Here is a 69,637-nt window from a genome sequence, read left to right as displayed (position 1 = left end):
AAGAGAACCTGTACCTATGAGCAATATTAGTTATGTAGGGTGTTTTTGAAGGGTTTATTGTATTACGCATTCACACACACACACACACACACACACACATATATACTGGGGTAGAGGGGCGCTAAACTTGTAGAGGGTTGATACTGAATTGATATTGCTTGGGGGGGAAACACTGAAAATATTGGTGAGAGGGAAGAGATACGAACGTTGAAATTACTAGGAGAGAAACTAGAGGTGTAGGGAGTTGGGGAATATGCAGGCATTCAACTTTCTTGCATGGTGACGCTTGAAATGCAGGAGGGGGGGCATTCATTGATAATGCTGGGTCAATGTATAAGGGGAGGGGGAGGAATGAAGTTGAAAATAGAGAAATGAATTTAATGACATTTCTGGGGACACTCAAACTGTAGTTAGAGGGGAATCAGATGATGAACATGAACCAGGTTATGGACAGTTTAAGTGTTGGAGACCCTGTTGTTGTTATACTGTACTGTACTATTATTACTGAACTTCAACAACTAAGGTCTTTAAGCGCGAGGAGGTCCTGGAAATGTCAGAAGACATTAGAAATGTAGAAGAGCATTGAAAATGTAAAGGTGACACTTTAAATGCAAGGGAAGCACTAAAAATGTAAGAGGGGCGCTGAAAAAATAGGAGGGTGGATTGAAATATAATAATTGATGAAAATACAAGGAAGTCAAGTATTAATCAAGTCCGGGGAGGATGGCGAGGGGGCACATGAATATTGCAGGCAAGGAGACAAACAATGAACACACTGTGGTGATGCAAACATTGAAAACTGACTGATACCACCCTTACAATTTCAAAATCTAGCTTAAATGTTTAGGTCAGTTTACACGATTCAAATTCTTAGTGTGATGTTTGTTGATGTCAATGCGTATAAGAACAGTTCAAAATGTACTTCCTACTAGCCCAGGGTATCACGATATCAATGTTCCTAAATGCTTACTAAAAAGACGAAATTAATAGCCGAAGGAAAAAAGTGGAAGGATGTGTAACTGTATTAGTAGGAAACATAAATTATCTAATCACCAGTGAAGTGCTACTCTGTTCCTTGCTCTCTGTTGCATAGATCATGATTCATCAGGAACTTTTATCACGCTAAGTCGCTAAGCTAATGATAAGGGTAAACTGACCTTGATTATGCATGACGGAGTTAATGGTGTTTACGCACTCGTGTAGTGAGGGGTTCCACCTATTATATATTTGGGGTCCGATGTTATCTTATGGGTTCCCTGGATGATGTCCTGTTGAGGATACAGCAGGGGTGTTGGGTTGAGGAAGGTTAACCTTTCTTAAAGTATAAAAAAAAATAAAAGGAAACACGTAGTGGTACTGTAACGTCCAATGTACTCCGCCCAACACTTCGCGTGACACCCTGAGACAGAATGGGGGGAGGGGGATGTGTGCAATGGGAGTAAGAAAATAAAGGTTTTACTAAAGCATTTGGTCACTACTGTGTCAAAATGCTTGAAATATCACTCGGTCAAAGCAAACAGTCAATCATATGTTCAACTGTAAGGGTCGATTAGTCCAGAACGTGCAATGAGAGGTCATTTTGTCTCAGGCGTGTGAACATGTTTTGAACAACTTAAGACTGTGACTTTTGGTAATATGCTCTCAGCAGTAGTCATGCCTTTGACCATAGGCTCAAGTCTTCAAGTCTTGAGACAAATACACGCTAGTTGAATTGCCAATTACACAAATATCCCATATTTCCTCCCACCTGGACATTCAAAACATAAAACAAAAATTAAAAACGTTCAAGAGCGTCACCCGAGGTCACCTAGGCGAACGTTCAAGAGCGTCACCCGAGGTCACCTAGGCGAACGTTCAGGAGCGTCACCCAGGGATCACCTAGGCGAACGTTCAGGAATGTCACCCCGGGTTTAAGAGTCAACTTTCAGGCTGCTGTTGCTCCCTATGTTCACGGGCGTTCGCAGGTCCCCAAATTATAAGATAAAAACTTATTTGGATAGAAAATACATTATTTCACTGGTATTTTTCGAAATAACTTAACACAGAGTGATATAGGATAAAATAATCAAAATCGTATGTGGAGTCAGGGAACCTTCAGCGCGATTGGTTGTGATAACTTTTGAAGCCAGAAGCTAGTACTATACCAGCCAGAGCAGAGTCTTCGTTTGGTGTTGGTGTGTGCGGTACAGTCGGAGTTGCTCGTAATTTCACTATGTCAGAGATTAAAAATACACAGGAGGTGCAATGTGCCTATGCACAAGAGTACTGGTAAAGCCACGCCTGGAAATTGAGGTGGTATGCGGCTCGTCGCGCTTACTAAAGAGCTAACGCTCGCACATGACCATAGTTTGGAATGTGCTCCTGTACGTGTACAACTGTCTGTAGATCAAATATTTGTGAAGCAGCTTTAATAGAAGTATATTTTGTTTGTAACAATGTACGACCCCGTGTATGAAACAACTCAAAATCCTCTACAGTATTTACAAAACTACTGTACTTACTTGTGTTCTTCCAGCATAGTAAATACTCTAATTTGATTTGCTTATTTTTCAGCCCAAAGAAGATTGGGAAATTATAGATATTATATAGCAATGGAAAGTTAAATTAGGTTGAATACAGGGGTGATACCACACAAGATTAAATGTCAAGGGAAAGTTCTGAAAACTAATCCAGAATGGTTTTGCATCAGCAAAGAAAGAGACAGGGGATGTTAAAGAACATCCTCTCGTTCTTGTTTTTGAGAATTCTTCGCCTTTTGGCTATTTCCGTCAGAGATGCTGTTTTCTTGGTCCTTGCACACCACTCTGATGCTCTTCTGTTTTGTTTTGGATTTTGGTTTTTGGTTGTGATGGGCGATGATGAAGGGGGTGGGGGGTGCGTAATACGATGATGAGTCAGTGACATCCCAGATGAAATGGCCAGTCTGGTGATTTTTTTTATGATGTAGCCCGTGTTTTTGTTTTTTGCATGGTGTCAACAGTTAGGAAAATGAAGAGGCGGGTGAGGTTAGGTAAGGTCAACAGCCTAATGTAAATTGTTTATCAATACCATTCTGTTTATTGTTAAGTATACTGTAGGTTTTGTTGCTATTGTCATAAAATTTTGGACTGTCATTTACTTTGTTTACACAGTTGTGCATCAAACAGCAAGGTTGGAAAAATATTTCCTGGATTAATTAAGGCTGATCCTAGAAACTTTCCGAGAGTTGATGTATTCATGGTCGTAGAATACTACCAAGGACTCCCACATCCAGTTATAAGATATATCAAGTCACAAAGGTATGATTGGAATTATTACATTATAGTCACGAGCTTGACTTGTATTTAAAACCTGCCCATATGCAACATGTTCACGAATGTAATTCACTTAAATACTTCTAGTTTGCCTCAATGTTTTATTTTGAACAGTTCATTAATCTAGTATAACAACCATTAATAAGGACTGTAAGTAGTTACGTGTCATTATTTAGATGAAGGGCTTTTTTATACTCTAATTCACCTTAATGTCTCATATTTGCACGTAACTAGCGACACCTGTACCTTTAAACAACACACTGATTTTATTAAGAGCAATAACCAAGATTATCATACAAATATCTTAAATATTTTGGCTGCATAGAGATATGTGAAGTAAGATATATTTACTTGTGAACACAACCAAAATTAAGAGGATTAAGGGATTTTTGTTCGCATCCACATCCTACATTTATTTCTCATGGCTTAGCGTTGTCGGGTTACATTTCAGTCCAGTTTTGCACTGCAACGATGACTGATGCTGTTAATTATAGTAATAATTACATTATTATTTTGGTCATTCTGATATTAACCTTTGACCTATTAAAATAAAATCTAAGTGGCACCACAAGGGGTCTTCAAAGTTAAAATATATTGCATATTGGATTTATGATACGTGTAAACATGACTTTATATCCATTTTTCTCGAAATTTCGTCGTATCTGACGTTAGAGAATATTAATGTGTGTTTCGTCAATAAATAAAATGCAACAGGTTCCACCCTTCTATGATGCGTCGTTTCAGAGTTATAGTGAGAAAAAACCCATCAGTGACCATGACTTCGGTATTGAACCTTGACCTCCACAAAAGGTGGGTCAGATGTCTCGTTACATTATTGACGACGGTGCGGGAACAAACATACAGACAGACACCTGGGATGAGGTAATAATAATAATAATAATAATAATAATGAGCAACAACGAAGACACTAATATTGTTAATAATAAAAGTGATATATTTTTTATACTTATTATTATTATAGTTACAAAATCGTAATGAAACAAAACCTAGCACTGCAGAAACAGGAAGATCCAGCTCACCCAGATACCACAAGGTTAAGGTCATCATGTAGGTGTGAAAAGTTAACTAGATAGGAAGATTACTATATGTTGAATGACTTTTTATTTTGATGGACGACAAAACTGCATGTTCTAACACTTAACAGCAGACAACATAAAAGGTGTATGTGAAGGTTGCTCATCAAAGATCAGAGGTGAGAGACACATTGTATACGAGCCTGATGCTTTTCTTCCTCTTCTACTCAGTGAGCAACCTTCTTGTTTCCCAGTCCACCCTAAAATGTCAAGAACGAAAATAAAAAGTCTCTCATTCAGAGAGAAACAGGAGAAGGAAACATGCTTATAAATATATCACGTTTTGTAGGATAATCGTCCGATTATTCCTTAAAATACAACAGGTTTTGCCAACAATTATTATTTTTTAAATGCTATAACTCTGGAAATTAGTTTGTATGTAGTTAAATTTGCTTAGTTACATTTATGACCTTGTTAAATGTCTTAACAACAAAATTCTAAATTAGGTCAAGTTATTTAGGTTACTAATCATGCTATTCATTTATATTTTGAAATGATTTTCTGCAAACCATTTTGATTTTTCGAAAATCAAATATTCAGAAATTATCGTTATTTTGCAAATATTTTATCTAAGTCCTGCTTCAACAGGTAATGTATTAATAATGACGTTTTACTTCTAATAAGAAAATGTTTATACGGATTAACCCACTTATTTTTCACTACTTTTAGTGACAAATGATAATTACTTACTCTCAATTTAATGAATAATTGACGCTAAAACAAATGTATACGACAGTGTAAGTGCAATACTGTAGTGTGCTGCACTGTACTGCACTGTACTGTACTGCACTGTACTGTACTGCACTGTACTGTACTGCACTTGCATTCACATGTGGGGCGATGTAAGCAGCGCCTAGTATGAAATTGTCCTATAATTACACTTTGTCAATTATCTATTCCATTATTAGTAAAGTATTGTATTATTATCATCTGTTGATGAAAGCGGCATGATATGGACAAAATAATAAAACGCGTAAGTAAATTACTTTTATTAGAAAAAAGCTTGTCTCCATTTCCTTTTGGGGCAGGACTTGGATTCACCTTTGCGTGTATTCACATTTAAAGGCCTATTCACAGTTACTGCGGGGGAAGAAGAAAATTTGATGGACGTGAGGTAATTTTGAATTTTATTTTCTGAATCTGCTTAGTGCGACTCGTCTCAGCATTTATAATCCAAAACTCAGCAGGATGTTGAACAATCCTTTTCCCTTTTACTCTCGAGTGAATACTGTCACCACTGATAATATGGGCTGGAAATTCCACGTGAGGTAACATATGCGCAATTATTCACAAAAGTCCATTTTTTTTACGAGATACCCCTAGTAAGAACGATTGGACGCACCTGCCTGGACGTTCTTTTGAGAGAAATTATTTGTTTCATTTTTTCCCCCAACAGACTCGTTAATCGTAATGTCAAGGTAACGTTTCCGAAGGGTGTTTACAACCACATTATCAAAAGTCAACGTACGTAAGACACTTCTCTGATAACTTGTTAATATATCGATAGAACACAGGCAGAAATATGCTAAACGCCAATAACCAACACGCTAAAGCCACTTTAGATGACGCAACAGATTGAATTGTTTATTACTGCACACTCGACAGTCCCAAGCAAATTGAAAACAGCCCAGTTGAATCTGTTGAGAAACTAAATTCGACGTTATCAGACAGATAAATGGACATGTTATATACCACTAACCACTCGGTGTGGGGTAATAAGAATAAACACAGTATACCCGTTTGGTAATTAGTACTGTACTGGGACATGCCAACGTGGTGCCTGAATCGTACAGTATTTATCAACTTTGGGAGAATATAAGCCATGTACGGACGACGCCTGATCCATTATTTATTTATATCTATTTCAGGGGAGTAGCCGTGGCCTTCACCTACCTACTGTCCGCCCTCTCACTGGACGCCCCGTACTAATTATTAAGTGTTTCCCAGTCTCCACCCTCTACGCCTTTCTCTATCACGGCTTCTCATTCTCATTTTACTCCATTTTTCTCTCCCTGCCCGTCTTTTTTTTTTCTATTTCTCGTTTTCGCTGTTTCATTTGCTCTCTCCTTTTGTCACCTGACTCTCTCTTTCCACTCTTCCTGTCTTCTTCCCTCCATTTTATTCCTTCTTTGTCTTCTATCGTTCCTCCATCTCCCTATCTGTTTTCATTCTTCTTCCTTCTCTCCCCCTATACATCTTTTTTTTAGGGAGGTGCCGTTCTCGGAAGCAAGACAGACAGTGTCGGAAACACACCAAAGACAGGACCACTAAGCCATTTTACTTATAAGATGAAACAAACTAATTCTTCATCCTGGCTGCATGAAACAATAGGCCTACTATAATGTCCTTTAATGTTGTCATAATCTTATTTCAAAATGACCATAGTGAGCAAAGACTTCTCCAGATCAGTGTGTATAAATCATGGCAAATAATTTTTTGTATATGTCTGTAGAAAACACATTTATATTCTAATGGGCATTTCTCAAGTCAGGTGGCTTAGAAACGACAAAGAAAGTCGGAAACTATATCGTAGGGTTTTGCAGATGAGTCTTTGGCTACCCGTCACTTATTACTGGTATAAAAAAGAAAAGACTTATGCTGCTTTATGTTAAACCCTAAACAATTTTAATCTTGGAACAGCTGACAGATAAAAATGTTTATAGTTGTAAATAATGAGGTAAATAATACAGCTGTTATTACTCTTGGTAAATGTAAATAAATTCAATAATTTATTAGTAGATTACAGTTTTATTTATATATTTTTACTCAGCTAGAGATTTTCGGTCAGAGTTAAACATTCTCTCAACAGGAACGTCCCCTATCAAGTCGTCAGGTTTAATTTCAGGTATTTTGTATAATCTACCGGAAATTCCAGTCGATCCTCTCGTCAACTGGCATACTCAGCTTTGATCTTGTTAAACTTTTCCACCCAAATTAAGACCCTTGACAACAGCTACAGTATACATGAGTCAAGATATTCCTTTCCTTTCGCACGAGATAATTACTGTCAGCTGTTCTCGTCGTTTAGGGTTTAACAAAAAAACGGCTAAAGTGTTTCGTTATATACCAGTAAAAGACTTAATAATAATGTTCAGTATTAAGTGACGGGTAGACAAGTACTCATCTGGCTGGAGAAAAGTCCTTTATAAATTACCCCTGATTTCTACTGACGTTATGGAGTCCACGATATATCTCTTTCAAAGATACTGCCCGCTTTATAATGTTTCTAGACTACTTTAAATTTTATAATAGGAATATATGTATATACAAATAAAAAGGTTAGTGTGATAATAGATCTTAACGAAGGAATGTATAGATTTGATGATGCATTAATTAACCCGTAGGGTGATTTATGAAATTAAGTACAAATACAATAAATCTTGTACGCATTGGCAACATCAACCCTGATAGTATTACAGTAGGTAATATCAGGTTACTACGGTAACTACCTGTATATACAGCTTTTCACGTAGAATGAGGTGTGGAGGAAGCAGGTTGTAGCACCAATAGATGAAGTGTATGTAACCTTGTTCTCTTGTACTGTACATTATGTTAGTATCGCTGAAGATTACTTGAAATATAGTCTAAAGCTGGGAATCTTATGCAATGTATGATTTTGTATGTATACTGTAAACTATTGTGTGTAAACGTTTCGTTTTTCAGATATACATATGTATAATGCATTAAAGTATCGAGGTATCAGTTGAAAGATATGCTGGAGTTGAGGATAATTGTTATCAGTTTGTATCCGTTTTCACGTTTTATCATAACACGAGATTCCCTTCGTCCGTGTAGTTGAAATTCAAGTTAATTCTTCTTTTTCACAAACAAATTTAACTTCAAGGACAATGTCCCCATTCACATATACAAAATACAACAACAAAAGATACACTCATTATTCGTCATGGTTACCTTATTTTCCTAGTCACATAAATTCTATATAAATAGCTTGACGTCAATTTAATGGCTTGGCGGATGCGTTCGTTAGTATGAACGTCGTGACAGTAAATAAATCAAAACGTTTCCATTACTCTTTCGTTACCAACTAACCGACCGGTGGTGTAAACGGTATTCACACATACACTGGTTATGGTCCCATGGTTTCACACTGGTCAAGGTCTACAGGATATAGGTGATGAAATAAAGGATGGGATACAGAGGGAGTTTAAATTACATCTCCTGTTCGTGTTAAGAAGGGAGGATAGTGGCAGATATTCATACATGGCTGGTAGCAGGTTCACAACAGGCGTCTCCACCTTCAGGCGAGGGATAGTTTATCTCTAACCTTAACAGAAACATCTACAGCGGGAAACAAATTGTCTTGTGTGTTTTTTTTTTATGTAATGTAGAGATAATTTATTTTTTTTCACTGCATACTAATATGATTACCAATTCATATATCGCTGTTATCCATTTAAGTATGCGATCAAAATGCCGACCCAAAGATTGTACAAGGTTTGTGTACAGAATTCAATTGGAAAATATAATAATTTATCGTGTGAAGTGAATACATCTGTAAGGGTCAGCCTAGCCCTATGCGAACTGTCACTTCCGCTGTCATAAAAGTTTGTTTGTTTGAACTGTGAGACAAACCCTAATTTAATCATGCCAACTTAATAAAGATAAAGTTGTTTGAGATAAATTTGTGTTTGTGAAAGAAGTTAACGAGACTGTCCAGGGTAACAGGAGGCGGAAAGAAAAGCAAACTCCTCTAGTAATGTTAATATATTCACAGACACTGACATACTGTTTATATTCACAGAACACAAAGAGGAGTTGTAAGCGGAACAGGCACGTGACTGTTGTACTTAACATACTACAAGTTCTTATTTGAATTTGTAAGAATTTCTTATACTTTGTATAACTTTGGAAACTCTTTAACAAAACCCAAGAAATAAAGAGCACTTGTGTTACATCTTTAGTTATTTATGTAGATTTGATAACGGTAGTGTTTAATTATAACCGTTTGTCTTATAGTTGTACTGCACTAAATTAATAGAACCTCATCAAAAAGTATAGGACTGTACAGTCCCTTGCTATGCTTTTGTCACAACTCGTTGAGGCGGTCAGCAAACGGCCACATATCATGTGTTACCTTTAGCCAAAGGTTCAAATTTGTACAAGTGACACTGGCTCCTTGCCAAGTGTATAATTAGTGCGACCAAATGATAAGGTCAGGAGTTAATAAGTCGGTTGAATGTTCCTTCTCCTTACGGATATTTAAGCAGACTTCCATTTGATCTGAAAATCAAGTTTTGAAAAAAAAGCATTAGACAAGTTTGGAGGTAATTTGACCTTTTAACGTGGATAGTGACCTTTATCTTTGATGAACAGACTTGTTCTTATTCCTGACGCATCGTCAAGCACTGTAATATACCCACGTGGAAGAAGTTTCATCTAATTATATTGTGAAGTTTAAAGGTTACAGAGAGAACATAAATAAGCAAAGAACAGCTAAATGGCTGGAATACACCAGAGCCGTGCTAGTTTTTGGTGAGGGCATAATTTAGTTCATGGTTGTATCTTTAATAAATTACAGTTATGAGTTTAATCCACCTTCCTGAACTGGGTGTCCGTCTCTGTGGCAGCCAGCCACAGTATTGAACTGGTTGAGTGACTAACACTTGACACCTGAATATCTACCCAGAACGAGGATTCCAAGAACCTTGGGAGTCACAATGGAAATAATTCATTTTACCGCCACACCTCCCTGTTAAGCACTGTAGTGCGGCGTCCTTCGTGACTCATTTTTTTTAAAACTCTGGCTTTTTAGGCCTACATCCCAAATTGCCAATAAAAATAAAATATTTCTTTATTTTTCAGTATTATGCGTCATAATAATCTGGCAATATTATGCTTCTCATAAATTCAAATTCTTACCTTAAAAATATGGCTATTCTTAATTCAACTTCAATTGTGTCCATTTTCTTCACAGAAATTCCTGTCATATTCACCAATTTCGTGGAAATTTCTGTCGTTATTGGAAAAAAAATGTCTGGGTGGTTCAGTAGGTCCAGAAACAAATGGTTTTGACTTTATTTACCCACTTTCGGTTCCTTCTTCTCCTACGTCACCGAATCCACAAGTGAACGTGTAATTCCGCGAGAGGACATTGATGAAGTTGAAATTTCTTGACTCTTTCTGTGTGAACGGGAATGATTCAATTTGACTCAAGTGAAATGACAATTGCCTCGATTAGACTTAACTCGTTTGGTGTGACCGCACACTTGCTCTCCAAATGATTTTGCCACTTTAAACAGGACTGCAGGTGAAAGTAACAGGAAATGTAAAGATAAAATGATAACTCTAACGAACAGATATGAACTAATGGATGAAAAGAAAGTCATTTTTACTCGATATGCGACTTAGGAATATAAGAATAAAGGAGGCTGCAGTAGACCCATTGGCCCATACGAATTCTCAGCAAGGGGAAGGCAGCCGCAGATGTACAGTATATTTCGTCGAGATATAGGAAAGAACTACAGAGTTCCTTATATATCAACACCAGCTGTAGTGTAGCCAGTTAACAAAGCGCTCTGCATCGCTATAGGTGTGGGGGAAGGTTATCCAAGTGTATACAGTATTCTCGGGCTCCAAACCTGCCCTACAAGATATTCAGAGCGGAAGTGAGGAAAACAACAAGCTGAAAAGAAGCATTGGAAGGAGGGTAAACATCACCTGCGTCATGGGAAGTATAGTTTACTCTGTGGGTAAAAGACCATGTGGGGATTTTGGGTAATAACGAAACTGACAAAATAGCAAAGGAAGAGACAGAAATGGATGGAGAAGTGGAGGCTCATGTATAGCATCATTACTATCCTAACCAAATTAAATATAGATCCGATTTAGTTATGATCGAAATTGACATCTTAAATAAAACAGGACATTTTACCACACAGGACTTCATTCTCATTAAGTTACTGAGATGAAAGCTGATGGCTTTTTTCTCATTAACACGATCACTATGGAACAGCAATAAAAATTTTTATTAGAAGATTCATTTTGTAATGGAGCCGTAAAGATAATGTTATGAAAGTTTCTGACCCCAAACATATTTAATATCCACTCTTAATAATATAGGACTGCCAAGTTATTCTAAAACGCCAGTTACAGTTCATATATATATGGTTGTATACATATGTTTGTGTATAAGTACGAGCGTAATGACTACACTACTACAGTATAACTAATGCTAATAATAATAATAATAGCAATTAACATAAAGATTAGCCGCCCTCAGCTTATTTCACCAGATGACATACCCTTACACTACCTGGGCATGTTTGTTAGGCCAGCTTCGGTTATATCAAGGTCTATATAGTATTCTTTAGATCTTGGGTTAGATAAGGTCATGTTTAATGTAGGTTAGGCTTGGTTATCTATACTGTAGGGTGGTTAATTTCAAGGCGAAATAAACCGGGGAGCTAATCTTCATGTGATCCAATACTACTACTGCGACTACTACAAGGGAAAGGCACCCCAACAGATACAACATTTCATTTCAACAAGAAGCCATTGTTTACAGTTCCCCCAGGGCCACCTAGTGACAGCACTAGGATCCCGCTTCCTCGATCAAGGAATAAACAATTGAAATTGAAATTGTTTACAGATGTTGTCTCGAAAAATTCATGCCTCTGTCTACTCATTTAGCCATTACGTAACATGGTGGGGACATTCGACCAATAAGAACTTTCGATTCGTATGAGAGAATAGTTGTCTAGGCTTTGAGAAAACAAGCTCACCAACTAATCTGCTCGTTCACAACACAGGAAAACTTGAGAGACGTACAGTATTCCTTATAATTTTAATTGTTATGATTAGTGTATATACTAACTTAGAATTACAAGCTAAAATATTTCCGCGTTGTTTTTATATTTTGGCTAAATTTCTGGACTGGCAACGAATAACGAGTAACGGCTTCCCAGTTACGAATGGTCACTGGTCAGTACAGGTACAGTCCGTCAGGTCAGGCCAGTCACTGTCTTGTCGTGTGTTAAGTGCTCGTGATCCTCTGGACCTCTCTCTCTAACTCCATAATTGAGGTATGTTACTAATAAATTAATTTTAGTATGTGTAAAATATTGCACTATGTAAGTACATTGACGATGCTACTCTGGTTGAAATAAATAAAATTAATCTGAAGATTTTCAACAGAGTTAATCACGGCAGCCATGTTTAAAACTCATCAACCGCTGCATTTCTTCATGCTCCGGTTTTGACGTGAACTAAGGAAAAGAAGTTAGCTTTATTATTATTTCGTTACTAGTGTAACTAACTATACGTGCAGTTACACTCATGATAAGAAGTGCATCCTAGTGAAAAAGTGCAGTATGTTACGGCTTTTTAGTATAATAACATTAATAATGACATCACAAAAATTGTGACCCGAGTCCTAAGTCGCTGATCTGAGTTTCTGCTTCATTTACACACAATTGCAGGGTCTCAATTGTTTCTCTTATTTTGATAACACAACATACATATATCATTTCTCAAAATTGACCTTTTTTTTATTTTTTTTATTTATTTATTATTATTATTATTATTATTATTATTATTATTATTATTATTATTAGTGTTGCTATTATTTATCAGCCAGTTCAGTTTTTTCCGCACGCATCAGTCCAAAGACTATAAACGGAAGATAGGAATGCTCGTACGAAAGCTATTGAGTTAACCGTGTGCTACAAAGCAGGAAACAGCGCCATCTATCGGCAATGCTCCAAATAAAATCTTGATCCGATAGGAGGTGGGGGTCAATCTCAAACTCCACCTCTGCTTCTTGTGTTATTGTTCATTATTAATCTTATTATATATTTTGTACGTTTTCTGAGTTTATTAACCATCAAGTTTTTTTGTCTTCTCGACATGTAAATTGTATATAGTCTGAGTTCGCCGAACTCTTTCCTTGGTAGAACTCGAACTACTTAGCGACTGGCGTCCCATCGGCTGCCTTCTGGCCGGGGTCGTGGCGCCGAACGCAAACAACTCATATGACGTGGAGGAAATTGTTTGAGTTAATCTCAACTGTAATTATGCATTATATATATACTCAACTGTTCCTGTTGCCGTATTCGGTAAACAAACAGGCGACGTTCTCACCGATACCAACGCCATCTGCTTCAGAGGCCCTTACTTCCAGCACACCCAAAAGCTCGAGCTTTTCTATCTCTCGTATATAAATTTAAGGTAGGCAGATAGAACACGACTAATTTTGTCATCGATCGCACCATGTAAACAATATTTTGCCATCGAGAGACAATACGGGGGGGGGGGGCCTTGACAACAGAAAGCACGATATTAAAGAATATTAGAGTCAGGCCAATGTTGGAGGTGTGGCAGAGGAGAACCTGTTAGTATGATAGCACAATAACAAGAGTATCACAATAAAGGACAATTTGTTTTTGTCTATCCAAGGTAACGAGGGCGACTAGTGTTTGGTACGGTACTTGAGTCACAGAACAGAGGTAACTCAAAGCCAAGCTATAAATATACGGGAAAACAGGCATCAACCCAATTTTTTTCATAATTTACACTAAATTTTAGAGGAAGACGTTTCTGAGGATTCTATGATAGCGATTTCAATTTGGCACAGTTTAATTCAAAAGATTGAGGTTAAGTTCAATAGTTCTGCCGTACAGTGTGTGACTGATCACGGTGCTTCATGTAATATTAAGTGAGGAGATAAGGGAACTGTTACATATAGATTTGATACTTTAAAACACAATGTACTGTAGTATCCTTATGGCTTGGGCACATTTATGTGTAAAAGGAAAATTCTTCACTAAAGTTGAATATTTGGGTAAGATTGTTACAGAAGAATTAGTTTTAGTATAGGGCAGTGTGATAGTGTACCGGCCTTTACTTGCCCCTAATACTGCCCTCAAATTTGGAGCTGTGTAGTTACAGTAAATATTTTAAGAATCAAGTCTATGGCTAGTTGAAGAATAATTATGAAAAATGTCTTACTGGACTTAGTAAACTAACAAGTTATCAGCGGAAATTTTTTATTGCTACAAATATAAAATTGCTATTTTTTTTACCCTAGACTAGGCTTTGAAAAGAAATCAAAAGAATTCTTTGATCACGATATTATTAAACCAGTAGAAGGATTATCACTTTGAGCAACTCCACCAGTAGTAATTCCTAAACCGGGTAACAGATTTATGACTGACATACCCGTCGCAGCGTCATTTGTTTTGATTGCTATTTTCTTAAAATAGTTTTATCGTCGAGTTCGGATATGAAATTTAGGTATTATTACAGTTTGGGCTGTCTAATGAGTGTTAGTACAGGAGAAGACCGGGGACCGGGAAACCTGTGATGTTTGGTATTACACTATATCAAAGTAAGTTCTTTCTAGTTAATATGCCGGGGGGCAGAGCCCCTCTCCCCTGCTAGGAAGTTAGGTAAGGTTAAGTAGGTTTCTTTGGTGCGGTCTTCTTACAACTCTTTGGCCGCTTGTGTTTCTTATCAACTAAGGTTAGGTTAGGTTTAATTTAAAAATAACCTCATTTTAACGAATTTTTGCTCAAACTACGACAGTGTTCACTGCAAAACAGTGAAATTGCGGATTTTAAAATTAATTTTCTATGAAAAATCGGCGTCGAGTTTGTTGTCAATAATTACCCACCGATATAACACAAAAGTCTTCGTGATTTTACGCTAAGTACAAGATGACCCTCAACAGATTATTATTTTTATTGAATAAGTTCAGTGATATAATTTTGTTGGCGAGCAATATATGCATTCAATATTATATAGTTGCCCCCAAACCTGTGTCAGCTTTGTTTTCTATAATGTGTTGTTCAAAGATGCTGATAAATTTACGGTATATCTATAATAAAAAGCTCGCTCGATCGTACAATTTTATTCACATTTCGAAAAGAAAAGGTAATTATCAGAATCAATAATGCGGTCTTATTCCGTCATGGTGGTGCTGTATCAAGCTTTATATTTTGAAATACAAATGAAGAACTTTGCATCCTTTCCTAACTTAAATATATTCCAAGATCGTTAGGTAGATAGGTCAGGGTTGGTTCGGTTTGCCAGTTTTAATAGATGGTTTATATAATTTACACAAAGACCGAATATTTGAAATTAAGTCATTTATGTGAAATTATTCCATAGAAAATTTCGCTTGTGATGCTTATGGAGAAAGGAAAGAATTCATAAAAACTTTCCATGTTTATAGCTTAAGAATTACCGGCGAATTCTTACGTCATAAAATCGCTTACTTGACCATTCACTCCCAAACTTATATAGATCGCAATAAATAAATAAATAAGGTGGCAACAGTCGACTTTGACAGGTTGATTTTTTAGGGGCTAGAAAACCGTGTACTGTGTATAAACAGCTCTCGCACGCACACCGCAAATTCTGCCTGCATTATACAGCGGCAGTGACCTACAGTTATGAACAACGTTGATCATAAGGAAAGACATGCCATCTTCCCCATTTTTAAATTGGGGAAAACATCTTTCGTACTCTAACTTTTCTGATGGGGGGTTTTAATAAAAAAAAAGATGATGATACTCCCCGAGACCCTAACAAAAACGTTAGAATGAGTATAAAAAACACATATTGTACAAATAGGATAACTTTTATTAATTTAATAAAGAACGAAGCTGAATGAATTTATTTAGTGATGTTCCTGTTTTTAAGGTTAATATTCGTCCATATGCTGTCCGCGGTAGCTCTTGTAAAAAGAGTTGAAAAAATATTGTTTTTGGTGAAAGAATTATGCTCTTAGTATATTTTTAATACATATATATTTATCATCATGCGTTGCATTTATACAAGTATGCATATAGACAATAAATTAACAATTGATGACAAATTCAAGTAAACTCTTTCTATATGTAAAGTTAACGTAAATCATCTCACACTTTATATTACAGTATAGTGTATCTGTAGAGCACTGTTGGACTGTACGTAATGTTATTGTTTCACTTCCGCTTATAGTGCAGTAATTATTCAGATAATTATAAACCTTTCAACTGGCTTGGAAAGTTAATTTCATAATTCACAAAAGTCTTAAACCACAAAATTATTTTCTACATTTGTCATAAACAACTTTACAGCACTTAACACTTATATTCAGTTTGTTCTCGGCTGCGAGTATGAACCTGTGTTACCACTTCACCTAAAACACTTATCTAGTTGGTCACGACTTGCCTGGATTTCCGTGCCATATGAAATCATCAGGGAATCTGGATCGTCGTGGTCGTGTGATGGGTGAGCTTGTGGCCACAGGAGCCTGGGTTTCCCTCATAGCATGGACTACTTGTGATAGGGACTGAGACACCAGCATATTTCCCTGGGAGGTACAGCTGTCATTTTGGGCTAACTGATACGCTCTCTGAGTTGAATCTTGGTGTGAAGAGTCTAATATGGCAGATGAGGCGATGATATTGTCTTCAGCATTAGGATCGTCTGTGTAGTGAGGGAGCTGGTAGACTTCAGGGATGCTAATGCTTTGGTTGTCACTTTTGTCTATCTGACCCAAGTGTCTAATTTTTGAACTTGGGCTGTACTGTGCAGGACTAGGTTTGGGTGGAGTGGGTGGAGGGTGGTGTCGTAGTTTGGGTGGGGTGGGTGGACGGTGATATCGTAGTTTGGGTCGGGTTGGTGGGGACCGATGCCTTGTCGGACTCTGGGGAACAGGTGGTGGGCGATGTTGGACCTCAGTTGGTGGGTCAGCGAGTAGGCTATGGTGTTTTTGACTTTCTGATGTAGGCCTAGCTGGGTGATGCTTTTGGACTACGGAAGGTGAATCTGTTGGCAAACGGCGATGCTGACCTCTTGGTGGTGGGTCGGGTGTTAGCTGGCGGTGCTGGACTTTGGTCAGTGAATCTTCAAGTAAACGGCGAAATTGGTCTCTATCTGGTGAGCTTAAGGGCAGTTGGCGGTGTTGGACTCTGGTCGGTGAGTCTGATCGTAGCTGGCCCTTCTGGATTTTGGTTGGTGAGTCGTTTACTATCTGGCGGTGCTGGACTCTAGTTGGGGAGGTGAGCTGCATTTTGTGATGTTGGATCCTGATAATTGGTGACGAGGGTGGTAGATGCTGTTGACGGTCAGGCGTGTGATGGCGTAGTGCACCCGTTGGTGATGAGTTAGGTCGCTGCTGGTGGAGGATGCCACTTCTGGAAGTTCTGGGACTGGTGTGAATGTTGCCACGTCTGTCAGGTTGCCCTTGAGTGATGGACTGTGCTAGCAGAGAGTCTATGTTGCTCCGCGGCCTTGAATCCCGACCTGCTCCTGTTTGATGATATTTGGAAGTCAGTGAAATAAGGTGTATTCAAACTACATCAAACAGTTTTTATACTGTGCTGACAAACGTGTTAGAATGTACAGTACTGGAACACTATAGTTCAGTATAAATATTGCTGATAAAAATGTCTAAGGTTACAGATGTTGAGACATTTGTTTTACTTGTTTACAATTAATATTAACAAAAATAGAAGTTACGTAATAAATTTGTATACAAAATCCAGAAGTCTAAAGGAAAATATCTTCATTGAACACTTAAACATTTCCTTCATAAATTCTTCCCTCGGGGACTTGCCAGGGGGATCATACTGTATGTGAAAACTTCATAAAACATTGCAGTTATCAACCTCGGTAAGACGGACTCAACAAAGAAACAGTATTTTGGAGATTCTTACCTGTTGGGTTTTATATCTGTTAATAAACATTATACAGTACTTACTAATGAAACATTTTAAGCTGTGATTAAACAGATTTAATAAACTTAAGATTTTTAGCGTTCAAATCAAATCTACAAAATACTATATTATTTGATTAAAACATTTGTTGTGTTGAATGTGATCAACAATTAATCTTACCTTCAGAGACGTAAGCCTGGTGATAGTTATTTTGCTGTTGGTGGTAAGTGGAAGAGTGAGCCCCAGTCAGAGTTATGAACGAGTCAGTTTGTGTAGTTTGTTTTGTGGGATGTTTTGTTGGCTGTCCGTGCTGTAGCGCCTGCTGGATATTTTCGCTTCGTTCGTGTTGCTGTAAGTCTTCTTTAATTTGTTGTGCATAAGACAAAGCGTCGTGTTCTTTAGGAGTATGTGAATGTGTCTGTCCAGAGGGCTGAGGTGAACTGGCTGAGTTATCACAGAAGATGGCAGTGTCAGTGCTCTCGTGTGATGAGTCAGACGTTTGGTCATCGTCTAAGACAGAGTTCCTCTGTTGTAGCTGAGGAGTTATGTTATCCCTGAGTCTAGGGATAAGGGAGGAGGCTTCTGGGCTGGCTGTAGACGGTACTATCTCTTTACTGTGGTTGGGTAGTCTGCCATTTCCAAATAACCTATTCCTGGAGAGAGTAGAATCAGGTTTATTAATTTCTTGGGTGTGCAAGTGAACAGTGTCTGGTATTCTGCCTCGGCGCTTCAAGGTTCCGGTCCACTTCCTGACAGTTTTGGGGTTCTTGTTAGCGCTGCTTTTATGTGTCTGGCCTGAAGCTGAAGGGCGCGGTAAGTTGGTATTTTGTCCACGGCCTTTATTGTTGTGATGTTCAGCCTGCAATAATGGGGTCAGTTAGTTTCAGTGGTTATAGCGAGCACACACACACACACACACAAGCTGTTCTAAAGTTACATAAATTACATAAACACACATGATTCTCTCAGTAAATTTTTGGAAAACCTTGTACGTTGGTATAATGATACTTTTTGTTAGTATGAAAGCTTTACATTCATGGGGTCTTGAGATGTCTGGTGTGGATCAAATATTCATCTGGAAGTTAAGACGTTACTGTACCTGATAAGCTTCAGTAGTCTTGGAAGACCTTGATTTGAGACTCTTGAGGATGTGGTGGTGGTGGTGGTGGTGCAGATGATGGTGATCCTCGGGGCTGGAGGTTGATGTATTGCCGCCACCTTGAGTAGTTACCGAGGTAGTCTTGGTAGAGGAGGACGCTATAGAGAGGGAGGGAGGGAAATCAGTCTTGTATCCGATGGTATTTACTCCATATCATCATTTTCACTCAACTGTATATTTTCAAACGTACAGACTGTTGACGTTTAGGACTTTGGTGAACGATAATTTTTCATAATCTAGATAAAATTTTATATCATTGTAATTTTTATGTTGAGATTAGTTATATGTCACTTATCTTACACAACCACGCTCCTTCAGGACTCATATATACGGAGTCTTATTATGTACTCAGCCATAAATTCATTCTCTTATATTTCTTACGTACTCTTGTCATTCTCTGTGTCTCTCTCCCTCCCTATCTCGCTCTTATCTCTCTTCCCTCTTCCTTTCCATACCTTTCCCCTTCCCTCTCCGTCTCTCATCCCTTCCCTTTCTGTTTCCTTCTCTATTCACCCTCTCTCTATATCCTCTCCCTCTTTCTGCTCCCTCCCCACTCTCTCTCTCTCTCTCCCATCTGTTCTGGATTAGGCTGCCGTACCCTTACATCTTGAGGGATGTTTCTTCTTCTTTTTGTGGCGCTGTAAGATGCAGGCGATGATGGCCACGTTGAGCACCAGGAGGGCCATCGCTGACATGATGATCACCAGCAGGAGGTAACTGGTGAGACGGTGGCCGCTACTTATGCTAGTACCTGTGGAGATGAACAACCCAACCCACCCCCCTCGATCATTGCATCTCTTTAAACCTTCACGTATTATAAACAAAGACTTGAGCAATTTATTAGTACCACAGTTAACGAATACCACAGCTAACACGTCTCTTATTATGAACTGATTCGTTTCAAGTGGCGTTATTTATATCTAAATCCCTGTAAGTGCTTGTACATGGATAACCTTTTAACCACAGCTAGTAATACTGTACCTCCACCACACTTACACACACCGTAAACAGTCTTCAGCGTGTAAAGGACAACGAACACGGCTCTTCACACCTAGTCGTCGCTACAAATGACTTTATGTCTGTTTAAATCCTCGTAAAAAGTATTGAGAGTCATGATGATCCGAATTGTGTCCTGTGATCTGGGATACTAGACCGGCGGAGTAGTACAGTATTCCAGCACCTTCAGTTGGTTATAGGTACAGAATCTAGTTTTCTAATGAGTGGTGGTAAAAAAAAAAAGTCACCGGTACAAAAATCACTAGTGCAGTACAGTACTAAAGAGCCATCCTGACAATGTTTATCCTCGGTAGAACTCCAGATAAGAAGGCCACCCATTGTGTCTCAGTGTAATTGAACAGCTGCGTCAAACTAATATCAACGCTCTTTGATATATTGTGTTGAAAATAATAACGACTAAAAGACTTAAATTACGTGTATAAGGTTTGTGATGTATAAGGTACTGTACAGTGTATGCTGACAGTATTGTATAAACGTCTGTTCAGGTTGTTAAATAATTTTGGTTCAGATTATTTATAATATAACATATAAAGATATTTTCCTATTATTTATGTTTAAAGTATTATATAAGTTTCTCTCCAGATTATTATTATATAAACACCTGTTAAAATAATTATATAAACCTGCTCATATCACCAAGCTCGTGTCCTGGGGTAATGATAAAGGTTAACTGCTGTAAAACAAAGAGTTCTCTCAAAAATTTTTATCTTTGTTGAACTAGTGTATTACTAACCTTGTTACGCTCTTAAAAACCTTCGTTGTTGAAGCGCAGTAATAACATTTTAACAACAACAGCTGTACTATTACACTAAGTTATTTAAATAAATATCCATGAACTATAATTAGTGCTATATTATGTGAGAGACTGCCTTCATCGTCAGTAGCCTACTGCTGCAGGAGCCTTACCGAGCGTGGTGACCGTGACGGCAGGTGTGGAGTAGTCGGAGCTGCCCTGGTCATTATCGGCCTTGACGCTGAAGGTGTACCTCACGCCTGGTGACAGCCCTTCCACTCTCACCCCGGTCGACCCTCCGTCAGCCTCCTTGTACTGGTGGAGGAAATCACTATAGACTTGCGAGCGTCTCCATCATACAGTAGTGAGGTATTTGACGCTCAGGGCAAATTGTTAATACAATATTAATGTACATTAGCTCTCGTGTAGAAAATGTCGTCAACAACATAGGTCAATGGAATAGAGGATTTTTGTTTTAGACTCCACTAGAGGTTCATAAATTTGGGAGTGTTTAATGCCAGGAGTAATACGGCACTTATCCAGACTCTGTGTTTGATGATGATCTGTGAGTGTGTGTATGCCTGATGATGACCTGTGAGTGTGTGTATGCCTGATGATGACCTGTGAGTGTGTGTATGCCTGATACATTAACTTTACGGTTTTAACAGTATATCAACACACTTCATTACTTCCCTTACTCTTGAACTAGGGCGCCCTGATCTTTATTACTTTCTTCTGCAGTGAACTTATGGGCAAAGGTCACCCACACACCAGGCAGGATGACCCGTTACCTCAGTACGCCCAGCTGTACACAAGAGTTTACCAAGGACTTTCTCATCAGGAATGACGGTGAGTGTATTTTAAGATCTGTTTTGTGAGGCAGGAAATAAGTCGAGTGCCAATAATATAGAAAATAAGCTGTTAAAAGTAGTAATGCAGTGAAAGAGTCGCCAGTCACAGTTAATCGCAGTGCAATGAAGTCCTTGTTAAATGTGTAGTTAGACAAATTTATCTATTTGTTAATCTATTTTTATTTGATTAGTCACCCCTGTAACCCCTGATGTGGACTGTGGGTCGCCAACCCTCAGATATGAGTACGGTACTGTTCCCTGACTGTGTATCCCTGGTTGACTCGACTCAATGTTTGCCAGTGTTTGTCTCCTTACACTGTCCATGTTACAGACTGAACCTATGTGAACTATAGTGACGCTTTTACTGAATACGTACCTATTTATCGTGTGTTTGGGTATATTTGGGTTATTCATGCCGTTCTTGTTTATATATCTATCATTTATTCTATCTGCTATGTGAGGGTGAGGTCTACCACGCTAATAGCATGTCATTTAGAGACGAGGATGGTGAGAGTAAAGGACTACCTTGGACGACAGATACAATTTCAAGGTAGTAAGGAGAGGTCACAAGCCTAGGGTCAGTCTCCAGGATATAGGGATTGTGACCAGAAGTTCCAGGTGTTGGTCGAGGGACTCTTCCGTGAAACACCAGGATATGGAATTGTGTGCGGAGATTAAACAACATTGAGAGGTCACGTTAGACAAGTTGGAGGAGATAGCAAAGGACATTTCTGACGATTAGGAGACGCAGATATAACAGTAAAAGGAAAGAACCTCAGTCCTCCTCCATGTGTTATTGTCTCCTCTAGTCGTCAACAAGGTCTGTAGAATATAAATATTTTATAGACTTTGGTCGTCACCTCACAGACCAAGTCGCAGCTGTTTTGTCAGGAGTCCAAGTCTCAGACCATACTTGGTGCCTCCCTTGGATCACACATCATCATCATCCTCGGCCAGAAAAGTATCTGATCTGACCAGGAGGATCCACAATATAAAGAATATAAACGTTCATGACACCTTCCACCTCCCCACCAGGTGTCTGGCCTCACCCTTCATTAAGTTATTTGTAGGGAGCTACGACCTGCATTCAAGATTATAGTTTACAGTGAGTCAAGTCCCTAAAGTACACTCACCTCGTAGTCTAGTGTGCCGTCAGCCCTGTACCTCACAGTAAAGCTATGAGGCATCCCAGCGTCTAAGTTAGGTGACCAGCCCAGCACTACTGACACATCGCTCACGTTAACCATCTGCGGACAAAGGTGTAATCAAGTACAGGTGACAAATGAACAGAACAATACATCCATAGACTATCTATTTTTTTTCTACTTGAAACATTTTCTGTTAAATATGTCGAGTGACCCTGGCTCTCACAACTAAGGAACTGCCAGTGTCTTACAATGGGAAACATGACTATGTGGGTTAGGTGATGGTCGCCCCAAGAAGCACACACAAGTAAACAGCAAATTAGAAAAAGAAACAGTAAGACATGAATAAATTAAACGATTAAGTTATGCCCCGGTATTTGTTACCTTATATTAAAGTACAGTACACGAAGAACTGTGCAAGTATTAAGGTTAGGGTTGGATGGAACTATCATTAACTGTAGTAAATAGTACAGTACAATTGTAACACAAGAGGTGAAAAGAGAATTAAGACTAAGGTTACTGTATGGACTGTGAGAAGTGATTAGGGGTGAAAGAGGGAATTTCCACAAGTGGTCAGCCGACGAGTGTTTTCCTGTGATATAGTCATTTTAAGTGTTGCAGCTCCAGTGTTTACTATTACAGTGTTTGAGTTGTGTGTTTGGGTCATGTAATGTTAGCGTAAATATAGTAATATATACTGTAGTTAATTTCATAGGCGACTTGTCTCGGTTACACTGGCAGTATAAGTGCAGGTTTGATTGATGAACTGTCAGGAAGTTGATGATTACGACTAATGTATTACACTTATTATTATTACTATCATAACACGGGTTTAGTTATGGTTAGCATTTAAAGCAGGAAGTTTCAGTAAACGTTCAGAAGATATATATCATGGCCAACACACACACACCAGTGATACCGACCATTTCTTAATAGCTGTTGAAGAAGAGTTACAAGTGCAGGATGGTTATTACTGTATAAAACTGTGTCCCATAACTCACTACGGTATACTAAGGCTTCGACACGGAAGGCACTGTGTCCGACACTGCACCTCACTGCCTTCACTTCCTCAACTCTAAAGTTAAGCAACCGTTTACAGCTGCGTGGACTGTTAAGTGGTATCAGGGATCGAACCAGTGACCTTTAAGACAGGAGACGAGCGTTGTATCCACCGTAATATATATTAAGAATGTGATTTACGTCTGAAAACCAGTTTGAGATCTCTTCAGACAAACATAAACTGTCTGTCTTTCTTTAGCCTCAGTTAATATGACATCACGAGCTCTTAATAACTATACAGTAAGTTAAATCATACAACATAGTCTTAGAATGACCGGGATGTTTGACTTAACCAAAGATACATAGTTGAAAAAGACACTCAGGTTTACAGTAAAGAAAAAGCACACATTTTAATAAGGAAAAACTAGACCCCAAATATCTTCACCCGAGAAGCATTTATATGACAATAACAAGATTGACAGTGCGGCTGGTAGGTGGGTGTGGGCGTGTGGGAGATACTAACAGTAAAGTTGGCAGGTGGGCGTGGGTGTGTGGGAGGCATGAGAGTGAGGGTGGTGGAGTCTGTGCCCAGGTCGTTGGAAGCAGAGCAGTGGTAGTCTCGGTAGTCGTGTTGGGTGATGACTTCCACCTCCAGTACTGACGCCCACAGCACCAGCTCATCCAACAACTGTGAGATAGATAGATAGATAGATAGATAGATAGATAGATAGATATTGTTATCATTAATTTTTCACAACAATACGAAATAATACATTACACAATTTCATTACTTATTATCAAACACAAACTAGCATGGTGATAAATGTTTACTTTTAATCATAATCTTGATAAGCTAAAGTTACCATAGTTGAGTCTTGGTCTTTATTTGGGGTGTGTGTGTCTGTGTGTGTGTGTGTGTGTGTGTGTGTGTGTGTGTGTGTGTGTGTGTGTGTGTGAGACCGCCACTCACCTTTGCCTTATGGATGGTGTATTTCTCATTGTTGTGAATATTTCTAACATCTTCAGTAGTCCAGGTGAAGGATGGTGGTGGAGCGGCCCTCACATGGCAGACAAGTCTCCCTCTCTTACCCAGGGCCACCCAGGACCCGTGTGTGCTGGCCATCTCCCTGGCCACAGACACAGGCTCTGGTGGAGGACACTGGTGGTAATGGCCGGCTCCTCACACCAAGTTGTCAGAATTATATGTAGCTGGAATAACTAGAGGGGATAATAGAATTTACAAATAATCACAAAAGTCGTTCCACACCTCTGAGTAGTTAATGTATCAGTAGAGATCATTACTGTGTTGGTCCATTCAGGAATATGTCCCAAACATCGATGTTATTACTGTGCTTCAACAACTGAGGTCTTTAAGCGGGTAACTAGGTTTATAATTATTACACGAGTCCATCAACAATTAAAAACTGATATGAAGTGGTGAAACATTATTGGTATTATTTATAACTTGTAATACGATCTGTAAATTAATAAACTTGCTGGGTCAGTAGTGATGGTCAGTAGTCCACAGACACACGAGGTTGTTGCTATATGTCTCCTACTCTTCAAATTATGGGGTAAGAAGCACAGGGAGACATCAGTTCTACCATATAAAGATTAATATATTAGGTTGAGAAGTAGCATACGTACGTGTGACGATGAGTTTGGTTGTCACGGGTGGGGGTGAGGCGAGCAGGCTGGAGGCGCTACACTGGTACACGCCTGTGTTCTCACGCCTGGCTGACGTCAGCATTAGCCGCGCCACACCCACACCTGAGCTCAGAGTGTGGTTCCTGTCAGGAAGGTTGGTGATATATAGTTGCTGTTATAGAGTGATATACTGGACACAGTGCACGCCTAATAGACGACCATCCTACATTATTTCTAACCAAAAATAATCGTCATTGAAATTTCTTATATTCATCAGAAATTAATTCCAGCTTCTTCAACAAAGAATATTTTAACACGAAGATGAAATATCTTAACAAAATACATAAGTATATGAATAAAATAAGTACAAGTCACTCGTGCAATGTGGCGCCGACAAAATTAATTATTCTGTCAGTGACTGAGTGATAATTACGTAAAGAGCTGTTATCGTGACTTGAAATTTGCAACATATCAAGCCAGTGACCTATTATACGACACAAGTTGAGCACATTTCTGCGAGAATACATTAATAGCTGTGTTTTCTATTTATTTTTTCAGTTGTCCTTCGTTCATTGCTATACATCTCCGTGAGTCTTAAAACGTATAGAGGTTGTCACGCTTGGTAGAAATTATAATTATTCTTAATTCTTCTCACATATCAAAAAAAGAAACACTGGCTCATTCCAGACAATCTGAACCAAAACATCTCTAAAGGAACGAAAGACAGCACATCTAAAACAGTTCAGTATTTCACATCATACGACAGGACCTGTGAGATGAAAAGGAAGTAAGTGCGTGACAGCAGCCATTGAGAAAATTTGAAAACACTTTAAGAGAAGAGTACCCCAAAGCTGAAGAATTTATGACTGTAGACGTACTAGGAAGGAAACTAACTGGAGAAGTTTATGGAAGTAGTTATCATACAGCCAGAAACGATGGCGAAAGTGCTGGCCAGTACGAGATCTGGTCCAAGTGAGGTGTGGGGGAGGGTTACCTGCTGGTCCAGGTGAGGTGTGGGGGACCTGCTGAGGTTACCTGCTGGTCCAGGTGAGGTGTGGGGGACCTGCTGGTCCAAGTGAGGTGTGGGGGAGGGTTACCTGCTGGTCCAGGTGAGGTGTGGGGGAGGGTTACCTGCTGGTCCAGGTGAGGTGTGGGGGTGGGTTGCCTGTAGCTGAGCACTGGACGTTCACACTGTCACCTTCATCCAGAGTCACGCGTTCTGGAGCTTTCACGTCCTCAGGTCCGTCTGTTGTGAGACGTGAGAAACGGTTTTGTTACTTCGTCAACATTACCATTAGTTATTACTCTTGACACCGTGATATATAGCGCTCTGAGAGTCTACGTGTTTAATGTAAATGAATCCCATTTATTTCAATATAATTCTAGATATAAACACAAATCATTTATTATTTAGTGATGTTATTCGTTAACCATTAGTGTGGTTGATCGTGGCAACTTTCATTTGAAAGGAAAACAAATTATCAGTCCTGGTTACAAAATCAATAAATAAAACAAATAGCATTTAGTTACACCTACACTTAACGTTGATGAAGAAGGTGGTGTTGACGGCTCCCCTCTGGCTGTAGGCGCTGACGGTGTAATTACCGGCCATATCCCTGGTGATCCGTCCCAGTCGCAGCTCCCCGCCGGCGCTCACCAGAGTCTCACGATCGCGTCTCCACCAGTACCTGCAGGGTGGAGGGCTGAAGACAGATGGCAGCAGCGACTTATGAACCACTTTGCGACTCTCTTAAGGCACCGAGTTACTAGTGTTTTCATTCATGATTTTTAATTGATTCATAAGTTAATATCTTCTTTTAATAATATAGAGAAATAACATCTAAAGTTAAGTGGGCCAGTTAGATGTCTTCCCAAATCAAGTTAAGAAACACTAACGTACGTAATTTTGAATATCTGTGTTGTGTACGATGCTTGCCCCGTCGCCAACAAGCTATACTGTACTGGGATAAAAGACTCCTACTACAGTGATGATATACTTTTTTCCGCATGCTGTGTCTTGAACCATCAGATACATGTGTAAATGACACTAAAGGCTACACTGTGTCTGATGTTGAAGGACCTGTAAATCATTTATCAATCATCTAGGGGACGTGTGATATTATTGTGTAGTTCTCCAACAGACTGAGGTGTTATTTACAAGTGTTGTAAACATGGAAGAGGTTTACTTTTTTTCCCTGAGCACAGGGTAGTTAAATTTCCGAATGTAAAGTTGAATTTTCCAATAAATTGATCATCAATTATTTCAGGAGAAATCTGAAATAACTGTCAATACTCGTTTGGCCTCATACAAACATTATCCACACTTTTACGGGTGTTTTGGCCTGGCTAACTTTACTCTGGTTAAGGTCAACAGCTATTATAGGCCAAAACAGCTGGGTGGAAACCGTTTCTATCTCAACTAACCTGACAGGCAGCGGGTTGGCGACGGCCGTGGCTGTGACGACCACCTGGGCGCCCTCCCTCACGTTCAGCTGGGCGGCGGGCTTCTTCACCCACAGTGGCGGGTCTGGCGGGGCGGGGTGGGGCAGGACGTACATATTAGTCATGGAAGATTACAGAGTAGGGTGATTGGACAGTATCATATCGAACATTTTTTCACTAGACAGGTGAAGGTTGAGTAAGGAAAACACGAGTTAGGCATGATGGTGGTAGCGGTAGTAGGGATGGTGGTAGGAATGATTATTGTGTTCCGGATGTCACCATTAACGCCTTCCACGATAACTGACGCCCTTGTGTGTGTGTGACCACCTCTCTGCCCTGCTGTATCCCCAGGCACGTGAACTTAGCCTACAAGTTTTATCCAAGTAGTCTTAATGAGTTGTTGTTTACCATGTAACCCTCTTCTCACGTCTACTGCCACGTGTTGTACCTTACCCAGAATACTTTACTTAAACCCCCCGTTACATTCTCATCAAAATAAAACTCTATAGACAATATATAAGTTCAGAAGTTATGGTATTACTGTATAGAGTCAGACTAAGTGTTGTGAATGGTAGTGCGAGTAACTGGTGGTGGTGGTCATTACGCAAAACATTGAGAGTGATCTTCTTGTGGATGGCGGCACCCACACCATTGTCTGCCTCACACACCAACACTCTTCCGTTGTCCTCAGCCGTCGTTCTCAACTGCACCTCAGACCTAATGGGTACATAATCTTGTGTCAGTAATTTGTGTGAAATGAATGTATACTATTTTTTTTTCAGTATTAAGTAAAGGGAAAAATAGCATAGCATCAGAGTTCAAACTCAATAGAGATTTAGCTCTCGTGTGTACTTTGTCAATCCCTTGAGTACAGTGTAGGAGCCTACTGAGTAAGATAACTCATTTGAGTACGGTGAGTAACGTTAACCACTTGAATGTAATGACTTAATCCCTTGAGTACAATTTCTTAAACCTTGCAGTACAGTACGCTGACCAATACCCTTAAGTAACTAATGCGATTAAGTCATTAAACTCAAGGTGCTAAACTAAAGATTATTTTGAGACGTGGAAAAATCGTGTAACAACGTAATAGGGCTAAATCTCTCTCAGCTTAAATTTTGATGATGAGATATTTCTACATTTACTTAACACTGGAAACGATATAGATGGTGGAACACACTTGGCCAGAATAACCCACAACCACGGCGGAATGTAAACAAACTCCCAGGTGACCTCCCTCTTACCCACAGCGTTCACATTAAGATCATCCACTTCCCCTGGCGCCAGACCCTCACTCACCTGGTGCTGGTCCCTCCAAACGCAGCAGGAGCCGAGTGTATAAGAGCCCCCTTCAGCGGGACGCCCCCAGACCTCCAGGTGATGTTGGCTTGAGGGAGGCTGGGAGAGGCGTGGCAAGATACGGTCACTATGCCGCCCATCTCCGCCGTGCTGGGTTCCGCCGACACTGTCACCTCCTGAGGGGCGACTGTGAGGGAGGATGAGAGAGACTGAGACACTTACCGAGAGACAACAATACGAAGATACAAATATTTCGTAGAAGACAAAAATAATTAGTTACAAAATGGCTAGATAAATAAGTGGATAGACAGACACAGGCAGATAAACACACACACACACACACACACACACACACAGGGATCTTACACAGTACAGAGAGCTTGGTGGCGGTGACTTTGGGTGACACACTGGTTGGGCTGATCACCTCGCACTTGACCTCTGCTCCATTGTCAGCTGGTATGACCTCCACCCTGCTCCTGGCGCGGGTCACGCTGCCCTCCTGCGTCACCTCCGTCGGTACTAACAATCCTTGTTTGTAGATCCTGTTTTTAGACGCACAATGGAAAAACAAGCAAATAAATATAAAGTATTGTTATTGATTATATGTGATGCGTTGTTGAATAAAAGATATGTGATATACTGAACTACACTCATCAGCCCTAAACTTTTCATCATCATCATCATCATCATCATCATCATCATCATCATCATCACCACCATCATCACCATCATCATCATCATCATCCAACCTTCCTTGACCTCCTCCTCCTCCAAATTTCCTAACTCCATCTGACGATCATGTAGTTGGAGTCATATTTTTATTTATTTATTTTGTATTTTTTTGTATTTTCCTGTCTCATGGGATCCAGACGAGGAACCATGCCAGTAGGTTAGGGTGTGTGAGGGAGGGTTACTTACTTGACGGAGGGGGGTGGATGACCTCCCACGATAGAGCAGACCAGGTCAAGGGAGGTGCCGGCTATGACCTCTCGCTCCAGGTGGCCCTCAAATACCGGTGCTTCCGCGGGTCCTGAGGTGGGGAAGAGGGAGGGGGAGGAGAGAAGGAGATGGGGAGGGGAGAAGGAGATGGGGAGGGGAGAGAAGTAGATGAGGAGGGGAGAGAGAGAGGGAGATGAGATGAAAATCCTTGAGGCGAAAGTTTCTAGCTTAAGGATCAAGTTTCTTCAGTAAAAGTTTCCACAGTAAGGGAAAGTCTTGTCATTGAGAAGAAATTGGTTACCCTATATTAAGTCTTTTTAGGTCACTATGATAAAAAAAATGTATATGACAAAGTCTGTTAAGGTTTTACAGTAATAAAGGCTTTAAGATCACAATGAGATAAAGAATTAAACGCAAGGGACATAAATATCAGCAAGTGAACAAGAGAAGGTCAGGCAACGACTCACTGATGACTGTGATGAATAGCGTCTTGTCGATGGGAAGGTTGAGGGCAGAGTGCTCGGCGCGACACACCACCTGTAGCTGGTCCCCCCGCAGCTGGCTCATATCCACCTGCTGCACCAACCTCGACCAGCTGATCCAACCACCTGTTCTCACCTGGCTCACCACCGCCCCGGGTGACGCCACCTCTTCACCTGTGTATTGGGATATTGGTTAAACACCCCCGTTAGTGTCAGCCTCATGTTGTACTGAACCAATGACCAACACACAGGTTCATTTATGCTTTTGTAGATTATTAATATAAGTTGAGACTCAAGTATAAAGTATAGTTAAGGATCTTTAGGTCAAATATTATTACTTCTCTAGTGATCTTATGGCCCTGAATTCCCATCTTAATGACCATATCAATACGTTGTTGAAATTATTGTAATTACACTGATTATCTCACCACGAGGTCTGACGTTTTCAACTATACATACAACCATTCGTAACACAGTACCGCTAAATTGTCTTTGTGTTTGTAAGGGAAGAAATATTTTGACTTAGATTTGCCATTTTTGAGTAATATTTCTCGACATATATATTGTGAAATTGTTGGATCACGACAGAAAGCACAAGACACTGACACAGGCTTCAGGGACGTGGTACACAGTGAGGAGTAACTGTTAAAGTATTAGTCAAGGATCTGTTCATTGTTTGTAAACGGGAAAAGAAAGTTTATATCACGCACACACACACACCTTGGACGAGCCAGGTGAGGGAGGCGGGGGGGTTGGCCTGGGACGTGTCACACCTGAGCGACACGGAGGTCCCTGCCTCTGCCCGCGACGGTCCCCTCACCCTCACCTCCGACGGCGGATCTGTCAGGGAAAATAAACGTAAACAAACACAACTATTTATGGACAATCTCAAGCTAATTGGAGATCGCCTGAAGATTAACCCGAGCTTATTTCACCCTAAGATTAACCCGAGCTTATTTCACCCTAAGATTAACCCGAGCTTATTTCACCCTAAGATTAACCCGAGCTTATTTCACCCTAAGATTAACCCGAGCTTATTTCACCCTAAGATTAACCCGAGCTTATTTCACCCTAAGATTAACCCGAGCTTGTTTCACCCTAAGATTAACCCGAGCTTATTTCACCCTAAGATTAACCCGAGCTTATTTCACCCTAAGATTAACCCGAGCTTATTTCACCCTAAGATTAACCACCCTAATGCTAAGCTAATCTCATCTAACAGCAACGTAACTTAACTTAATATAAGAGTTAAGACACATGACCCAGGATGGGCATTATGTCACAGAAGACCATAAAATTCACAGTGACCTACAACCTAAGAATGTCATTGAATAACCCACACGGATTATTATGTAGATTATATTAACTTAGAATACTCTAATATGTGAAGCTGACCATCTGAAACCACGACAGGTGTAAGGACAAAAACTCACAGTGGACGGTGAGGGTTAGAGTGAGGCTGGAGGGTGACTCACAGTGGACGGTGAGGTTGGAGAAAGACTCACAGTGGACGGTGAGGGTGACGTTGGCCTCCAGCTGTTGCTCCAGGAGTCTGCTGCTGACGTGACACTCGTACTTGGCGCCGTCCTCCGCCGCCGTCACCACCAGGTCGTGGATGTTTATCGTGCTAGTGGCGTCTCGGGAGTAGGTGTCGTCCAGGAGGCGGCCATCGCGGTACCAGAAGAGGGAGGGACGTGGGTTGCCTCCTGACACACGGCAGGTGAGGGAGCGCCGCACACCAGCCCTCAGCGCCTCTCCCGTCGCATACCCGCTGATGACAGGTCGGTCTGGTGGGTCTGTGGGTAGTGTGATTACCATTTTACCCGTTACAGGCGGTGGTGACTGACAATGCACACATATAAAGGTTTCTTTATTATTTTGTGAGTTTGTTAATATTACTGTAGTGTATATTAAGGTTCTAACATATCCTCGGGTCTACAAAATTAATATATTTACACGAGCAGTTAATAACATGATAGAGGCAAATGCCCACAAGCTTCTCGTTGCATTTGTTATATCCAATGGAGATTTCAATCGACTAAGAGAATTGTTTCTAATTGTTGATGATCTAATGTAATTACTAAGTTAAGTTACGCACTTGAAGATATTATTTATTGAAGCGCAGTAACAACATTATAACATGAACTTATACAGAGAATCGTCCCTATGCTAGTAACTAAAAAAAACTATCGTTACTGGGGGGGGGGGTCGATGAATTTCAGAATGAACACTGCGACTCTTGTTATCTAGGTGGGGTTGTCAAAATCCTTCGTACGTTGTGTCATATTTTCTCAACACTCTTTGTAAAGACAGTTTTTTGAGTGATTGTACACTTATCTTTCACTCACTACAGTATTTTAAGTGAATTTCTGATTGTTTCGTTGGTGTGTCATAAAGTTTGTTAATTCATTAGCATTCGATGGAAAAGTGTCCGTGATTTCTTTGATTTTATGTGTGTGGAAGTGTTGGAAATTGTTTGTGTTGTTTTCGCCTTTCATTCACCCGTTTAGCTCTCCCAATCAACAGTCTGTAGCCCCCTCTCGGACTTCCCTTCCCTTATTTCCTCCTCCACTCAGCCCTCCCTTCCCCTCTCAGACCACTCACGGAAGACAGCGAGGGTGCGGGTGGCTACCAGGCCAGCAGAACCCTGGAGAGCTGGGTGTACCGCCCTACATGTCACCTTCTTCCCGTCATCCTCAGCCTTAGCCCTCAACACCACCTGGCTCCTCACGTTCCACCTGTCCGCCACTGACGACGGCATCACCTGCGACTCCTCTTGATCTGTGGGGGAGAGAAGAAGAGGAAAAAACGCCAAGTTAATGAAAGTGGTACAGGAAGGTCATTATCGAGGTGATAATTTCCAGGGAAATTTTCAACGATTTAAATTGAGTAAGTGCTGTACAAGCTGGGAAGGTTTTCCCCTAAACCTGAAATAGTTTTTTTTGTTTTTGTAAGATAATAATAATAATAATTAAACATCATCAGAACGGGTGTAAACTCTGTCCACGAACCGTTGTTACTGAAAATCATTGTAGTTTGTCTTTTGTCATCGTTTCCTTTAACTGTCTAAAGAAAATTGTGTTATTCTTGCACAAATCGTAAATTTTCACGCCTTTTGCATGTACAGTACAGGTATATCAAAAGCTTACTAAGTTTGGTGCAAACCTGCTCAAGTTATCTCGGGGAAACACAGACAGAACGGAAAATAATACACAGGTCCGTTGTTGCGGGCACGGTAATAATAATGATTATAATAATACTAATTATAATAATAATAATACGATTCAGTAATAATATAGTTTATTCCATTTTATTAAAACATTGAATATGAATTACTAACCAAATTTTACCAGAGAACACGGAGGAGGTACCCTGAGAAAATTAAGGAATACAAATTTTGTCCCCCCCTTCCCCTCCTATTCCTCTCCTTCCTCCCCCCGCCCCGCCCCGCCCCGCCCCGCTTGTTTGCTTCACTTAATATTCACAAACATCCTTAAGTAGCGTAGAAAAGGTGACGAAAAAAGTTTGAGGGTTGGTGAGAGGGTGGGCGTGACACTGACAGCAGCGCCCAGGGCTATCTGAGCCTACCCGAAGGTGGAACTTGTTACCTGCTTCATGTCGCTGGTGAAATCGGACAATAACATCGGCAGGAGTTACGTTCCTGTAAAGGTTCATTAACTTTTACGGTATAGATAAGAGGGGAAATAATTCTAGAGCTAAGGTGAGGGGGTACTAGTCATTGAACTTACCTGTGTTCACCTGAGTGTCTCCCAGGTACCACATTATGGAGGACGGGGGGCGGGCGTTGTTGACCTGGCAGCGGAGGGTGATGGTGTCCCCCGCCCTTACCTCCACCACACTGCCTTCATTCCCCCCCTCCACTTTGAGGCTCGTCGGCGGCACTGTACCACCACCACCACCACACATAAGGGGGAGATAAAACGATATTATATTACAGATACAATTATATTACATAGCTATAATTATATCAGTTATAAGTCATCAGTACAACGTGTAACTCAACAAGTATGAAGCAATTGATGCAGCCGAGTACATTAACTATATATGGGACTGGATTCAAGTATCTTCCACAGAAAACAGTTCAGTGTTTGAGTTAGTCACATTAATCTACGATCTCCAAAAATTGCCACTGCTATGTTATGATCCATCCTTGAACTGTACAGTGTGTGAGCTTGTGGGTAACATGGATTATGTCGCACATCTGGTGCAGACAGACTAGAGAGACCGAGAGTAGTGCACGTTTACCCATGTCATGATGTGAATAAGAAACGATTGAATACACACACACACACACACACATACAGTAGAAGCTGGGAGCACCCCCATCTTCACCTCCTCATGAAACTCGGTAAAACTTCCATGGCTGGGGATTTAGATAGTGCAGTGAGTTTAAGGAGCTGATACTCGAGGATGCGGGGCTCGAATCCCGCCCAGAAACACAAGCGTCTCTAAAAATTTTACGTTTATATACCTACAATATGTCTTACGTGACTGTGAGTGTTGATAAGACGGGAAGTTGACTCACGGAGGACTGTGAGGTTGGCGGCTGCCCAGATGGGGGGGTTGGTGAAGGTGGGGCCCACCTGACACTGGTACTCGCCGTCGTCCTTGATGGTCACACTGCTGATGAACAGGTGGTGCTGCCCCAGCCCGGGGTCACCCAGGTAGGTGAAGCGAGGGTAACCAGGCACCTTTCGCAGGAATCCTGAATACGAGATGGTTAAACAGTGGTTAGGTGGTGCTGGTGAACCTGTGGCACCAAGTCTCCAACCGCGGGAATCTTGTGGTCACCAGGTAGTTTATTGGTGACCTGGTGGTGTTGAAAGTATATTTATTACTCAGATATCTCCCGGGAGTTAGTGATGGTCAGGTAGCGTTGAGGACTCGTCACCTGTCGCAGGAACTTGCAGGTATGCGTATGTACTGTATAAGTGTGTGTGTGTGTGTGTGTAGAGTACTTATCCGATGTAGGCAAATAATCAGTGAGGTAGTGCCAGTACCAAGACTCCCTCATATATGTTTGTGTGTGTCTGTTTGTATGATATAGTTAAACAAACATCTGTAGCACCGATCCTCGCATTACCTCTACACGACACAAACAAATGAACAGAACGTTCCGTACCACTCAATTTGGAAATTGAAACATAAAAAAAACAAATGGGGAAAACTTGGGTCACTGGTTTGGGTTAGTCAGCGGCAGATTTCCCAGGAGGATGCACCAAATTTGCACAGTTGCAATAATTACTTTGTACTAAGTTTATAAGCTTAATTAAGAATGGCGTTACAAGCCCGTAGAGTCCGCTCATTAACCTCTGTGTTCTGTCTACCTGAAGTAATGTTGTATTATTATCTGCGAGACAAAAGAGGCGAAAATGGAATGAGAAATAATATGAAGTGATAATGGAATGAAAAAAATAACAAAGCGATGAAAATGTAATACAGGATATAACAAGAAACGAATATGTAATAAAAATGACTCGAAAGGAAAAAGAATGATTAAAATTGACGGGTAAATAAGATGAGAAAATAACAGCCAAGACCCTAACCCATAACTAGAAAATAAACTGTGATAATAATTCGAGGAAAAACAAAAAGTTGAAAGTTGTTTTCCTGACCAACACACTTATAACTTTTCACTTTGTAACCTAACTCCTCCACCTCATCCTTCTCCTTCTCCTCCTCTTCCTTCTTCCCTCACTTCTCTTCTCATCCTTTCCTCTCTTTTAAGTTTCCTCTTACATTCTTCCTGGATTTTTTTTATATATATTTAATCTTTAATTTTTCATATTTTCTTTTATATTATTTATTTATGTCATTATTTAATTTACCTTCTTAAACATTTATTCATTATCTACTGTTTATAAGTTTCCATATATCTGTCTGCACTGTGTTTTTTAATTATATTTTTATTTATAGCCTTTATCAAGTTTTATTCCGTTTTTATTATATTTTTTGTTTTGTTTTCAGTTCTACTTGTGTACAGTCTTTAATCTAACCTGTCTGTGTGTGTGTGTGTGTGTGTGTGTGTGTGTGTGTGTCTGTGCGTGTGTGTGTGTGTGTTCGTTTCGTGTTCTTATCCGTCTGTTTTGGCTCTCACAGTAATTTCTGAGACGAGAGAGAGAGAGAGAGAGAGAGACTGACCCAGAGCGAAGCCGTCCTTGGTCCACTGTGCTAGCCCCTGCTGGTTCTCCACCACACAAGGCAGCGTCACGTCGTCCCCCTCCCCCACCTCCACACTCCTGGGCACCTCCAAGAACCTCTGGAAACCTCCGACACCACCTGTAGGAGGACACCTTTGTAAATCCAGCACCTCAGGAACCTTGTGTGTGTGTGTGTGTGTGTGTGTGTGTGTGTGTGTGTCAGCAGTAAGAAGTTAATAACAAACGAAGGTTCCTGTTTCTCAAAGGTTCTTAAGGACAAAAAAAAATCGTATCCTCAGAGTTAATTAAAAAAATAAGAATGCACCTAACTGGTTGACTTAAGCTAGAACCTAACAAAATACTCATCAGGACCAGTTATATGAAAAGCTCAGGCATGGATTTGGGGCGTGCTAGACTCCAATAACGTTGAGACTCTTAATACGACACCGATGTTGCTTAACGATATAATGCCCAGACTTTACCTTCTAACAGTACCTCTAGTTAGCTTCGCCTCGGCTTCTGGTAAACCCTTGTAAGTTATACGTCCCCTCACCTTATAAAGTTGTAATATAACATCAGTTACCTCTAATAATACCTAACAATAGTTTGGTTAACTTTAATGTATCAAACAGCTTTGGATGCTCCTCCTTTTGGCCATCAGCAACAGTCTTGTTTACGTGGATAAGTTACTAAGTCGTCTATAAGAAGCCATAATAAAAACTAATCCCTCGTACAACGAACATAAACCACCATATAAATAAGTTCAAAATTCTAATTATCAGATCAGTAGTTTATATAAAATATTTGCGTTATACATGTCTGAACAGAATAACGACTCGCCCTTGACATAACTCTCGCCAGCCACCTTCAGCCTGCACTGTTTACTGAGGGGTGGGGTGACTCGGAGCGTGACGCACTCCAGCACACCAGTAACTGTATCACCGTATTACTGTCATCTTTGTAAGGTCGTCCAACACTGTACACACAACACGTATACTGAACATAAACATTGCACCTTCTGATAATTGTGCCACACTGTATTGATTACTTCATTTAATATACAGACTGTGGACCCGGTAATAAACTGTGGCATAAATTAATATTTAATTATTCATTATGTCGAATACAAGTAATTATTTTGTAAACTGTTTGGGCGGTCCTACAGCATGGCTTAGTGTTGTTGTTTGTTGTGAACGAGTTGACCGCCAGGGTGATGAGCACAGGGCCTCCCATTCCCTGGTCCTCCTCACCTCTGAGTCGACAGTTTATGTGTTTTGGAAATGTATCCAGGACTCTGCGCCCTATATAAACCGCTTGTACATCAACCACCACTACCCTAACCGCTGGAAGGAACTAGCTCGGAATTTAAAACAAAATGCATTATATAATATTTAAATTTCTACCCGTATGAAAGTAACTAAAATAAATATACGTATTAAAATCAGTGGACACAGCCGAAACTATAATTAAACACCCATTACAGTGTTATATTAGGAGTACATGTTTAAATTTAGTAAAGTGTATTGCACGTATCCATCTTACTCACATACAATTCAAGACACACCACAATTTTAGGGTCCCGGCATCAGGTACAGTCTCTCTCCAAAAAACAGTCTCGGTAAGTGTTGTCAAAATCCTTCGTCCGTTGTGTCATATTTTCTTAATATAATTTTGTATAGATTATTTTTTGACTGACTGTACAGCTGTGGTCAAAATCCCTTCGACACTTAGCGTAAAGGGTAATGCGTTATACTATGTGAGGGTGATATAAACGGTACTTTCCATTCTACATAACGCCAGAATAACATGACAAAACACACTGTAACACAACGAAAACTCTTGATAAATTGATGATAAAATACCTCAAGTAGATACCAGATATTGCTAAAAAGTGACGAAGGTTTCCAACAGCTGTACCTAAACGTCTGCTGCTCGTATACTGATGATGTTTTTTTTGGTGTTCCTCTCCTCACGTGGCTATTATTGTAATGTTTATATATACTGTATATCCACATTTACGCTTGTATGGCAATTTCTTAAGATATCGTCGCCATATTGAAATTACAATACTTTACCTGTAGGCTACCTGTAATTTGTATAAACGTCCCCTAGTGATGACGTGTCTTGAGTGTGATGTGACTACTAGACCATACAGGGGTCCAGTGGAGAGGGGGTTGGGGAGAGGGGGGATCATGTTCTCTTCGCCTCCCTGATCCTCCACTAAAACCGGTTCACGACTCTTGCGGCTTAAACCTCTCGGGTGGGAAACACTTGCACGGTTTAGTATTAAAAGCTCTCTTGGATGTCGTGTCAAGTAGCTCGCAGCCATTTCCGCCAGAAAGACACCGTGTTGACAGGAGCGGGATCAGCAGGGTATAGTGTCGAGGGGGAGGGAGGAAGGTCTGTTCTTGTGTTACTGAATATATGATGATGGTGTTAGAGGTGGGTTAGTGGTTGGATTTATCACCACCAGGGGAGGGGGAGAGGCGCGGGCTTCCGATGTAAACAAAGCAAAGGAACAAAAGAGAGATAAAGGAATAATTCAGTTTAAGAAAGAAAGAAAGAAAGAAAGAAAGAAACGAAGAGATAACAGACAATACATAAACATACTCGAGTGAAAATATAGTAAATAATTGCTCTCTCTCTCTCTCTCTCTCTCTCTCTCTCTCTCTCTCTCTCTACCCATTTATACTTCACAGTCCACTTCCCTTTGGTGACTTGTGGCGACTGTGTTTGTAGCATAGTGTACACGACAGCCTCCCAGTAATTTACACCCGATAAACACACAGACAGATAGACAGGCAGGCAGAGGTAAGCAGAGAGACAGACTTTCAGGCAGGTAGATAGATAGATAGATAGATACTTCTTTATTCGGTAAAATTGTCATATAAGTTTACATTGGTTCACAGTGCAGGTATATAATGTACAGTACGGACAATATAATCCCCTGGCTCCCTCCCAACACCTCACCTTAACCGAGTTCCAATTGGTTTTACGGTAAAATCCCACCCAAATTAATGTAACCCAGTTTGATCTGACCTAATCTAACCTAACCTAACTACTATGAGAACGGTTACAAGTAGGATGGGATGTAGTCACTTATGATCACAAAGACATTTAGTCAACATCAGTATATATTATCTAATTGTCTATTAACTCACTATTGTTATACGTGTTACTTCTTTATATTTCTCTCTATTATATTCCGCTTTAAAAACATATAATATTTCTTTGGGTGTAGGGCAAAGGTGGAGGGGCTAGGGAGGGGTGGACAAGATGTAAGTATTAGGGTGGGGGGGGTGTGAGGAAGGAAGGGGGGAGGGGGGGGTGTGTGAGGAGGTGAGGGGTGACAGCTTACTACTCTCCCCTTTAAAGACTCCTTCATCAGTTTTAACACCTCCACTTTCCCTTTAGAAGTATTATACAGTTTCAGACATTGCTACTCTTACTTTAGAAACCTTTTAGAGTTTTTTTTTAATAGTCCATATCTTACTGTTGAGACTTTTCATTGGATCACCTAATGTTCCCTCTCGTCTGACGGCTATAGAAACTCCGCCAGTCGATCGGTCGCCCACCTTCTGCCAACTCAGGTCTCTTTCATGGCACGGACATTAGTACTAACGAGGGTGTCCTACAGGCTGTCGGAGAACTATGTGTTATGTTCTTCCACAGTAAAAGCATCTTCAGTTCCACCTCATTTCGTCTACTCATTAAAACCCGTAAAAAACCTTCATAATCCATTGGGAGATATTTGGCGAAGTGGTAATCACACTCAGATATCCTAACTAGAAGACACATGTTCGATTTCTTCACCGAGAGAAGTTTTGATGAATTTTAACTGTTTATGATGTTGAGGGGTAACTAAAGTCTTCAAAGGCAGATACCCTCCTCTCGTGTTGTCTAGGGTAGGTCACCACCATCACCCTCACGATAGCGTCACCTTGTGGAAGTTACTGTACCTGTGCTTTATATCTGAAGTTGTATTAATTATATGGAGGAATAGAGGAGTTTCACCATTGTAATATCTATAAATACAACTCCAGCAACAGAGAGGAATTACCTGCATGCGGGAGGCAGGCCACCAACAAGAGGGAAGTCAGGTATATTATATTCAGCTTGGGTGAGATACCGGTTGGAGGTGACGTCAGCCAGGATGAGACACAATTTGATGATGAAGTCAGTCTGGATGAAGTCACAGCTGACAATGACGTCAGCCTGGATGACGTCTCAGCTGACACTGACACCATGACACTTCTCTGAGTCGTCTCGAGCACGGTTGTACATATTCCACATCTTCGTGAGCTTTACTATTTAGTCTAATTCTTTGTTGTATGAGAAAAACAGGAATGCAATACCATTTTCCTTCGCTTATAGAGGCTGTACAGGATGAGTAAGAGGGGGGTCACCTTCTCCCTGTCTTCGTTTGAGGGGGGAGACCGTCACGGCACCAGGCCAGCGTCACCTTCACCACCACAACCTCTGCAAAGGAAAAAATATCACCATCAGCCCAGCTTGGTAACCCGCTATTTAACGTTACATAACTCATATAAAAGGACCACGTGAAGATTAAACACCCCAGCTTATTTTACCTGATGATTAAACACACTAACTTCAGGTAACGTTAGGGTGTTTAATTATCAGGTGAAATATGCAGGGGGAGGAGGGGTAATCTTCAGGTGATCTCCCCCAAATACATCCTGAATTCTGTGTGATATCTTTAGTATTTTTTACGTACTGTGATGCCGCTTCTCAGTCATCAGTGTTGGTAAATAAAGAAACGAGAGTTAATTGAACCAAAGCGGAGAGAGAGAGGATCAGGTAGATAATTGGAAGGTTCGTGTGTCAGCCGCAACTACATGGTAATGGTTGTGGTTGACTACAGCTTTTCCACCTGAACACACGCACACACAAGTTCACAAGTGTACAACAGTCATCTCCTGCTTCTAGCTGGTGTAAAAATAAATATATAAACATTTCCTATTAATAATATACATGAATTTACACAATGAATTAATATCAGGGGTAATTTGACTTCCTGAATACAAATAACAGAAAAACAAACACTTGCCACGTAACCAGAGGGAAGGATGTGAATTATAAGTTTTTGTAAATCTTAAAGTGAAGAGAGAATCCTTTCGGTTTTCCCTTCCTGTCAATCGCCCTTTGTAAGGTGGTGAGGACTGTGTGTGTGGGAGGGGAGGGGAGGGGAGGCGACACTGTGACGGTGGTTGAACGTGGCTGGCTCCGGTTACTCCTGGGGACGACCAAGTGACGCTTAGTCTGTGTTCCGGGGCAGGCTGGCATGTTTAATAATAATAGTAATGATAATAATAATAGATACCGTAGTAAAAAAATGATAATAAATAGTAATAGTAACGACAATGGTTTTAATAGATGATATACTACTACAACTACTACTAGCAATAGCTGTTTTTGATCACCATAATAGTTTCTGTGTTGAGGTTAATGCTCTTTATATTATGAACTATACATATGTGTGTGTTTCGGAAGTCGGGGCATAAGGTTCCTGAGGTGGTAGTGTATATAAGTGTTCACGGTGAGGAATTACACAGATTAATAACCGATTTTAACATATCTTTATACTCTGTGATCTCGTCCGGTATTTGGAAGAATTGAAGTGTTTACATCTGTTATCATATTGTAGAATCTAGTCTTAAAGCTTGTACAGATATATAGTTATTTATTCAGAAAATCGTCGTGCATGTTTACAGTTAGTTCAACATGTATATAGACAATGTAGGTGTATAGTTCAGCATGCATATAAACAACGTAGGTATACAATGCGCAATAGACCGTGCAGGTATACAATTTCCGGTATACGTAGATAGTGCGGGTATACAAACAATGGTAAACAGTAAGGCAATTCGACCAGTTGTTATCAATTTAAATAAACAAATAGCGAAGGGGGGAGAGCAGACAAGTATAGTGGCCAAGACTTAATCTAGGAGCGTCCTTTGGTCAATGTTTGAATATATTTGAAGCAGTGCAATATGTTTTGAATTGATGGATATGATATGAAATGGGTGGGGGGGGGGAGACAAGTTTAATTGAGGGAACTATATAAGAACTCATAGGGTCTAATTATTTTGTTTCTTTAGTATTGCATATAGAAGGAAAAAGAATGAAATGAAATGTGATAGTCGAAAGAGTTTGGACAGAAGAGGAGAATGTTCTATGTTGTAACTATTGAGAACATCTGAATTCAATCTGTTTGTTTCTTTTGTATCTATTTATTTTTATTTTGGAGGGTTTAAATTTCAGGTGTCGTCAGATCCAGTTGGGGGTGATGTAGAGTCACACACACACACACACACACACACACACACAGAGTTCCGAGAATGTAAATTGACCGCATGAGAAACGGAGTTGACTGGACCATCAGATGAGTTGAGGAATGACCACTGAAGTTACGATTGAATACATCCAAAGTAGACTAGAATAATTTGCTTTGTTTTGGCCTTTTGTTCAGCAGAGTATCGTAATTATATCTTGTTAATCAGTCACGTACTACAAGCGTCCAGTCCCAGAGTACTGTTTACTATACAAGGTTCCAGAGGCTTAATATTTGGGGTCATTTAAAGATACAGTGGATGGTCAGACTCCTGTTAATTTTAGTTTCAAGTCTTCATTACATATTTTAACCAGGAACAAGGAACACATTTAACTTTAAGTAACAAGATGTAGAAATTAATTATTTTTTGTTGTCGACGCGATACTGCATACATAATACATATAAAATAAACCCAGTAATTTAAATCATCTGTAATTCGTCATATTATTTTCGTAAATTCGAAAACTTAATTAAAATGCCAACTGGTCACGTGAAAATTATCTTATATTACTCAGTATATATTGCAGTAGCTTTGTATCGTTATCAAGATCAGAAAACTTGTACAAATTGGAAGACCAACCGCCCAACTATCAACAACATTCGCACCAAATGTAATAAACAACGCGTCTTTTTTTTTAGTACAGGAATTTCGTATCATTTGGGAGACAGTTAAAATAATACAGGTCATAGAAACTTTATTTAAAATCATAGTGACATCTTTGGGTGGTGAAATCTTTAAGTCCAACTGTCTATGGAGCCGAGAATAAACCTAAAATGTGACGTAATAGCTTGTAAACACAAAGGCCTATAGTGGTGTGCTCATGCTAGGCCCAGGTGCATGAGAAGGTTAGAGGGAGCAGGTAGGTGTAATGTTTTAAAGTTAGTGTTTCGAGTGGAAGTTGAAGTTTACTGTTATGTACGGTGTCAGGTCTCGGTTATGGAGTTGGGATATATTGCGGCATAAAGTTCAAGACAGAACGGCAGTGTTTTGAACATTTTACTCAACGTTATTTTTTTTTTCACTTTAACTCTCGTTCCCACCTCCTCCTCCTCAATCTCTACCTCCTTCTCCACCACAACCTTCACCTCCTCCTCCACTTGGACCTCCTTCACCCCTACCACCACCACCGCCACTTTCACCTCCACCACAACCTTCACCTCCTCCACCACCTCCTCCACCACCACCTCCATCTCACTCGTGTTCAGTTTGGTGCACCTCTTCTTCAACTCTTCATCCTTAACGCAAAAATCCCGCCATTATCCAGGAGAGGTTGTGTGTGTGAAACTTAAAACAACCCATCACGCTTTTTGTCCATACCTTTGGGTAGTGGGCCACACCATTACCAACACCAAGACGCTTTGTATTAACCTTAATTATTCTGTGCTCTGTCATCTTCGTACACATCGACGTCACCAGGGATGTAATTACCACATTCAATCAATTCGTACGCATCGACGAGCTCCTGGATGTGTAGGAAAAAATTGGTTACTATATCTCCTCCCTCCCTTTTTGGAACAGGTAGTGGGGATATTAATGGGTACAGGTAGTGGGGATATTTTAAAGTTAAACGCTGCTAAGTACATCCTAAAGCATATGTCTTGATAGGCTTAAAAGATTCCTCGTGGACACACACACACACACACACACACACACACACGAGCCTATTTATATCGGCCCATAAAAGTGTATACAAAAGCATCGCAGCTGATTTGCATACGAGTTGTGTTGGATATTTCTGAATATTGATAAAAGAAGATTAAGTTTCTAGATACTCACGCAGATGGTTCAGGGTGAAGGTAGTCTTTGCTGGGCTCCGGACTCAAGAACTTCGACGGTGATTTTGTGAGAGAACGACACTGACCCCACTTCGATAATTCCAGCGCGACCTCTGCTTTATGTACCACTGCATTGACCCGTCACCTCATGATCTGCCTTTTTATCAACAAAAACTTCTCTGATGTTATCATTCTTCTGCAATCAGTTTTCTGGCTGTCACTCACTGGCCGAGTATTGTCACTGCCAGCACTACGTTGTTCATACCGCCACCGCTGGACAAGAACTAGTGGTTGAGTTGACGCACCCTGGCTTGTAGGAGCAGCCAGCCCGGCACCGCGCTCACCTGCACCAACTACGGGCGTCTACGGCTGCCACTGAGGTATTGTGTTACTTCAGTAGCAAAATCACGGGACATAACTCTCATTCTTTTATAATACTAATTACAGTTCGCATTCCCATTTATATATATAAAAACACATCAATGACAAGTATAGTTAAGAAAAAGTCAGAATAAGTGGAATGTAATGAAAATGATGAGGGTGAGGTGAGGTTGTACGGTACAGTATTTGGAAATTTACTCAATTTTTCAAAAGCTCTGGTATTATCAGCAAACACCAAGGATATATGTACAGAATGTAAATATGCTCTGTCACGTCAAAAATACCACCTGACATGTTCCAGGAAGCGGAATATGACTTACGAAAGAGATGAATTTTGAAATATGTAAAATACGTCAGAATCTAATACAGTCTTTGATCAGATTTCTAGGAGGAAGCATGACAGCGGGGCGTCCTGGTTAACATTACGTATGGGTGAACGGTGATGAACTTACTCAGAAGTCATTGTCACAGGAGGAGGAGGAGGAGGAGGAGGAAGTGGCGCTACTACAGGACTGGAGAGTTAATTTTCCTTGAGAATTATCTTGTCATGGTACAGGGTGTCTCATAAGTCAAGCACTATAGGGGAAATACATAGGGTTGATATTATTGACATGTGTAACTGAATAAGCACAGGTAGATTTTGTGAGTTTTATTTTATCTTGGTAAAGGTACAGAATTATGTGAATATACCCGTAGTTAATAATGACACTACTACTACTAATAATAATGATAATTGTTTCTGGAATATTTCTGAGATTTGGTTATATTCACCACTTGATCATATTCCATGTACACACGTCAGACACATTCCCCAACTATATATGGCAACACAGGGCTTAAAATTAAAACTAAAATATCTATGTATCGTACACTAGCTGGAGTACTTAACGCTGCCCGGGTTTGTTTATGATGAAGTAAGTTAGCGAGAATGAGTTGAGCCACAACACCACTCCACAGATCATCTCATGACTCTTGCCTTTTTAATGTGTTGATAATGTTGACGTTATAATGTTATTACTGTGCATCAACAACTATAAGGTCTTAATGCCGTTAACAAGGTTAGTAATCACGCTATTCCATCGATAATATAAAAATTGGGAGAGAGACAACTATGGGAAGGACTTCCTCGGGGCCAGCTACAACAACATATCAAATTTAAGTTTCCTCCTTTAATTAAAAACCGTGGCCGTGTGTAGCAAATAAACAGATACATAGATGTTTTTAATGAAGGGTTCAACCGTTGGGGATGGGTGGGGTGGGAGGGGGGCATTGGGACTACTGTATAATCCAAAAATTCCACCTGATTGAAGCATGAGACTCTCAGGACCTTATACGAACAAATGACACCTGTAGTCTGATAGCCGCCATTATAGCAGGTGCCCTCCTAGGAACTTAACAAAATCAGGTTAAGGTTATCTGTCAGTATTGTCTCTCGGGTTAGTTTTCAGTTTATTCAGTTTACGTGTCGTAAGTATACTGTCCAGTGTGCCTATATGTAGTGGAGCTTGTGTGTTGTGGTGACGTGGGACAGTGCAGCAACAACCATGCTTGCTCTGCCTTATAGAATAATGCTGGTCGTCATTTGTCGACTCTCACGCGGTGGGAAAAATGAAATTTTTTTCTGCTTTATTGACTTGTGAAACCCAGGTGTCGTATTTCCTTACCCTGTGTGTGGGGGAGGCGGGGGGGGGGTGATACCGGTTCATAGTAATTTTTTCACCCACTCCATTTACTTTTTTCACTTCTCATGTACAGTACAGTATTTCTTATTTCTTGGGATATTGAATTAAATACAGTAATAATAGTTCCTTATTTGAGTATCTCAATGAAATTTAGACGTATTTGTATATACATTTTATATTGGATATATATATATATATATATATATATATATATATATATATATATATATATATATAGAGTTATAAAAGGAGAGAGAGGAGAGGCTGCCAGTGTGTGGTGTGAGTGGGTGGATCCCACGCTACCAGACGACACACTTGTGGGGCGGGTTCATGCCAGAGTCGGCGGGACAGCCCCAGATGCTGGAGAACTCCTTCATGTTGCTCATAGGTACTAGGACGCGGTACCTGGCGGGGGAGTGGGAGTCGGTGAGCACTTGGTTGAGGAGACCTTCGGTGGTGATGGCGCCGCACCAGATATTGGCGTTGGCGAGGAAGAACAGCTGGAAGGGGGTGTAGTTTGTGAGGCCTGGGAGGCGAGGCTCTTCTCCGCTACGCTCGATGTACTTCTGGTAGGCCAGGAGCGCCTCCCGCAGTCCACCGTTGTCGGCTATGTTCTCACCCTGCCACACCAACACAATTTATTAGTTGATGTTCATTTGTCATCAGTAAGGACGTGGTATATAGAAAACAGATAAACTCTCTTTCGTGGGTTAAAGCGTGGTAGGTGTTAGGGTAGAGGCATAGCAGAGGCATAATAGGTGGCATATAGGGGCATAGTAAAGGTACAATAGGTGGCGTGGTAGAGGCATGGTAGAGGAATAGGTGGAATGGTAGGGGCATAACAAAGGCATTAGCTGACATATATAGGGGCAGAGGTACAGTGTGGTAGAGGTGTGGTGTGAGGGGTGACTCACCTGTGTGTTGACGCCGTTGAGAGTCGTGTTAGGGAGGAGGTCGTCGAGCTCTGGGACGCGGATGTTGTCGTACTGGTCCACGATACACTGGGCCCGAACCTGGAAGGCCGCCAGTGTGTCGTAGCTCCACCACGGGATGGCGTTACCGTCCTTGTCGTTCTGGCGTCCCTCGTCGTCGAACCCATGTGTTAGCTCGTGACCTATTACCTGCAGGAGACGTGACCGGTGAGCCAGCAGTGACCGCAAAAGATGCAGCTATATACTGTACTACGGGATACGCCTCGCGTTTACCTGGTATACAGTATGTAAGATTTGGCAAATGCAGGTGACAGGGAATAATTAACAGGTAACGGTCGTGTTTATGGTGAAAATGACACGCGATATTGTCTCGTGAAAGACCTCCAGATATACAACAGCACAAACTTTACATTACTGTAGTAAAGGTCGCGCAGTTATTCTATTTTTTTAAAGGAAATTAATTTTATTTAAAATAATAATTTCCGTAGTGATGAACATGTAAGAGTGTCACAGGTGGACGAGGGAACGTCTCAGGCATTAAATGTTTGTTTGTGGTCGTGTGGAGTGTGTTGTCTCTTAGTCTTTGAGTCAGTGAGTGATAGCATACCTGTCCAATGCCGCCATAGTTGAGGGCTTGGAGGGAGTTGGCGCGGTAGAAGGGTGGCTGGAAGATGCCCGCCGGTAAGGTGATGGAGTTAAACTCTGGTAGATAGTAGGCGTTGACGATGGTAGGCGGTGAGAGCCACTTGTTCCTCTTGGTGGGGTGCCCGAGGTCTCTTAGCTCCTCCGTGCTCATCCACAACCTGGCATATGAATTAGATCTTCATTACTACCAGGATCTGTCCTACCACCTCTCTCCGATGCTCTGAACTGTACTGAGACGCCGCCACAAGAAGATTCATTGCCGCTACACCACACATTCGTCTCAGCTTCACCACCAAGGAAAAATCACACTCCCACCTAATCAATATCTCTGAACACTACTGGAAGAATCATCCCTGTCTACCTCAGGTGTTATTTAAATAATAGCTACGTTACACGCTATATCCACAGCTACTGCTTATATATTGTGAAAACCTATGATAAATATATTCATTACTCGTTCCCAAGAAAATATAAGTGGTTGTTCTTGACGTTTGATGGAGCAGTGCGTTGTGAAGAGTGTCTCATACGTGTGTGTGTGTGTGTTGCGTCAAAAGTTCAAACTGAAAATAATATATTAATTTCGTGACATAGAGAGAATGGGTAAAATAAGTAATGTGTAGGACAGTAGATAGAGTCAGGTGTTAATGTCAGGTTTAAGTGTGAGGTGAGGTGTTAGTGTCAGGTTTAAGTGTCAAGTGTAATTGTCAGGTGTAAGTGCCAGGTATTACAGTGTCAAGTGACGTACAGCAGCTTCTGTGTGTTGACGAAATGGTTGTCGTCCGCAATGTCCTGGAGGCCTCTGTAGTAGGTGTCCAAGGCGGTGGTGTTGCCGTACCATTCAGGATACGCGATAAACTTACTTACTGTATCCGCTTTCTCCACGGCTTTAGGCTTTGTGTCTTCATCCATCCATTTATTGACAGCCAATAAGTCTTTGAAGGCCGAGCGGATGTCATCCACCATCTCATTAGCTTCATCCTTGGCCTGCTGGGAGAAGTAGGTCTCCACGTACTTAGTGCCTGCAGCCAGGCCCATAAAGTTGTTGGATTTATCGGCACAGACCTTCCAGCGTGGTTCTTGAGCCGTTACGCCCGTGGCTACCATGTCATAATTAAAGGAGACGTCTCGCATGGCGAGGTTGGTCTCGTCACCTAGTGCCTGAACGTGACGCCACATTATATAGTTAGACACAGTACGAGGACTGGTTGTTGCCACCAGAGCTGTCAACTTCTTCAGGTACTCCGGCTCCTGGACAACCACCCTTGTGCTGCCATCAATAGGGATTCCCGTCGAGGCGAACATGGTTGACAGTATCTGTTCCCAGTGTATATCTGACCCTACGTTCAACTCACTAAGCTCTGACACTGTCATAGGATTATACATAAGATTTATGTCTCGTCGGTCTTCAGCGGGAGTAGTTATGTTGGCGAGGGCCATTTCAAAATCAACGACACCAAGTACTTCTGCATCTATGTTGCTAGGATCTTCTCCTAGGGAAGTGGCTATGATTGACGCTGTGGTGTATATGTAGGTCTTGTAGGCGTTGATTCTCTCCTCGTAGTTATGGGGCGTCGTGAGCACTGATCTAGACATGCCCAGGGATGTCTGATCTATATATATCGCGGTTTGGTCAGTGTTTTTCTGATCGGCGAAAACCCACACGTTTACTAGATAGTCCGCACCCAACTGCCTCTTGGCCTCGGCAACAGAGAATTGCCAGTCAAATGAGTTCTCATCCCAGTCTATCAGAGTCATGGGCCAGCCACCAAACTCTGACAAAAAGTTCGTCAAGGGAGTCACGCCAATAGTCTCCAGCAGTTCTTCGTCTACACATGCAGCATAAAAGTTCTTTGACTGATTGATAGGGCCGGGGTCCTGTGGGTTCATGGGCTCGGTGAGGATGCTGCTCAAGGCGTTACTCAGCTCCAGGTCAAGAATGTCGAATTGACTCCATCTTGAAGACTCCTCTGGCACTGGGTGCTTTTCCATCCAGGCGCCACAGGCAAACTGGTAGAAGTCCTGGCAAGGGTCGATGGTTTTGTCCATGGCCTCGATGATGGCAGCGGCAGCCAGGATACATTCTGGTGTGTTGCAGATGTCATACTCGACCCCCTCTTCCGTGCGGGCGTAGTATCTCGGCAGCTGCGTTGACATTTTCAGTGTGGGCGTCAGATTCTTAGCGTTTTGTAAATCTTTACCCGAGTGAACACGTCCATGGTCTCCTGTGTCCTGCGGCGGTACATCCAGTTGGACTTGAGCTGGCGCACACCTGGTGAGGAAATGTGTTAGTGCTGAGAGAATGACTACCTTGACTCACAACAATTAAGTGTATTGATGAACTCTGTGTACATCACAATTTAATAGTCCCACGAGTTTAAATCTGAATTATATGCACCAATGTAAAGCAAAACTATTTTCGTGAAGAAATCAAAGGCTACCAATACTCATGCACCTTATGCCGGTCTGTGTGTCAGGTGGCATCGCTGTTCCCGATCCTCTGACAGCGACTACCCCGATGAGGGCTATGCAGGCAAGAACAGCCACGATAGACACCCCCATCAGCACCTTCTCCAGAGTGGTCCTGCGTAGCCACAGACACCCAGCGCTTCCCCGTGACCCCTCCACCACCACCAGGTCCTCCCGGCTCCTTCTTGACTCCATGGTGGTCCTGACGAGACAACACACCTGGATGGTTGTATTAGAGGGTGAATGATTTGTGATTCTCTGTGATTATATTGTTTTATTCTGTAAGTTCGGTGACATGCGAAGCACGCGAAGCACAGGGACACATACGTAAGCATAGGGGCATGTAACCAATCTCTCTCACACACACACACACACACACACGTAGATAGAGTAATATAACTTAGCTACATTAGAAAGTTGTAGAATGTGTGTATGTGTGTCTGAGAGAGAGAGAGAGAGAGAGAGAGAGAGAGAGAGAGAGAGAGAGAGAGAGACCCTACCCTCATGAATCATTATTTTGCCCTCTTATCGCCTCCTCTATACACTGGAGATCAGGTGATGAGAACTTTTAAAACTTACGTGTAATCACTTACACTGTAAGTGATTCACTATCTTATCGTTCAGGTAATGACTGGTCTTCCGATTACAAGCGGTCTTTGATTACAAATGGTCTTCCCAATTACAAATGGTTAGCTATCAAGCTCAAATTTGCACATTTGTCACATATCTTTATTGGATTTGCATTGGTGTTTTTAAATACGTATACCAGATTAGCGCTGTCTTTAGGTATCTATCTCAGATTTACATTATATTTACGTGTTTATCTCAGATTTACATTATCTTGAAATTCTAGCTTAAATTTGCACCATCTGTAAACATAAATTACTCAGATTTACTTAATGTCAGTATTATGTCGCAGGTGAGCGAGATCGAGGAGTGAGTAGCCGACGTCTTGACAACTGAGGAACCTCCACGCACCTCACCAGGTAAACACTTACGAGTTCTTATCACTTATCACCCGTATAGCGATGATACGACACACCTTGACGTTGAACTTGGAACAGACGACTCATGGCTGTTTAACTGCGACAACAAGAAGAGGGCCACCACACCCTTATGACAAGAGTTAGGTTGGGTGATTATAGCGTCCCTAAGAAAGCTTCTGTAGTGTCTTCCAGATAAAAGAATACGGGGACATGCGAGGAAGCTAGTATTCTAATCTATTAAGGAACTATCGAGTTATACGTGGCCCTGATAGGCTTAGTGAGAGATTAGTTCATTATTGTATATTAGGTACTTTAATGTTATTGGTACAGCAGTAACTGACTTCTCTTTTTACCTTTGGGTCTTCGGGTTCAGTTCCTCGTTGCAATGTGAGAAAGGTGTTCTCCAGTGTGACCCTACCAAACACCGCAGGTTTTCTCCGGGTACTCTGGTTTCCTCCTGGACTAACACTAGAAAATGTAAGTCGTAACAAAACTTAATCCGACCTTTTGAAGCGGCTAGTGTTCTGATAAATGGTGAGTATGATAACTTAGTAATTACAAAGGTGTCTTCCACTACGGTATCGATTCTTAGACGTTGTACCAGTGTCATGTCAGAGGATAAGGGAAGTTACAGTAAATAGGTACAGTAAATAGGTAAGCGGAGAGCGAGGGGACAGTTCGAGTGGACGGAGATATGACATGAGAGAGATAACGACTCTGAAGAGGGAGGTATGCAGCGTGTTCATGACAGAAACATATGTATGCAATTATCTGCCCATGGAGACGTTAAAGTATAGGCCGACATATTTTGGATCTCGTGAAGTCCAGCTTATTTCACCAGATAATTTAATGCTGTAATTTAACGCTAAATGTGTAGGTTAGGTTAGCATTGGGGTGTTTTAATCATCAGGTGATTTAAGCTGGGGTTTCTAATCTTCATGAAAGGTACATTATGGAGGTACAGAATACGCAGTTATACTCGAATCGAAAAAGGAACGTTTGATTGCAGCAAAATATAGACCAGTAATAGTCTTTGAGTAGAGGAAGATGCATACGAAGCTTGTGATAGGCAATGTTTAATTGTTTGGAAATAAACACTAATTTGTGTATTGATAAAATAAGCAGCTGCCAGGAAATGTAAGAACCACGAAACAGTTGTTCATGAAGATTATACAGTACGGGTAAATAGAGATGTATTATAGTTGTAGTAAAATAAAATTATTGGTAAGATGAAAATGCAAAAAAAAAAAATCCAGCTAATATTACAATGCTTTTCCTTACAAAATTATGATGACATGTGATGTGAAAGAAAAGGTAGAATTAGACAAAAGATGGAATCGAATTAATTATATCACACAAAACAAATTAGGTTAATTATAAAAATAATATGAACATATAACTGAGGTAAAAAATAAGGTACAAATTTTTGAAATTAGGTAAGATAAAGATTTGCGCATAAATTTAGATTAGTTGAGTTAGGGGTTGGGCCGTAAAAGAAAACAATATTGTAGGAGATACCAGAGAAAACTCGTAGCGGAAACATCGACATTGTTGTGGGAATATCCTGACGAATATTTGTCGTTCTTCCACATAAGATATATAGCACACATTGTCTACAGCGAAATCTTGTAATATTTTGAAGTTTAAACAGATAATCCTATAATAACAATAAAATACGACCCAAAAGTTACACGTTCATCGAAACATTGCCAGGCTTGATTTAAAACAAACTTATACATGTCAAAGATTAGTAATACTTGAGTTCGACACTGCTCATAGAACTGTATACTGTTCATGCATTCTTTTCTTGAATTGGTAATGGTATCTGTCTATCGTTATAAATGTTATAAATGACGAACGCCCACAAGTCAAAGGTTGCACGATGCTGAAGGGTGTACTCGTACATGATCACTGGTTAGAGTGACACTTACTTAGAAATTGTGTGATGTCCCCACTAACCCTTTACCTTCACGTCAAGCCTTCAATTTGTCGTGCTTACCATAGCTCCAGTAGCCAGCAGTGTGTAGTGATTAACGGCATGAAATCGTCATGCGTACCCGTGACAAGTGGGGTACCACAGAGCAGTGTACTGGGCCCTCTTAGTGTTTGTTTGTTACATACATGACTTGCCAGAAGCTATATAATCCTCCATACATATGTTTGCGGACGATGCCAAGTTATTCAGGGAAATTTCAAACCAAACGGACTATGAATAGCTACAGAAAGATCTCTGTCAGCTTCTCCTGCGACGCGGATCAACTCTCGTGTATTTACTGTGTTGTACACTGTAACTTAGTTACCACCTCTTTGATGGTAATATTCTTTAACTTGAAAGTCAAGGTTATACCACCAACAAGCACAATTTTCATTGTGACTGGTGCCACTGGTGAAAAATGTGTAACTTTTACTTTAATCCTCTTCACCGCTTGGGTGGTTGGTCACATCTCTGTTATGGAGACGTGAAACGTATATAACCTTTTCTTTTTATCAACTGCGAGACAATGGCGTTTTAATTGCACTTGCACTAGATGCCTCGTTTTATCTGTAGTTGAGGAGAATAGATATCACAGTGCATCATCGATAATCCAGATTCAGGCGACTCACCACCACTCACCTAATGCAGGACTTGTGTGTGTGTGGGCCAGGTGACGCCTCAAATACTCCACTCCAGATAAATTTTCTCTTACCAGATCTCACCTTACTACCTCATCTCTCCTCACCAGTTCACCATATCATATATTCCTATTTTTGCCTACAGTGACTCTGATAAACCCTACTTCAGAAGCTCCTCATGGTGGTGCACGGTGCTTTGTTGGCGTTGCAGCCTTACAGATAAGGCATTGAGTGATGTGTGGCAGTAAATGATGTACCCGCCAACCGTGTTATCTGTCGAGTGGTGTAGTGTCAGGCTTGGGGAATTTTTCAAATGGTGTAGACTATCTCAAACGCCGCCCCCCCCCCCCATACGTTCTTGTCTCTAATTGGAAGGAACTCAGATGTTGACAGTAATATGTAATGTAAAGTGTCGAATGTAGTGAAAAAATCTTATGTTTCCTGCATGTGTTAAAGGCTGTGTCTGAAGGGTAATTGGTTTCTTGTCTGGGCGACCTGTGTTACCAAAACGAACGGTAGAGACATCATCAACAACAATAACAATAAAATATAACATTAAAACAACAACACTAACAATTAGGTTAAGGGGGTTTAGTATTGTGGGTTTAGAGCAGGGTTGTGGGTTTACATCCAACAAAATCCAATGAAATGTTAGTAAGATGTATACAGGGGGTGTTTGTGGTACTGTATAGCAGCGGTAACTCGTGAATCTTTCACCTAAATATGTCCAGGGTTCGAGCCCGGACACATGTGAGAATGGTGTTATCCAATGTGTCACCATAGAGCATCACATTCACAGATTTCACGGCCTCCGCTCTCCTTCTGTACCAACACTGTACATACCAACTGGCTGAACGGTTGATAAGTGGTGAAAAGTATAATAAAAATGAAGATGATTACTTTAATAACGACAGCAATAACAAAGTTATTCATGTTAAGTTAAGTTTTCTTTAACAGATGAAAGAACATTTTCCCATAGAGAAAACGATAATTTCATATTTATGGTAAACTATTATTTTATCAAGATACCTTCCGCGGTTTATGTCTTTCTTGGATTTTTATTTGATTTCTCATTTATTACTTCACAATTTATAAGCTTACTAGCTGTTCATACATTAATTGTTCTTGCTACTTTTCTATGACCTATAATGTCCAGTGTTAGTACAAGAAAATATCGGAGTACCCGGAAAGAAAACATGAATAGTTAGGTAAGGTCACACTGGATGACAACTCCCTTCTTGCATCTGTCCAGGGCTGGGGGATTGAACTCAGCTTTATAATCTCAGATAAAAACAAAACCTGACACACACACACACACACACACACACACACACACACACACAGAAAAAGTAAACAGAGGGAACAGTCCTGCGGGCAAGGATTAATTATTCAAGCATCGGTAAAGAGAAAGTCACGTTAGAAAAAGAGTCCGTGTACACACCGGAGGAGGACATAAAGGTCACCTCCACACTCACATCTCCTCACTCTGTTGGTAGTGTTCTTCAAATGGTAAACAACATGGAGAACTTGTTTACTTTATTACAGTATTATCATGAAACTAGTGTAGAACAAAAAAGTGAACAAATTATGATATCATTGGAGGCTGTAGTTTGTGGTGTGATATCATCAATCTGTTAGAAACAGTTTGAATACAGTACACCGAAGACTAAGCCTTCGTTTACAGGAATAGATAAGTAACCACGATAAATTATTGAAGATAGTAACGTACTGAAGTAAGAATGTGTTCCAAGGATATACCAGAAAAATCAGTGTGAACTTTTCTTGTTACATGTGTGTGGGTTTACTACTGGTGTGTGGAGGTGGACACAGCTTGAAATTTTTGTTTGAATAATACATTTACTTAGATCGCTTTATACCACAAACGATACTAATTACGTATTTATTCACTATTGCATGTTAGACCCAGTTGATATTTTTTACTCTCTCTCTCTCTCTCTCTCTCTCTCTCTCTCTCTCTCTCTCTCTCTCTTACTTGTTATGTAATAATAGGTCTTTAAGTGTTCAATAGCTGTTTGACTTCTGGTTGTAATTTGCTGAGTTAGAATTTGTCATCACACATTGTAACATTTGTGGATTACATCAACAATTGCCTCATATACTAATGCATATTTTAGGTATTTGTTAGCGAGCAACGCCTTGATAAAAAACTGTACTGTACTGTACTCTTGATTATGAAGTCTAAGTTTTGTTTATATTGGGTTAAGTTGTAACTTATGAGGCTCTTAGTGAAAAGGTGATCACTTGTTACGTCTTAAGTGTGGCTGAGATCTTGGTTCCAATATTGTCAAGCGAGAAATCAGTCTCCATAACGCTGCTGTTGGGTATAGCTGTAGTCGAGAACAAGAGACTCGATTCTGTTTAAATAGATTCCAATTTAGAGTCAGAAATAGTATTACATTTACACATTTAAACATGAGGTAGAGACGTACAGTATATCTCATGTGTTGATAAGTATAATGCAGATGATGCCTTGCCTTAAGTAGGAGTAACGAATGTACCTTAAAACTACTGGAGACGGAAGGAATCACTGGGCAGACTAAAGTTATCTTCCCGCGCGACTGTGTTAATGTGTGTCCTAGAATACAGCACCGAGTAATGACAGTGTTGTATACGGGCTCCAGCAATATACAGCTAAACTAATCAAACTGAGCCCATTCCCTTGTTTTCCAGCAACATAACTAAAGGGGTTAAGTACTAATCGGCTCAATTGATAAAAGATTTTTCTCATATAAAAGCACAATTTTGTGAATGCAGTAACTAGGCTTACTAGAGTAATCTGTGTAAGTAACGTTAATGTATTTTTTGAGGGGGGGGGGGGACTTCAAAACATAGTTTGCAAATACAGTTTATGTAAGTCACATTACTCAGCCGGAACACTGAGAACGACAATATACCTGGAGAAATACTCGCTAATTATATATCATTTGACTCTAACGTGTGTGAAAGTAAATATAGAGTAATAATTCAGCTCGTGATAACACACCTGTCCTAGTGGAATTGCTCTTCCGTATGCAAATCAGTGTACCTGTAATTGTACCTGTTGTTTGGCACCTGTACTTGTAATGTACGTTTAACCTGGTGCACGTGAATAATATGTGTACGTATGAACTACAGGGTACACAAGATGTACATACGTGTGTCTTGAGTGTGTAAGGAATGGTTGGTAGTTATTTAGTGTGCCAGATACTTCGAGTTAAGAACACTGATGAGTTACACCGAGCTGAAAATAAAGGCAGTGTACATTACATACAAGATGAGGTCAAACTACACGTCCATTGAAAATCACTAAGGTATCACATTAATAGAGAAGTGGAGCCTTAAACCACATACTGCACAGTGGTTTTTATTTTGTTTTAATCCAAACTCTCATGATGTTGTCGAAGTTGGTGATCAGCAACCTGGGACTTGGTCACAATTTTTTTGATGTCTACATGGCAGCAGAGTCTACCATTGGGTTATTACTGATGATAACAACAACAACAACTACTACTACTACAGTTGAACGTTGTCACACGTTCGTCAAATCTACCAAGTTTGGAGCAAATCCGCAAACCCGTTCTTGAGTTATTTTGGGTGCATACAGTAAGAATTAAGACTGAAAACAATACCTCAACCCACAGTTATGGTCAGAGTAATGAAGAAAAAAGAAGAAAACTGAAGAAAAACTAAATATTTAATGAATGTTTTAGACCCACCATAAAAAAGATCACTCCACAAACCTCGACTTACTATTTCTTTGTTTTTCTCTTCCTTTCACACTACACACACACACACAATAAAAAAAATATGCACTGTATAAAATTTCATTGTGCATGTTCTGGCATGATAATGACTGCGCGGTAAAATTTTTAAATGCTGTGGTCAACACTTGTACGGTCTCCTTTGTTTACTAATTGAAGTGCTTAAAACAATGAGCTCGTCGACAATCAAAGAAAATATTGTTAAAATGAAAACGGAAAATCTTAAATGACTGATATTAATATTTTCCTCTTCCCTTTAAGCTTGTTAGGTTAGGTTAGGATAGGGATGGTTAGATTAGAATTGATCGAACTGCGCGTGCCCAGAACATTTTCAGCATGTAATATCGGATCCACATGTATAGTATTTCACTTATTTGTTCATCTATATATTTGTTTATTTATATTTATATTAACTTATATAATTATCAGATGTGTTTTGTTATTTACGTATGTGGCAGTAAAGCGACACGTTTTTGTTTTGAGGTAAATTGAGATTAATGTATCACGTTATTATTTTTACACCAAGTTTTATATCATGTTTCTTAATTGTTGAAAGGCAGTGATATCATTATAATGTCAATAATTTTTAGTTGTTGATTAAATGGTATATAATTAGTGAGTCACGCGCTTAAAGACCTTCCTTAGACGTTCAGAGGCAGTGATAACAGCTTAATGTCTACACCAAGTAAAGCTGTAAAGCGTTAAATGTTATCTAGTGACGGCGACTATTTACATCTGCTCTTGTTGTGGCTGTGGTCGCTACTAGCCATATTCTTCACGTGTTACTAAAGGTCTTCTATAAACTACGCAAGTTGTACTGTGTGTGTGTGTGTGTGTGTGTGTGTGTTTGTGTGTGTGTGATGGAGAGTCTGTCTGTCTGTCTGTCTGGAAGTTCTGAACCATCACCCGTGACACACAGCTTCATCCCAACAGACACGTCATACGCTTAGTCGCTGAATAGTGGAGACGATGTAACGCAGTTTGTAAAAAAAAAAGAAAAAGTAAAAAAAAAAAAGTTGTGTGTATCGCTGTATAGAAAGGGAAAAAAAAACAGGTATTGTTTGCGGTCACATAGGCTTATATTGAGTTTGGATTCGGGGGGAAAAAAAAGAAAAGCGTTTTATCGATGTTGATGGAACTTTTGTTACGAGGTGAAATTTCAAATCCAGGAAATGGTTTATATTGTGTTTTGGATATCACACACACACACACACACACACACACACACACACACACACCATTACATACATTCACTACACCTTTTGTTCAGCTCGTCATTCAGTGTTCCATCTGCAGACACACTTCACTTCTTCTATTTTATCTCAACTTATACTGACATTTGTCCCTCCCTGCCTCCATTCTTAGTAGTTATTAGACGGATCCTCCATAATATACCTGCAATCAGCACCTGGTAGCTTTATTGGCTATCCTTGGCTATATCGCCTTATTGTTTACCACTGTTTGGTTACCTGTCTAGAACTTATTGGATATTGTATACCTACACGGTCTACAGTATGTATGTACGGCTTAGTGTATACCTGCATTGTCTGCATATGTGTTATACCAGTTTTAAATTTCCATGATGATTTTACTGAATATCTATCTCTGTCTGTCTGTCTGTTTGTCTCGTTCTGTCTGTCTGTCTGTCTGTCTGTCTGTCTGTCTGTCTGTCTGTCTGTCGAACCTTTCATCACTTTTGCTGACACTCAACTGATATCGCCTTACGACCTATCTTATGAGTACTCTTGTGAAATATTGTTATTCACGACCCATCAGTTATCATCCTGTCATGAACTGAACTATCTGAGTAACTCCTGTCATGAACTAGACAGAACATTGCGAGTTAATCATCATATTGTTACCGGGAGCCAAATAATATTACCTGTGTGAAAATAATCCGCAGCTCACAATGTTTTTATGAAATATAACAAAAGGCGATGGAATCCAAAAGACTCAACTGAGCATCACGGAAATTAAAAACCGAGTCTCCTTCTATGATGGCGTATCACACGTGTACACACCAGTTGACCTCTGGTGCTCTACATTGTGTTTTCCAGTGAGATGATCATTCATTGTTCATCCTCCTCACACAGTTCTTAAATTTGCGGTGTTCGGTCAAAAGAACAATAATTAGGACTATAATGTTTGGTAATGGTTCCTAAGTTGGGAATTTTGCATCATTATCAATTTTTTGGGGGGAAACTTTTATCAATATTACGAATTTATAGTTTGGGCAAGACGCCTAATTGGAAACGTTAAGGTATGAACGCAGGTAAACCCAGTTGTCATTATTAAGTATCAGTGAAGTATTAGGAAGCATTATTGTTCTCTATTCAATCTAACTTGGGTGTATATTTTTCTTTTAGCAGTGAAGTATATGTCTAGCAGAAGACCGTATAGAGAAGCAGCTGATGTCCATGGCGAGAGAAAATGAAGTTGTTTAATGGGTGGGTGGGGGGGTTAGGGGTTGTACGTGTGTCTGCCTAAGGGAATCTCCTTCATGAGCGGCTAAGTTAAGGTTGTATCGCTTCACTCGAGAAGTTCAATTACCAACTTGGCGAAGCTTCATCTAGACAACATAAAACTTTAAATAGAATCATTGGAATCCAATTTAGAATCTGATATAACAGCCGGATAATTCGAGACGCAGGACCACCAACAACTGAGGGGGGCAGTTTTAATGGCCCACATGAAGATGTCGTACGGGTTTAAGTAGAGATTTAGAGGTTTAGGATAAGATTTATAGGTTTAGGTAAAGATTTATAGTTTTAAGTAGAGATTCACAGGTTTAAGTAGAGATGATACCTTACAGTATCGTCCTCAAAGAGTTAAACCACCATCCTCAAAGGGTTAAACCACCATCCTCAAAGGGTTAAACCACCATCCTCTAAGAGTTAAACCATCATCCTCTAAGAGTTAAACCACCATCCTCTAAGAGTTAAATCACCATCCTCTAAGAGTTAAACCATCATCCTCTAAGAGTTAAACCACCATCTTCTAAGAGTTAAACCACCATCCTCAATGGGTCAAACCAATATCCTTAGAGTTGTAAACTGCACATGCTGAGAACTGTATCGGGTTGACATTTAATATACTTGAGGGCAAATATTCCATTTCGTCCGTCTTTCTTCTTTTATTGGACTACCACACAATTGTTCTGTAAATATTGACGACTGCTTTTATTGGAATATAATTTGTACATAAAAACACACACACACACACACATTTTTCATCTGCTTGAGTACATAACTCTCTCTCTCTCTCTCTCTCTCTCTCTCTCTGTTTATACATGTTTTCTTTCTTAGACAACAGGGTTATTGGTTTTATTTTACTTTGTGTATGTATGTATGTATGTATGTATGTATGTATGTATGTATGTATGTATGTATGTGTTGGCCAGAATTAAAAACAAAAACAGTATGACAGGTATTGATGAGGCTTGGCAGGTTCAGCGGAATACAAACGGACTTGATTTTGTTGAGAGTTTTCCCCACAGTGAAATAGATTACCTGACATAACAATTACTGAAACAGGAGGGGGGTGGACAACCTGGCAGGCATATTATCTATTAGCGAAACAAATAATAAGTGAGTAAAGTGATGATTATAAGTCAAAATTTATGATTATAGCTAAATATTTTTTCTTCAGAATTTTGCTAAGTAAATAAATAGAATGAAATTTTTTTTTTAATGAGGTTTTTTGGTAGATGGCACGACGAGTCTCTCCCCACGTGAGAATTAATGTTCGTTTATGTAAAAAAAAATGGTTTTATTCATCTGTTTCTTCTCAAATTGTCCCCGTACATCTTAGTCACGACCAGACGAGACAGCTGGAGACATGATGAATAACACAGTGGCGCTCGAACTAAAAGAAATGCTTGGATTTTATTTTTATTTTTTTTTCTTCACGGTCTTTTGTCATCTCAAGATCTCCTCCAACACAAGAAGGTTTATATGCGATATCACTCGGGACTTTATCACTATTAGGACCTTAAGATATCACTCTGGACTTGATAACGAGTAGGACCTTAACACGGGTCATGTTATAATGATATTCGACCTTTTAAGAAACTGTCTTTTTTTTTTTTACTCCTTTTTTTTATCTCATCATTACCTTTCATGTTTTTTTTATATAAGAGGTTTAAATAAAGCATTGTTACGACCGCCTTGGCCAACAGATCCCCGAGAGACGAAAAGTGGTGTACCGGCTCCCCAGACTTTAGGAACTATGCACGTTCTTTGTTTTGTTATCTTAGAGAGAGAGAGAGAGAGAGAGAGAGAGAGAGAGAGAGAGGTGTTTCTTCTAAATTCCACATCATCTCCCAAGCTCACTTCACCCTTGACAACAAATAGAACGGCCATAAAGTACAGTTGTTAGCAGCGACATGGAATCCAATCATCCATCCCTAAAACCCACATCGTTGTTCATCCTGAATCCAAAACTAGTATATACCAACAACCCCTACCCCCCATCCCCATCGCCTCCACCTCCCCCTCCCCCTCTCCCGCAGACTGATGAATGGTTGAGGGAATCATTACACCCACGGCAATCACCCTCCTGCCCGCCTGACCCCTCATGACTGTAAAATGAATCGTTTTGCATTTCGATTGCTCCTGAAAAACGCATTTGGTGTTTTCTGTTTTAGATGCCTGAGAGAGAGAGAGAGAGAGAGAGAGAGAGAGAGAGAGAGAGAGAGAGAGAGATTTTCTATGAGAATAAACGCAACCAAAATGAGACTACTCGTATTTTTGTTATTTTGTACTTGTGATATGAGGGAAGCTGTGTGTGTGTGTGTGTGTGTGTGTGTGTGTGTGTGTGTGTGTGTACAAAGTGTGAGCCAGTGTGTGTACGCCACATCTGTGTACTTGTGTCTGTGCAGCTGTTTGTTTGTGAGTACCTGTTTGTGTATTTTTGTGTGTTTGTATTTTTGTTCACCTGTGTTTACATCTTTGTATCTGTATGTACGTGCATTTGTTTGCTCGTGTGCACTTTTCATGTGTGTGTGTGTCTTTGTTTGTGTATTCATGTGTTTTTCTTCGTGTGTACCTGCTTTTGTCTGTATGTATGTAGTTTTGTAAATGTTTAAGTGTGTGTATGACTTGACGTGACTGTATGCATTTATAAACTTTTGGATTAGTAGAAAAAACTGCACTTTTAAAAAAATCTTCTCGTTATGAATATGACTTTTTTTTACGACTCCACATGAAGCTTCAAGAGTCAGGGAGGAGAAAAATGCTTCGTTAATTCATACAATATTTCACGTATTTTGAGGAACGTAGTCGTGTGGGAACAATACACACAACCCAGGATAATGTTTGCCAGAAACTTGTGTTACATTACCAGATAAATCACCGCCTGAAAAGGTCTGCCCGCCCAGAACCCTGAGCCCCAATGATATATACCAACAAGGGTTTCCACATGGCAGAGACGAAATCGATACCGCGATGTTTCCTAATTGCCGTCAGCCTCTCGACCAATGACAGCTGGATTTTAGCGCTGCGGAGAGTACTGATTGGCTGGGAGAATGACGGCAGAGCGGGGCTCGTGTACCAGCAGATGATCTTACAGGGGTATGATGTTAATTCAAGGTGGCCAAATATTGACTGAGCTCAGGTTGTGTGCTCCGTCGGGCGTGTGTGCCGGGGGGAGGGACCTTACCAGCGTGGGGACGTCTTGATGTGCTGACTCTGACGGATTACAGATTCATTATCAGAGTTGTATAAATATATCATTCGAAAAGCTTTAGTTATATGTATTCCGCTGAATCCTGAAGTATACTGTAAGGCCAGTTTAAAATGTCAAGGATCCTTCACGTTTTTGCTTCTGAATTTTATGAATATTGTGACAACTTGATGGTGACAACAGCACGGTGAACTCATACGCGTTATACTTGTGCAGGGTAATAAATTTTAGTTCATACTCACCTTGCTCTTAGTCGGTGTAATGAGTGATGTTTCCAGACAGTTACAGGCTGACACTTACTGTAAGGTGATCTGAGGTTACCTACACGCCACACACCACCTGCCCCCCGCCACACACCACCTGCCCCCCGCCACACACCACCTGCCCCCCGCCACACACCACCTGCCCTCCGCCATACTCCACCTGGTCCCCCCGCCACAGGACACAGTGTCAACATGGTACCTTCACTGTGCCTGGCCTAACCTATTGTTTTATGTTGACCCAGCGTGATATAGCTTGACTTACTGTGGCGCAGGGGAGCAGTGTCAAGCCAAGTTTTGTTCTTTGTGTTTCTGTACAACGAGACCTGTTAATGTGGCCTTGATTTTCTATTTCTTCTTTTTTTCTTTTCTTTTTACAAAATTTGCGAAAAAGTGTGAAATTTATATTTTGAGAAGGAAAAATGCGCCCGACGACCACAAGCAGAAAGCAGAAATTCTCTTCGTGGATAATAGGGAAACTTTTGTCAAAAATAAATTTTATATGTCTATTCATGTTTGTGAGAACCATTATGATGGTCAGCTTTTGTAAGTATTTTTAATATGTTCTAAAGCAAAATTTTGGGTAATACTTAAAGAAAGTTGGGTACTTTGAGTTATGAAAGCGTCTCTCTCTCTCTCTCTCTCTCTCTCTCTCTCTCTCTCTCTCTCTCTCTCTCTCTCTCTCTCTCTCTCTCTCTCTGGTTTACCCACTAATATTTCTTCCATTATCCCTGACTAGTGTGATCAGCATGTATCAATGTGTTAACTATCGTGTCCTTCCCAGATGCTAAACCACCGGCATACAACAACCTTGTCATATAGTCTGATGTTACTTGTATTTTAAGACATGAAATTCTAACACACACACACACACACACACTTGAACCTTTTCTACACTAGAGGTACCGTATCACTTTCTTAAAAAAATACTTACGTAAAATAATATTAATCTGGTGGAGGGAAAGTGAAACGTGACCAATAATAAGAATAAAAACAAAACAAACCAGATACCATGGTTCATTCTTTTACCTTAAACTAAACACGCGATGCAGCTTTGAACACCATCGTCACATCAAAGTACAGAAAGTATACAATGGACCTTCCTATTAAACAATGGCCGCCAAAATGTAAATCTTAATCGAGTCATCACGTCTGTTGTTGAGTTCATCCGAGGTTCTCTATCTGGGGACCGACGTGTGCCAGGTTTCGAGAAAGCCTTTCCAACCTCTTCAAGAGATGTCTCGTTTACATACAGAGATAATCCACGACGCGAGAGGCGGAACAGAATGACGAGCACGTAACCTCATTCCAGGATTTGATAAGTGAAAAAAAAAAGATAAATATATAGTTATTACACCTGAAGAGCAGAGATTAGTAAAAACAAAACAATAAATAAATGTGAAACATTTAAGAAATTAAAAAATAAAGCAATATTGTTACGAAATAAAACCTCTCCGTCAGCGTGATATGTAAAGCATATGTACCACCCCCAAAAAACATATTGTCTTTGCCTCGCCGTTCCTACACTGTTATGCAAAGATGTTAAGCAGATTAAACAGAGCGAGCTAACAACATTTGCTCTTTTTATAAACCTGATCGGCCTCGTGGACATTCGAAAAAAACAAAATTAAATTCACGCGTATTTAAGAGCTCCGCCATTATGTTGTCCGTACAGCAGCCGACACAGACGATGATGTTTTGTTGTGCTTATTTTTTTTTTTAGAATGGCTGTGTGGGTACAGGAAGGTTGTTGTTGATGATGAACAGGTGAGGGGGGTTGTGCTTCTCTATACCAAGATGTCCGTAAGTGTCCTTCCCACCCACTGCCCCCTCCCATTCATTAAGCTCTCCCACTCAAAACTCATTCCCCACTCATTACCACCTCCCACTCACTACTCCCTCACCTCCCTCACACGCTTTACTTACCAGTCTAATCAAACTTAATCCGTCTAATCTAATCTACCTAATGTCTATGATTATACACGGTTTAATATTTAATACTTACTGTATATTGCTGTGTGTGTGTGTGTGTGTGTGTGTGTGTGTGTGTGTGTGTGTGTGTGTGTTATGTCCTTTTGTGGTTGTTTGAATGTGTGTGTTGGTGTCGGTGATGATAGGTCAGAGAAGCTGGCCAGTACCTCTTGCGACACTCACTCACTCACTCACTCACTCGCTCCTTTCACAACATTCTCCCTGCCTCCCTCACACCGACTGTAGTCATGCTCTAAAATATTTCTGTACCTACTGACTGACTACATCCTTTCTTGGTAGAGTTTTATGACCTTTCCTCACTCTCTTCTGCAGTTAGTCAGTCAGTTACACAGTCAGTCAGTCAGTCAGTCAGTCAGTCCACTATGGCACGAGCCTTAATTCTATACTCAATAACCTCCCATATACTGATTGTCTTGGGAAAATACTTTGTGTACCTCTCTCAATACTTCGTTCCATTTTACCCCCTTTCGTTGTATGCTGTATAAGTTGTTTATTCTGTGATTGTTACTCTTATTCTCACTATATTTACTTCAGTGTGTGGAGGTATATTGTGTTTGAGTTGAGACGGCCGGGTGGAGAGAGCCGTCGCCTCCTGTTCATTAGCTTTGATTGGCTATACCTGATTGTACAGTTGGGGAAGTGAAGGAGGTCATGTTCAGTGCTGGCCTTGTGGTAGTTTCGTTATGTACAGGAGGTTTAGTGATTTAGCGTTATATAACCGGCATTATCTCTAACGTGTTATTAAGTTTATGGGATCTGTTTTCATATCTCTTTTTCAATGGTCATGTTGTATCCTGGTTATTTCATGGGTGGCAAACAAACACAGATTCGTATGAGTACAAACACATATACAAACAGCATAAACATACTTCCAAACAAAGAGGTGTGTAGTGTATATATTTACATACATGCATCGACATGCACATTCATACAAGCACACAAAGATATATACTGTATACATACGCATAGATTCATGTATATCCTCTCTGGGAATAGTGAAACGTTTCATATCAGCAACGGAGAACGATTTATTTTACTCTGGAGGTTGTGATTTGGTTTTACTAGCCCTCTCTCTCTCTCTCTTGACCTCACCTTACGCACACGCACACGCACACACACACACACACACACACACACACACTGACCTGAAAGCGCCAACTAATGTTTTTCAGTAAACTGTGTATAAACCGACTCTAACCTCTCCTGTACCTCACCCTTGCACGGCTAAACCTGTCAGAGGTAGATGGTGACAGATTGGTAACTCGAGTCAGATTACATATATATATATATATATATATATATATATATATATATATATATATATATATATATATATATATATATATATATATATATATATATATATCCGGTTTACTTAGCTCTTCAGTAACCACTAAACAAATTCCATAAACACAAATATCAGGGGAGTTTTTTCTTGAATCTGTAAATATTCGGTTCATCTTAATACTCGAAATTTAATATTTTTCATGGGGAAAGTATATGGGCATTTCTGTACTTGTTTTAGTTTCCCCTTAATTTTTTTCGGTGTATAAGAGAAAACGGAAAATAAATTCATCCTCGGCTCACTGCAATCTTGTCAAAAGTCTACGGAGATCTCCCGCCGCGTTTCATTATATCATCACTATATCCAATGTCAAAAGTCTACGGAGATCTCCCGCCGTGTTTCATTATATCATCACTATATCCAACTATCAGGTTTTTTTTTACGGATTACTGGTATTTTAATAATTTACCCAAAATGTAGTTGATGAAGCCAAAACATTGTACTTATACTAAATTTATAACAGTTGATGATAAGTGTATTTAGTAATTTAGAATATATACGTGCTAAAGACCTTAGTTGTTGAAGCACGGTGATGTAATATATTTTAGCATCAAACATTAATAACTGTGTAGGATTGTTTGTAATGTATAGCCTTCATTATTACTTTTTTTTAATGTGGGTATACTGTAGTCAGAACCTGTTCGAAATGTAACTTCTGAAAGTATTCCAATTTAGGTAGTGGTGTGTTCGGATGTATTAGTTAACATAGCCACTGTATCTCTGTTCGGAATTTATTGACGGGTATTATTAGATTTTATTCGTGGTATAAATTTTGTCTTCCAGCTCAAAATATACGATTTGTTGAGCAGTTTGATCTATATTGTTTTTTCTCACATCTGTTTGAACTATTTGGTTTTCTCGTATATTGTGAAGATGACTATTTCAACTATCCGGAGAACAGGTTTTTGAGATCCGTTCATAATAGGAATCGTTACTAACCCTGACCTGGAACCCATCCCAGCTTAACCTAACCTGAGAGACAGAGAGAGAGAGAGAGAGAGAGAGAGAGAGAGAGAGAGAGAGAGAGAGAGAGAGAGAGAGAGAGAGAGAGAGAGAGATCGTATGCGACATGATGCAGATGGCTTCACGCAGAGTCTAAATTCCCTAGAGGAGAGGTGGCCGCAGCGCTCTCTGGCAAATCCCTCCCCGCCACGCATATTGGACAGTAAACCCTGACGAATATTTTCCGGGTCTAAAACTGCCGAGGTGTGACCGACATGCTGTAGGTTAGTTAAACTTGTCTCTTGATCGCCATAGTCGTACTGTCGTTGATGTTGAGTTTAAACGTGGGGGAGAAGGAAGAGGGAGAGGAGTTGGTGGCGGAAGATGAGGGTGAGGATGGGGGAGAAGTGAGGATGAGGGAGAAGTGAGGATGAGGGAGAAGTGAGGATGAGGGAGAAGTGAGGATGAGGGAGAAGTGAGGATGAGGGAGGGTTGAGGATGAGGGAGGGTTGAGGATGAGGGAGGGTTGAGGATGAGGTAAGGGTGATGGAGTAGAGGTGAGGAAGGAAGGTGGACATGAATAGGAGGGGGTAAGTGAGGAAATAGGAGGAAGAGAAGGAAAGATAATGGAGTGAGAAAGAGTAGCTAAACGAGATCTTGAAGTGATAACATAAATGAGAAGAAGAGAAAAGAAGAAGAAATAGTGAAAGAAAAGGTAAATATAAAAATTGCATCAGAATAAGAAGAATAAGAAGAAGATGAAGGAAGAAAAGAAGATATAAAGATAATACCAATAACAACATAAACTAAAAAAAAACCCGTAACTGAAACTAAAGAAATTAAAATAAAACACAAACTGAATAAATAGAATCATAGATAAAAGAAAAGTCGAAAGAA

At 40.3% G+C, this 69,637-nt stretch overlaps 4 protein-coding genes and 1 long non-coding RNA gene across 7 annotated transcripts; all 5 read right to left on the bottom strand.

Moving 5' to 3' along the window:
• Positions 1–15,999: 15,999 nt before the first annotated feature.
• On the bottom strand, positions 16,000–25,094 carry LOC121879114 (trithorax group protein osa-like). Its single transcript, XM_042385639.1, has 8 exons — positions 24,926–25,094; positions 24,479–24,643; positions 22,945–23,058; positions 21,134–21,275; positions 19,809–19,961; positions 19,151–19,308; positions 18,232–18,910; positions 16,000–17,644 (listed from the first exon to the last, which is right to left on the bottom strand). Exons 1-8 carry the CDS (start codon positions 25,076–25,078, stop codon positions 16,551–16,553), a joined length of 2,658 nt encoding a protein of 885 aa, XP_042241573.1. The 5' UTR covers positions 25,079–25,094; the 3' UTR covers positions 16,000–16,550.
• Positions 25,095–25,527: 433 nt separating this feature from the next.
• Positions 25,528–30,930, bottom strand: LOC121879108 (nephrin-like). The gene is made up of 9 exons (XM_042385630.1): positions 30,750–30,930; positions 30,262–30,373; positions 29,710–29,885; positions 29,344–29,530; positions 28,649–28,761; positions 28,027–28,129; positions 27,139–27,290; positions 26,734–26,848; positions 25,528–25,745 (listed from the first exon to the last, which is right to left on the bottom strand). Exons 1-9 carry the CDS (start codon positions 30,847–30,849, stop codon positions 25,556–25,558), a joined length of 1,248 nt encoding a protein of 415 aa, XP_042241564.1. The 5' UTR covers positions 30,850–30,930; the 3' UTR covers positions 25,528–25,555.
• Positions 30,931–31,343: 413 nt separating this feature from the next.
• LOC121878975 (synaptogenesis protein syg-2-like) lies at positions 31,344–35,485 on the bottom strand. The gene is made up of 6 exons (XM_042385426.1): positions 35,311–35,485; positions 34,514–34,666; positions 33,369–33,545; positions 32,198–32,560; positions 31,591–31,604; positions 31,344–31,406 (listed from the first exon to the last, which is right to left on the bottom strand). The coding sequence occupies exons 2-6, from the start codon at positions 34,545–34,547 to the stop codon at positions 31,344–31,346; spliced, it is 651 nt and encodes a 216-aa protein (XP_042241360.1). The 5' UTR covers positions 34,548–34,666; positions 35,311–35,485.
• Positions 35,486–36,933: 1,448 nt separating this feature from the next.
• Positions 36,934–45,486, bottom strand: LOC121879095. The gene is made up of 3 exons (XR_006091275.1): positions 45,055–45,486; positions 40,986–41,404; positions 36,934–37,064 (listed from the first exon to the last, which is right to left on the bottom strand). It is a non-coding gene; the product is annotated as an uncharacterized LOC121879095 (long non-coding RNA).
• Positions 45,487–47,352: 1,866 nt separating this feature from the next.
• LOC121879099 (neprilysin-1-like) lies at positions 47,353–54,969 on the bottom strand. Of its 3 annotated transcripts, none has more exons than XM_042385604.1 (6): positions 54,760–54,969; positions 51,146–51,361; positions 49,439–50,962; positions 48,656–48,851; positions 48,031–48,237; positions 47,353–47,736 (listed from the first exon to the last, which is right to left on the bottom strand). In XM_042385604.1, exons 2-6 carry the CDS (start codon positions 51,352–51,354, stop codon positions 47,416–47,418), a joined length of 2,457 nt encoding a protein of 818 aa, XP_042241538.1. In that variant the 5' UTR covers positions 51,355–51,361; positions 54,760–54,969; the 3' UTR covers positions 47,353–47,415. The 3 variants fall into 3 exon arrangements, with proteins under 3 accessions (XP_042241538.1, XP_042241537.1, XP_042241536.1); XM_042385603.1 differs by having other exon boundaries at positions 51,146–51,378; positions 54,760–54,968; XM_042385602.1 differs by lacking the exon at positions 54,760–54,969 and adding an exon at positions 54,145–54,688 and having other exon boundaries at positions 51,146–51,378.
• Positions 54,970–69,637: the final 14,668 nt, after the last annotated feature.

Source organism: Homarus americanus, unplaced genomic scaffold (genome assembly GCF_018991925.1).
Source record: "Homarus americanus isolate GMGI-L3 unplaced genomic scaffold, GMGI_Hamer_2.0 scaffold4060, whole genome shotgun sequence".
Taxonomy (NCBI): Eukaryota; Metazoa; Arthropoda; class Malacostraca; order Decapoda; family Nephropidae; genus Homarus; species Homarus americanus.
The sequence above is the reverse complement of the archived record's forward strand: the minus strand, read 5'-3'. Positions and strand labels throughout refer to the sequence as shown.

Excerpts from the sequence above, each read along its gene's own strand:
- LOC121879114 (XM_042385639.1), bottom strand. The coding sequence starts at position 25,078 with ATGGCCAGCACACACGGGTCCTGGGTGGCCCTGGGTAAGAGAGGGAGA. Across the intron at positions 23,059-24,478 it reads GCCCACCTGCCAACTTTACT|ATGGTTAACGTGAGCGATGT; the intron begins GTTAGTATCTCC and ends CTTTGTCCGCAG. Across the intron at positions 18,911-19,150 it reads AGACTACTGAAGCTTATCAG|GCTGAACATCACAACAATAA; the intron begins GTACAGTAACGT and ends CCATTATTGCAG.
- LOC121879108 (XM_042385630.1), bottom strand. The coding sequence starts at position 30,849 with ATGAGCCAGCTGCGGGGGGACCAGCTACAGGTGGTGTGTCGCGCCGAG. Across the intron at positions 29,886-30,261 it reads CATCCACCCCCCTCCGTCAA|GATCTACAAACAAGGATTGT; the intron begins GTAAGTAACCCT and ends GTCTAAAAACAG. Across the intron at positions 28,762-29,343 it reads TTTGGAGGGACCAGCACCAG|GTCTGAGGTGCAGTTGAGAA; the intron begins GTGAGTGAGGGT and ends TGTACCCATTAG.
- LOC121878975 (XM_042385426.1), bottom strand. The coding sequence starts at position 34,547 with ATGTGGTACCTGGGAGACACTCAGGTGAACACAG. Across the intron at positions 33,546-34,513 it reads AGACACTCAGGTGAACACAG|ATCAAGAGGAGTCGCAGGTG; the intron begins GTAAGTTCAATG and ends TCTCCCCCACAG. Across the intron at positions 32,561-33,368 it reads CCGCACCCTCGCTGTCTTCC|ACCCACCAGACCGACCTGTC; the intron begins GTGAGTGGTCTG and ends CACTACCCACAG.
- LOC121879099 (XM_042385602.1), bottom strand. Across the intron at positions 48,238-48,655 it reads ACTATGGCGGCATTGGACAG|GTAATAGGTCACGAGCTAAC; the intron begins GTATGCTATCAC and ends CGTCTCCTGCAG. Across the intron at positions 47,737-48,030 it reads TCAACGGCGTCAACACACAG|GGTGAGAACATAGCCGACAA; the intron begins GTGAGTCACCCC and ends TTGGTGTGGCAG.